The sequence below is a fragment of the Pavona decussata genome, unplaced genomic scaffold (assembly GCF_977016875.1).
Source record: "Pavona decussata unplaced genomic scaffold, jaPavDecu1.1 SCAFFOLD_105, whole genome shotgun sequence".
NCBI lineage: Eukaryota > Metazoa > Cnidaria > Anthozoa > Scleractinia > Agariciidae > Pavona > Pavona decussata.
Genome location: NW_028145519.1, coordinates 591,453 through 661,890, shown reverse-complemented (window position 1 = coordinate 661,890; position 70,438 = coordinate 591,453). Strand labels below are relative to the sequence as shown.

The following is a 70,438-nucleotide window of genomic DNA, read 5'->3' as shown; positions in this document are numbered from 1 at the left end:
ATGTCTGATGAAAATCACCGAAGATCATTGTATCGAAATGTTCATCAACAAAAAAAAAAAAAAAAAAAAAACAATTACAGCAAATGGAATTCCAACTCTGTTTCTTTAATAACATGAATGACTTTTTGACCCGGTTGGACTTTAAATAAGGTGCCCTTTAAATTAGCCCTTTAAACACGCAACCTATCACGCCTCTAATTCCAGAGGCACAAAAAGGCTCTTTTGCTTGAAATTTCTTTTTGGAAAGCCTTGATCGGCTAACACATTAGGATTCAATTGTTTTGATGAACTTCTATCTCAGGAGGACGACCTGTCAGGTTCGGAAAGACATTCGGGAAAAAAATAATAAAACGTTCCCTAAGACTGTCTTCGACCGTGACTCTAATATTAAGCCAAAAACAAACAAAAGTAACCATGTGAAACTCCTACAAGCGAATAACGAAAACATACAAAACTAGCTGAAAGTAAGAAGGCAATAAAGAAAATGGAAATGGACAAAATGTTTGCCGTTGAGTTCTAGTTCTTGTGAGGAGGTAAATAATACTTTGAAAGTACTGATGACATCCAGATGAAATTTATTAAGGAGTGGTGTTTTGCAGAGTCGTTCTTTTTGTTCAAAATTTAGTATTTGCTCTGTTTGAGATAGTTACACTTTTAGGGGTGAATTAACAAAATTATTGCAATGGGCTTGAAAAACTTTTTAGCTTACCTCTCAATTTACTGGCTCCCAATGCAAGCTTCTTTCAGGTATTACTCTGATACAAACCTCTATTAGTGCAGGTTGCCTTTTATACATTTTCAAGACAAAGATATGTCAAAACATTATTAACATCAAAATGGATCAATCTCTCTCTTTTTGAGTATAAGCAAACGAACAAGCAATGTTGATCGATCAACTCAAGCTACAGAAATCTTTAGCAACATTATTAACATCAAAATGGGTCGAATGAGCAATGTTGACCGATCCAGTCAGATCACGGCAATTTTTAATTAGGGGCCGTTGCTAAGTCGACTAAAGAACTTGCAAGGATGTTCCATAAAAACACCAAAAAGAAATATGCATGATTCCCCAGGTTATACTAAATTATTTTCAATATACTGGTTTACAAGAAAAGAAAACTTATGGCCTTAGTCATGGCTCAATTTCGTAATCAGTAAGCATAACTTGGCTGAGGAGACAACAAAAGATAACTCAGCAGTTTGTAAATTCAATTAACGAAAAATTTCAGTCTTAATTGGTACCTCTACATTTTAGCCAAGCGAGTGCTCAACAATATTTACTCAAAGCCTAGAATTCCACGGGAAATAACATCACTGAGCATAACTTAGTGATAACTCAGGCGTTTTAACTGACCCTACAAAAGGCATTACGTGAGCAGAAGTTAGAAACAACGCACATTTCATCAGAAAGCAGAACATAGGGACTGTTTACATGGGGGAGGTGGGGGGGGGGGGGGGTGGCGACGTGATAGCCTGCCTTTCTATGTGAAATTTCTAACCCACCTACACTGCTATATCTGAGTCATTGGATTGTACGGCGGCGAGGGAAAACGAATCTTTCATTTCTGTATGTCTAAATCACTGGACTATATATTAACGTTCTCTGTAGTTGATAAACTACCTTTGTCAGAATCAAAACTTTCATCGAAACCTCGGAAAAATGTTCAGCTGAAATGTTAAGTTTCTGATCGATGAACAAGTATATTAAATCAGTTAAAAATCAAAGGGTACTATGGGCCAACTAGTGAAAGCAGAGCGTGCCTGAATATTTATCTGTTTGCTTTTGTGGGCAATCCTTCAGAAAAAAAACCTCGTTAAAAATTCCAGAAACTGCCCTTTTTGGCTGTTTGTAATACCTTGTCAGTGTCACGTTTTCATTTACATTATTGCCATTGACCGTTTCTGGACTTCGGGCTCTTTACTAACCTGATCAGATTTTTTTAAAAATCAAGATGTTTTCTGAGGATTCACGTAAATGTGGTCGGAACCATATCACAAGATCCCCCCTCTGTTCACTTTGTGACCAGTTTTTGTTGGTCTTTTGGCAGTTGCTCGCTTTCGCTAGTTGCAAAAGAAAATCTGTTTTGCCCCGTGTATCCAAATACAAATAAACTGAATTCTGGAGAATTGCCCATGCGTTATGGGCTCCAAGTCGGCAACCCCTGGAACAATTCAATTTGGATGATATTTAGCCAAAATGTCGTCAGATAGTTAACTGACTACAAAACCGTGCTTGCAAATTTCAATTATTTTCCGCTTTTGGAACTTTACATGGGATTCCCTAATTATATTTTAGCTCTAACTTTATCGGCTTCTTACATCAAACAAACGGACGAATCAAAAACCTGAGAAACGGTTTTTGAGGCAATTGTGTTGGCAATTGAATGCCGCGCTGATGGAGCGCCTTTTATAACAACATGTCAGTTGTCTATTAGATCTTCATTTCTCAAACATGTTTAATTTTTAGCCTTGTCGACGAAATAAACCATAAACTAGAATTAGTAAGATAATATATAATTCATATCGTTTATACCAAAACAACTCACGAATGCCACTACTATCGCACGGGTGCAACCAAGTTACCCATCCTCGCAACGGAGTTCTTGTAACGCGGTCATTGTGGAATACTCCGCCTCAAAATCTGAGACATTGCGACTCCCTGGAGGTTTTCAAAAAGATGGCAAAATCGCATTTTCCTTTTTCTAGTTCCCACATCACGACAATCTTGCAAGCCAGGTACTTTTTACTGTACTAAAACGTTTTTATAATGTACAGTTGACTTTCCGTGTATAAACTCGCGTTAGTTTTTCTCCCTTAAACAAATAAAAACAGAAAAAGGGCATTCAGCTTTGATTGGGAGGTAGACTGATTGAGTACGAGTAAGGCTTTCAAACTTCAAACCAGGTTACATCCCCAGAAACCCCCGATGTTTGCTTACAAGTAGATTAAAGGAGACGATAGAAGCAAGATTGGTCTGGCAAAGAGTTATTTAAAGTACCCGAAGTAGATTAAAATTAAAGTTGTTCTTGTACTCAATTTCGTAGTCATACTCAAATCCCATTTAGGTGCCTTTTAACGACCGTGACGGCAAGGACAACGAGCGCCACAAAACGAAAGTTTAATAATAAACACAATCTCTACTTCACGTGCGTTTAAAATTTTGGTACATTTCTTTGCCGTCCTCTGCAAAACAACAACGTGAAATGACTAAATTCAAGTTTTGTGCAGAACGTGAACATACGAAGGTGAATTTTTCATTCTCTTTGTTAACTTGAACGCCACTCCCACCAATTTGGTTCCCGGGTTGTTCGCCGTTTCTGTAAAAGTTGAACGAGATGACAGTAATTGCGAAGTAGTACAAATGAAATAAAGTCATATTTTTAAGTGACGTTTTCGTTGGCGTTGCCGTCGTCGGTGCTTAAGTTCTCCGTCATGTAAGGGACTTTAAGCTACGCACGGACGACTGCCTAAGAATGAGGAATTAAACAATGTGAAATGACCAAATTCAAGGTTTTGTGGAGAACGTGAGCACACCACCGCGAATTCTAGAGCAACACCAATACACGCAGATGAGTGATTATCCATCTACTTAAGTAGTACTTAAGTTTATCAGTTTAAATTGCACTCAAGTGTGCCGTGAACATAAATACTCGAACGGAGCATAAGTTAGGTATCGCACAAACAGCTCTTTAAGTTGAATTCATATCAGGGCTGAAGAAGCGTCCTACCAAACGAAACTGACAACTGAAGTGCGCATAAATTAATGATAACCTGAGCGTATAACGAAGTGAGCATAAGTTGAAATCGCTTGGACAACTAAGTTCTGTCTCAAGCGTATGACCGCAACAGGCAGGCAACCGATGGGAATGGAGGTGCAAAATTCCGCAATTAGAAATCTCAGCTAGGCTGTCATGATATGGATTTTTAACCAAATAAAAAGCAAACGGACAAAAGGCAAAAAAACCGTAAATAAGAAAAAAAGCGTAGGGCATTGAATTGACTGTGACCAACAACATGGAAACAAATCACGGTAGCGATTTTTATTTCTTCCATTAGAGATAATTGTATTCATGTACTGATTAAAACACCTAAATTGCTATGTGGAGTGTGTTCACGGCGACCATGAAGGAGGAGCCAAACAATAAAAATAAAAATAAAATTTACAGTGAAACCCGGTTAATACGGACAGCAAGGGAACATGCCAAAGTGTTCGTATTATCTGGGTGTCCACATTCAGGAGCGGGATCTCAGAAAAACATGCAAAAACGTCACGGACACAGGCTTCATCGATACAAAGACTAAAGAAGACAATTTTACGGCAACAAGAAGTTGTTACTTTTCCCATCTGTAACTGTAACAAGTTCAAATCAATGAAACCTTACGCTGATTCATTGTAGTCTCGGACTAAAGCTACTTTGTTCTTGAAACACGGCAACGGAGTCGAAGTCCTATCAGCATCAGCTTCCGAGCGGAGGCTGATACTGATAGCGGCAAGCAAAGGACGTCAAGGAGGAAGATGAAGACTACAAGTAATGACTGCAGCAAAAGTACTAGGAAGTGAAACTTTTGTGTATGCATAGTAGGCAGAAAAGTTTATTAAAGGGTACAGTACAAGGGTAAAACACAGGCAGAAAGGCAGACATGTCACATGTCACGTTATGTTGCAACTGATTTTAGGGAATAAAATGGAATTAACCAGTAGAAATCTGTCATTATTTGAGCAGGGTATAATGTCTACAATTAGCACATAATTGTGCCGATGAAAATCGACAGTGTGCAGATAACCAGTGTCTGTAAAGCGGGGTTGACGATGTATGAGAGTTTGTCACTCGGGACACAGAAAAGTGTCCGTTGTCCATATTAACCGGGTTGATTTTAGAGAACATGTATGAGCTTTTCGTCGGGACAAACGAAACTGTCCGAAATATCCGGGTGCCCGTATTTACCGGGTGTCCGTAGAGCGGGGTTCCACTGTATTTCTCAAAGGAAAATCATTCTATTGTTTCGCTCCTCTTACATGGACACCGTGTTTTACCCGCTCTATAGTACCCACCTTCTTGGGTGGAAAGAAGAAAAAAGGACAAAACAAAACATTTTGAGCGAGGCAAGCAGAGATAAAAATCGTGTGACATAATAGAAAATCTATTGAAGGGCAAAATGTTTTGATTTATAAAAAAAATGAAATTGATAAAGTTCCGAAATTAAAGAATAAATTTTAACCAGAGTCGAAATACAATGACACAGCGGCTCTTGATTGCTTTGAGTGCTGTCTAACAAATACTTTAACTGATCTTGTTTCAAGAAATCTTAAAACCAAATTAAATGCAAGGCAGGTCGGAGTGATAAAACGGTAATTTAATTGGCCAATATTTCGGTTAGACAGAAATAACCTTTTTTCTGGGGCTACCAAAAGCTTTTAGCAGCCCCTGAAGAAAGGTTATTTCTGTCTAGCCAAAATATTGGGCAATAAATATACCCTTTTAGCTATCCGATCAGACTTGCATTTGGTTTTATGTTTTATTCAATATTCGCTGATCCTGATCCACACAAAGATCCGGTTGCACTTTGCAGCTGTTTCTACAAGCGGTCCTTGGATTATTCAAGAGTTACTTGTTTCAAGAAACCGTATTCAAGTAGCTCCAAGTGAAAGAGTCTCGGGAACATTGGGATGAACAGAGCAAAGGGAGCAATTTCTTAGCTTTCCAACCCAACCCCCCCCCCCCCCCCTCCTTCCCTTCTCCTCCCACACCTCCCACCCTCCCACTCCAAAAAAAAAAAAAAAACAGGATAACATCTGGTTGCAGTCCACGTTTGGTAAATATATTCCCCAATGACAACCCGTGTTATTTTCTGTTGCTAAGAATGTGTCTTGTATCTTGCTCTGTGTAACGGAGCGGGAGTTAATCTTTGTATCAGTTAAACAGTGATACCTTTTGAGTCCGTGGATGAAATCGTTTAGTAGGTTGATGCAAACGAAAGCTACGGAGGACTGCTTTCTTTTTATAATGTTTATTAATTAAGATAAACTGTACACTGCGACATCCCTGTTTTATACAGGAGATCTCCCAGACTAAAAACCAGCCTCGTTCCAAGGGTCTCTCCTCTTGATTTCCCAGGAAGCGAGGACGTCTGGGACGTCAACAGTAGAGGCTCTGGGAATGAGGGTGACCAACAACCAAAACAGTACTAGCTGACATTAGATGACAAGTTACATGAAGTAAAATCCAGTATAGGAGTGGTTGTAACTTCATTACATTTAACAATTATTCCACAAGCAAACGCTGGATATGATAATAATAATAGTTAAATCTTGTATAGCGCTGCTTCTACTAAAAATATAATCCAGCAGTGCTTTACAATATCTACGAGTTTAAGACATTAAAAATGTAAGCTACCAAAAACTAATAGGTAAACATCAGTCAGAATTACAACTGGAAAGTGCATTTAAAAACATACGTCTTAACCTAGGACTTAAAAGTACTTAGCGAGCTGCAAGGTCTAAATTTCACATGCAGGGATTCCACAGCTTAGGCGCAATATATGAAAATGCTCCCTATCCATACGAGGAAGAGTCCCTAATTTGCAGATCGCAAATGTCATGGTAGGAATATATGAAATTACAAACTGCTTTAAATAGAAAGATACTATGTATCAAGTGACTTCAAACTAATAGGTAAAATATCTAGCTACAGGTAGCTAGTGCAGTTCCTGTCATACTGGCGTAATGTGATCATTTTTTCGTTTACCAGTTAGAAGGGGACTGCAGCAGGATTTTGCACAAATTGAAGTTTTTGGATCTGATTCTGCTTAAGGATGGTCTAGCTTAGAACTTATAAATGCATGAATTGAAATTTCACAATGCCGTGAAGAGGTAAATTTTCTGATTCTAGCGATGCTACGCAGATGATAAAAGATTTACAGTAAACTGTGGCGTGTCTGTAATCATCTCCAGTATCCAAAAACATGAGTGGAAATATTGCTACATTTTCCCGATTTTATTTCGCAAAAAAGAGCCCTAAGACGATTCATTAGCTTCTATTATATATCTCGAGCGTGGCATAGTTGCTGATATACCATGGTCGCTAAGCCAATCAAGACCGTGGAATTTCATTATACAATGATACAGCTGATAGGAAACTGATTACGTCTATACAGCGTCTTCAAAATTCGTGTCCATTCTTCATGAATCACCGATTGCTGATAAAATCACGCGATAATAATTTTGGCAGGAAAACTGCAAACCAATGTGCAATAGATTATAACTGCTTATTTAAGCAATTTTGAAAGCTAACAATGAAACCGTGTCTAAAATTAAAACAAGAAAAATGTTGCCACTCAGAGTTCATTTAGACTTCGAACAGTCCATAACTTTTCTTAGGGATAGTTAAGCAAGAGGAGCGAGCGAAAATTGTTTCTCTTGAGAAGAAAAATAAGAGAGTCTAGTCTAGGGTCTAGAGTTCTTTATGCATTACGAATAAATATACGGAACACACGAGTACACAATAAAGTCCAATCCAAGTTTTAGTCTAAATAATTTGAATAACAACACTTGCACTTAACATAAATTACTCCTTTTTAAAAGCCTTATCACTCGGTAATCACGGTGAAGGGTTTAATTACACTGCCTTGTGGCAAATTGGATAGAAAAACGTACCGGGTTTTCCTGTCACAGAGCATTTCAATTCAAGTGGACACTCTGTACATAACGCATATGACGCGAGCATGGATCAATGCCCTCTAGTGAGCGGGAACCTACAACGCAAGTATCGTGCTCATTGCGGCTCATTTTTGATCTGGGTACCAGCAAACCGCACGGACTCAATTTTGACTTCCGTTTTATTTGAATTCCACGCGATCACGCGCGCGTCTCCCAATATCAAACATTGGTCTCGTGACGCGTGTTTTCAGCTCAAATCGCCCTTGACTTCCACTTATGAATGGTTAATCCCGACATGTTCGGATTTTTTCAAATTTTTGGCACTTCTCCACCATTTACCAACTCTTAAAGCTTTTATACGATTGCCACGCAGCTGAAGAATATTTTGTTTTACCTTTTAGCAAATTGGCTAGCCTGTGTAAGTGGACATGGTTTTGTGTTGGCAACAGGAAACAACTTCCTTTAACTCAAACTAAAAAAAGTCTTTTCAACTATTTAGTTATACCTCTGTTTAAGAGAAGGCGCGCAAGAAAAAAAGTTCTTTCTCATTCCATGAAATACAAATGTTTCGTTAGAGATTCTATACGCAGTTTAGCGCCCATAAATCCCTGTAGATCCCCTTGTAAAAAAAATCGGAATTGTAGCGAAAATCACAATTTTAGTTTCAGAGAAAAAAAAAAACTTTTCCTTTGCCTTACTCGTGACTAATAGCCACAACTTGTTGATTGGTACAGATTAGGGCGCTAAAAGCAAAAATGACCACCGTAAGAGGTATGGCTCTTCCGCTGGGTGCAAGAACTTTAGCAGGCATTGGCCACAAAAGCCTCAATCGTCAAACATCAACAGCCAAAACCAACTCGAGTACTCCACCACCACCACCTCTCCCCCCCCCCCCCCCCCCCTCCAATCCTTTTGGGGGATGCTTTGGTATTATTGACTGAAATCACTATTACGAGTAATTAGTTGCCATTTTACAATCAAGGAGAACGCCATTTACGATCGGCATGTAAAGTTACCATGGTCTTGTATTTTGTTTTCTTATTTATCCCAGAGCAGATCACCTTACGCTAACCAAAACAGCCTCCAACTGGCCATGACCTTGCTGGAGGCCTACTGCAATGGGATAAGTTATTGACAAATTCGACTGTTTACTCTTTGGCTTACAGACATACGATAGTGTCCTGTTCCGTAAGGTCCGCACACTTGCTTTGTTTTCAGAATAGCAGCTGATTATTGGTCTTTCATTCCTTGGGCGAAATTCGAAAACGTAACTTGTCTGAGGAACTGTCTGAGAAATTTTGAACGATTTCCCTTCTAATTATTGTAGCAGTAAAGTGTTACGGTATCGTTTCCCGAAATTACTGAAATTTCCATCGACCACCCTTCTTCAAATATTAAATCAGCTTCATCTATCTGTGATATGAAATTAAGGGCCGGCTATCTTGTTACAACTATGGAAACGGGTAAGGCATATTAGAGATTAATACAGAAGTTAAGTGGAACCGTAACAAAGCAACATTTGTCTCAAAACAATTCTCGGAAAGGCGAACGTTGTTTCCCGAGGAATCTAAGGCGTTCAATGGGAAATGGAGTCACGAGCAGGTCACGTGCAAAACGACTGAAAAGAGCTGTACTTCAGTTTATCCCGATTAACCTACAGGAGGACAAAACTTGTTTAATAAAGATTGTAACCATGAATGCAGGAGAACTCCCCTGAATTAATATTTAACCTTAATAAAATCGAGAATTTTACTGAACAAAAGAAGCAATGAAAACACGAAAACCTCAGGCTTACTTGTTAATATGCAGTTTGGTGCTTGGACGAAATCATTTTGTTTTATAGAACACTACCGAAATTGTTGACTGCCAGGCATTAAGTTTATTTGAGACCGTGCCAGGCTGTAACAGATCACCTGAACCAAAATAGCTTCCGAATTGGCCATGACCTTGCGAGTACTGCTGCGATATGTTAATTTATTGACAAATTCGATAGATTACTACTTGATCTTATAGCTTTAGCTTACAGACATATGATATCTATGAAATGGCAGTCTGCTGTTCCATCAACACTCGTTAAAGCCCTTAAGGTCTGCAAATTTGGTAATTGCTTATTATTTGACTTCCTTGAAAGAAATTCCCCCCCCCCCCCCTCAAAAAGAAAAAGGGTCACAACATAACTAGTTTGACAGGAATTGGTTCAAAATTTTTCAAACACGTTACGTTTTGCACGTGATCTGCTCGTGACTTCATTTGCCACTGCCACTGAACATTCTTGATCATTTTCCTGGAAACAACGTTTGGCTTTCCAACAATTTTTTTGAGACAAATGTTGCTTTTAAAAATAATATGTTAAACTTGTTAACGCTCAACTTCTGTTTTAATCTCTCATCGAAATATGCCTTACCCGTTTCAATAGCAGTAACAAGATAGTCGACCTTAGTTTCATATCACAGATAGATCTAAATGATGTTCTGAAAGGGTAGTAGATGAAAATTTTAATACTTTTCGTGAGACGACACCTGAACACGGGTTTCTTGGCCCCGAGAAGGTTTAGCATGCCATGAAAGAATTGTTGGCGTTGTTAAAACAAATTACAACCGTCAAGTGGGGCACTTCCATAAAAAAGTGACGTTTATGAAGCTGAAACCAGAATACTGTTTTGTGGTTCCAAGTGTAAATCTACTCCAAGGAATTTTCAAACAAACTATCTCACATTTCCTATTTTTATTAGTATTACATACATTCATCTTGTAAAAATTAATTCTATAGGAAATGGAAATTCTACGTGATTTTATGACAGATTTCTTCCTACAAGGCACCACGGCCACGAATAAAGAAAAATAAACCAACAATCACTACAGCTACTTTGAATACTACAGTGTAAGGAAAATTTTAATTTTCTTGTTTCTTTTTGTATTATTATTATTATTATTATTATTATTATTATTATTATTATTATTATTATTATTGTTGTTGTTATTATTATTACTTCAGTACATGCATGCACTTGTTAGAGTCAGTAATAAGTGAGGATATTGAACACAAAATCTAATAGCCTGTTAAAGGCGCACGGTATAGAGGGGGGGGGGGGGGAGGGGACAAAGGGGAGACGGCCTTCATTTTCTTCCCTTGACGCTAGTCCGCTTCTTTGACGTTTTCCCCAGGATACAGAGAGCCCAGGGCCTGCAGAGAGCCGGAAAAAAGGTAAACATCTAGGGAAAAAAAGCAAGGTGAAAAGTTTTTCCTTCTTTCCAAGAACTACCAAGCGCTGGAATCAGCTGCTAGCTGATATCGCCTCCATTAACTCTAAGGCGGGATTTAGACAAGAAGCGTCTAAATTTGTAAATTAAGTAGCCACTTTTAGTCTTATTGACGTCTTGACGATTTGATACCCGCCATCTTATCCTTCACCGTTGCGAATTAAGAAGGGCAAATCGTACGCAAGAATCAACAACGAATGTTTAAAAAAAAGCCCTGGTCCCAGTTGTTCAAAGACCGGACTGAACTTTATCCAGCGGATAAGGCGCTATGGTCTACGCAATGTCGTGAAATCGGCTGTAAACATATGATAACGGCCTTAATTAGAAATTACAACAAGAAATAAATAAATTTCTATATATTTATTAACAGCTCTAATCAACATCATATGAGGAGCTCGAATTGTAGCACCACAATCGAACGAATTACTCGCTAACCTACTTTTAGTCCGATGTGACACACCGCATATTTTGTCTGTTATGCCATGGTCACCGGACAAAACTTTGTAGTGCGCTTTGTAAGGCGTTAAAAAGCATTACGCATTCTAAGCGCACGCGCACGTTGAATGCGTGTAAAACGCGCGTGCACTCTTCATTAGATAGTTACGTCACATAATTTGTCTGTTACGTCAGTGCAATTAAACTCATGACAGTAAATATTCCGAGCAAGTATGGCGAGCGTTGTTCGCAGGGCGTCCCTGCTTGTTCAACTCATATTTAATTTCGTCAGATTAAGCATTGTGCAAAGAGCGGGTTCGTGGATTGAAAGCCACACTAAGGCGAAGACAAAAGTAATTGAACTTAAGAAAAAAATTTCCACCGCAGATGAAGACAACTTCTTCAATATTTGCAGCGCCCCGGCAGATGAGGAGCCGTCTATACTCTCTAACCGATGCGATGCATGCAAAGGGGAAAGTCGCAAGGTTAGCTTTGGAAATAAGTTTCCAAAAAAGAAAAAGAGGACTTGGTTCAAAAAGGACAAAGTTTCTCCGAGTGAAAAAATCGCGTGGGAAAACAACGGCGCTAGAGGAGCAGAGAAAGGGAAACGACACACAGTGTCGCTGTTCACCTCGCGATCAGCTAAGGCTTCAAATGTAAAGAACGATTTCGACACGCCTTGTTATAAAGGCAAAAACGATGGCAATTTTTCAAAGGCTTCAAGTTCTTCGCAGCCTTCCGGAAAGGAGGGAACTCAATTTGCACGACAGTCTGCCGATGTAAGTTACTCCCAACAGCGCACTTCAAAGATGCAAACTGGAAGAAACAGGCACAGCGAGGCGGCGTCCACACCTGGGCCATCTAGACGAAGTTGTGATGAAATCAGTGAAGACCGCAATTCCGGTTCTTTTAAACAGAAAGATCATTTCTGTTCCCCATCCGGTCTTCGCTCGAAAGTCACCTTCAAATGGAAAGGTTTTCGCCCCAAGAAGGGAAAGAAGACAACAAACGGGCGGTGCACTCGCGAGTCACAGGACCCAAGTCCTAGCGAACTTAAAGCGAAAGAAGAAGTAAACCTTCCATCTAGTCGCAGTTCAAAAATCGCCTTCAAATGGAAAGGTTTTCGCGGCAAGAGGGAAAAGAGGACTACAACTGGGACGTCTACGCGCGAGTCTGAAGACCCAAGTCCTAGCGGCCCTAAAGCGAAAGAAGTAAACTTTCCATCCAGTCGCCGTTCAAAAATCGCCTTCAAATGGAAAGGTTTTCGCCCCAAGAAGGGAAAGCAGACTATAGCTGGGATATCTACACGCGAGTCTGAAAACCCCAGTCCTAGCGGTCTTAAAGCGAAAGAAGAAGTAAATCTTCCATCCAGTCATCGTTCAAAAATTGCGGTTAAGTGGAACGGCTTCAAGAAACGAGGAAGGTCGCCAAAATCTAAACTGCCTACATCAATACCTCCTCCTCCAGGCACACATGAGCACTCAGATCCTCCAGCTGGTTCTCGATCAAGAGTCACGTTCAGATGGAATAGTTTGCGCGGCAAGAAGAGAAGGAATGTTCTAAAGACTGGCAAGCCTGCTACTGATGCGTTGCACCCAGGTTTTGGTAAACTGAAGAAAAGTTTAGATCGCCCAAATGATCTTCGGTCAAGGATTCCCGGCCTCAAGTGGAAGGGTCTGAAGCGCAAACAAGGACAGAAGTCAGACACAGTGAAACAGCAAGCAGACTCAGTTACAAGCTTTTCTTCAGGAATGGATTTGCATGTAGACAAATGCGACGAGGCTGTTACCAGGCAATGCACACTCAACAGGCCAAGAGAAACCACCGAGAAGGTGGACAAGGATGTAACCGAGAGGATCGAGAAGACCTCGAGACTATCCAGATTGCTCTCACGGTTCAAGTGATAAAAGCCAACGTCTCTTGGCATGAATTCTTTATGACAAAAAACTGAAAGCTTTCAGCAGCAACGTTGTGAAACCGAAAGACTAAATGATTTCATTTTGTTGGACTTAATTGAACTCAAGACAAGATAAAAAAAGACTAAAGCAACACATGGATTTGTGCATAATTTGTTCGAGACCCCGACTTCCTTAAACGCTTGGCTGTGATGCCAAGTAAATCCAGATTTTGAACATTTTGCAAGTCAATACCTCGAGCAACGCATGCGCAATATCATTTGCCACTGCAGTCTTTGCCTTGATAAATGTCATACTCGGAGTGGATTGTAATGACAGTGCGCCGGCTATCAAAAGGACTTCAGGGCCCCGCTGAAAGCAAACTTTCTTTCTCGGATGGTGGCTGTTGTGTTACATCATCAACTGGGCACTGCTTGCTCTGTTAATGCTAAAACAGACCAACTGTTTCCAGATGATGATGTTTACACCATGTATCCTATGTTTTCACAGCTTGCTTTCGTTGCGTTTCGTTCATGTGTGTTGTAATGGAGCCCTTAGTTGTGAAAAAAAAAAAAAAGAAAAAGAAAAGAAAACAACCACACACACATGCAAAAAGTTGTAAAAATACACTATTGATTTTTCTGTTACGGTATTGTTTCTAATAAACATGTCAAAGTGAGACGAAATCGACCCAGTCCTTTGTGATTTTTTACTCTTCTTTCGTTTCTTCTGGGCGGTTGGGGATTGGAAGGGGGAAGGGGTGAGTCGGAGAAGAGGGGAGTGGGGAGGGGGAGAGTTGGCAAAGTAGTGGCCATATTTTAGCTAACTTCGCACTAGCTGCTTGTTTTTCCTTTCATTTTTACGTCAGAGTTAAAACAAATAAACGACTTCCATAAGAAGTGTTCAATGCTTTCCAGTAGAATTCTTGCTGCATGGATGAATTCATTGCTCATCAAAAAGTCTATCATTTTCGGTTCAACCGCCTGAAATGCAAATGACACGCGTGGATAATTCCGTAGATAGTTCCTCTGACATTTGCTTTTTCATGAGATAGTAAGGACAGTATTTTTTGGGAAGAGAAAAACACCGCAGAGTTGTCCCTTTGGTGAATTTTCCAAATCTTTATCAAAAGAAACCTTTCCATATTTAAGATAGAAGATAACAAGGAAATGATTTAAAGGATCCGGATCCCGGTTGTTCAAAGAGTGGATAACGTTATCCAGCGGTCAGTGGATAAAGTGTATTCTAACTAATGCATTTTATTAAAAACTGGATCATTGTATAATTCAATTCGAGCGATTTGATTGGCTTAGCGGTCATGGAATATGAGCCATTATACCATGCCCGAGAAATAGCGACCATTAAATTGTCTTCTAATTAAAAATCGATGAGTAACCGGGCATAATTAAAAAATTTCTAAAGACGTTCTCTGGTTAAAAGTTTAAAAACACTAAGCTTTCGATTGCCAGTCTGCAATCTTTAAAAAGTGAGATGTAAAAACGAAGGCAGAAATATATATACAAAGAGGTGAGATAAAATAACGAATATGAATAAATACAGTAATATAAGGGAAATACTAGTGTGAAGAACTTCACACTGTTCTTGCAAAGCGAAATCCGCAAAATGTAGCATTATTTCTTGATTGTTTTTGATAAAACAATTATTCCACTCGCGCTTGTTGGATATAAAATGATTACAGCCAACTCGGCGCTACGCGCCTCGTTGGCTATCTATCATCTCATATCCAACGCGCGCTCGTGGAATAATTGTTAATTATCCACTGGATAGCGATTAATTTACCGTGGGACCGAAATTGTAGAATTTTGTCTTTGAGATGTCAATAAATATTGAGAAAAACAACGAGATGCTTTCAAGTTAAGCCAGCCAGCGTTCAATACCTAGTCTTTCATGTAACAAAAGAGCGAAGAAATTTGTATTTCAGTGAATAAACCGTTTGTCGTTAGAACAGTAGACATGACGAATTCGCTTCAAACAACAAAGTACAGCTAATTTACGTTACAGAAAACAATAAGTTAGGGAAGTTTTTGCACTCGAGATTTCATTTCCGGGCTTAACCTGCGTTGATCGGAGAACAATTCAGCGCACATCATGACGTAGTCAAAGCCGAGCGGCTCTGGGGTCAAGAATGTTCAACGTACCGAAAAAGAGGGCGACTGGTATATTTACCCATAATTCTAAGCGTACGAAAACCTTAAAAACGCTCATAAAAGTTCCAAAACCGTCAAGCTAAGCATACACAATGATGTTAGTACAAAGACCAATTTCGCTGAAAGTATGGATTTCTATGTGCCTATTGGCTGTATTAGATTTGCAAGGTATTGTGGTAAAATGTACAGCCACCATATTTTTTCCATATGTTGTATTCTTCTTTGATAGGCGTATTGTAAGGTTTACTTTTCTCCCGCAAACATTGGCTGCTATGGAAATTAAAGAACAATCAACAGGCAAACACCAATCAGGGTGCACTCAATTTTAGACATATCCAGAGATCTTTTCTCCGCCAATGTCATGGGACGAAGAATACCTTCTCCTCTTGTGGAATACTATGGCTCAGATAAACACAACACTTCATAATCTTTCTGTAGACTCCAAACTGCCGATTCAACCCCGATTCAACCGGTTCAACCGGTTTCCTCAGCGACAGGTTTTAGCCCTCTGATCGTGAGATCGTAAACTACTTCCTCGATCTTCTTGAGGTCGTATTTGAGGCCGTCAAACTTCTTTCTAAGAGAGTCGTTCTTGAGATTTAACAGTCTGAACCCAGCGTCGAGTTCCGCTACAAACGCAGCGATTTTAAACGGTCGGCCATAATCTGCTGCGGTTACGCTGTTTACTGCAAACCGTGACTGCAACAAGAAAACAAGAGAAATAATTATTACAAACCTTATTCCAAAATGGCTCCATTTAAATGTTCTTTTGTTTGCATTCAAATCAGCCCTTCTTGACTCGTTCAAGGTAAAATATTCTTTTGATTTTGGAGCTTAAGGACGAGGCAAGAAGGGCTTATTTGAATAAGAACAAAAGAATATTAAAATAGTAGCCATTTTGGAATAAGGTCTGTTGGTCTGGTATTAGGAGAGACAGTACCTTGTGCTTCGCCAAAAAAGAACAACTTTACGTCAAGATAATAGAACAATACTTATTATTCGTTCTTATCCATGGGATACTACAGTCGAATCGGTCACCCTTAGGGAATGGCTAAGTGACTGCTTAATACAGGTTGCACAGAATACACGTTAAACACAATAAAAGTGGCATTTTGTATAACATTTGATAACTTAGTATCCATTTTATGCACAAAAACACTTACAAAATCACTTACTTTGTTTAACAAACTGCAGCGATAGATAAGTATGACAAAGGAAAACATGGTATAGAAACGGACTAATAAAACATGAAAGCCAAGCTCGCACAGTCAGCATTGCAGGTCATTAGAAATTCAATTACCTGACGCGCTATGTTTTACCATATTTGAGCGGTTTCCTTTTACAAAGTGACCGTTTAAAACAGGTCAAAACAAGAGAAAAAGCTCGCTGGGATGTAGCCAAGGCTGAACGCGACCGCTTAATAGAGGTTCGACTGTAGTCTTTTCTGCAGGGTAGCACCTGGCATTTTGTGGGGCTGTCCAATAAGGGCACACTAGTATCTATTTAGGCCTCTACCCGACACAAATTCGTTTTCGTTTAAAGACGCATACCTTTTTTATACGCCTTTGTCAACTGTCTACACAAAACAAAGACAAACGCAGACTTGATACGAAACGACATGAAAACGAAGGGTTTGGAAAACGCTCTTCAAAGTGCAGACCTGTCATAATGAAGTTCTGCTGTGTAAGCGTGGACGGGTGAGAAAGGAGGTTTTCAAAAACGCTGGCCGTCGCTCCTCCCCCGCCCCCTTTCCCCTTAACCCGGTGACTAGCGTACCGTTCAGCTGCCTTCGTTGAAAAGATGAATGGTGTCAAGAGGAGCCGGGAAATGACAGCGTATCATGGATTTCGCACTTGTTTTCTATCGGTAGTCAGGAGGTTCGAAACGCTCCGAAAATTCTAGCGTGTAAACCTTAAATGCCTAAATTCTATTTCACCTGGAAAAAGGGCATTCTCTAGACAGACAAAAAATAGATTTGAAAGGTTACAACTTACTAGTTCATTAGCGAGAAGAAGAAGGCCCGACAAGAAGTCGTCCAGATCAATGTGAAATCCTTCTGATCCTCTCTCTACCTGAACTGAACGGACAAAATACATCAATTTTAAACCACGAGCATTCCTTATTTTACTTAGCGATGAGAAAGCGAGCAAGCACGCGAGCGCGCGTGGAAATTGCCTCCGCGTGTCGCGTCTTCTCGCGGGATGCAATTTTCGCGCGCATTCCCGAAGATCGCTTGCTTTACTATCCTTAAGAAAATTAAAGGACTGCTCGTAATCTTTACCGCTGGTTAAACAAAAAGAAAGGAACCAAAGAACAACATGGCAGTGTTCGTTCCTGAAGCTACAGATATCATGCTTGAAAAAGTTTAAAATAAAAAAAAATCGCTTTATTGAAGTGTCAATGTATTTGGCGCAGAGCACTAATTTGGGACACTTTCCAGATCAATTTGGAATTTAGAAGTGTTGGCTTTTGAGGAGAGGGGAAAACCGGAGTGACCGGGGAAAAACCTCTTGGAGCAAGGACGAGAACCAACAAACTTAACCCACATATGACGCAGAATTCGGGAATCGTACCGGGGCCACATTTAAGCCCTCCACAGTTAAGATGGGAGGCAAGTGCTTTCACCACTGCGCCATCCCTGCTCCCCTAGATGATTAAATTTAAAGTTACATAACTAGGATCAACACCCACGTGTATGCTACACTATTGTGAGACCAACGATTAATTTTGATAGACCTATCACCTAAGATTTTGAGCTCGTCTAAGTGATGTTTTCATAGCACAATCATGCTGTGGTAAGCCTGAGGTCAAAAGATCAAAGATCTCAAGCAATTTTAACTTCATGTACAGTTTAAACTAACCTCCAAGCATTCCTGCCAGCTCTTGCCGAGTTATGAGTCTGTCACTTTCCAGGTACACAATAAAAGCTCCAAGAAACGCAAACCTTTGGCTCACAAAGCGCCAGTGGTCACAGAATCTACAAAAGAGTTAATGTACAAGGCAAAGTTCAAGTGACAGTGTTCCATGGCCAGCTACTGTACGTCTGTTTTTATTAATTATCGTAACAAGTTTCTTTACCGTGGCCAGGGCCACAGATTTACAAAGCCCTCCTCTGTTAAAGGGGAAGTATCATGGGGTTTTTGACTTCTTTTGTTAAAAATGGTGAAATAAGACTTCACTTTGCTACAAGGTAATTCTAGAACAAAGAGAGAAGAGAAATCAACTCAATTCTTGAAAGGAACAGCTCGTGATCTGTTCTAGCGCAATTTGGAAACAAAAATAGGAAAACTTGAAAAACATTAGCCTAACATTTCAATTCATTCCGACCTACTCTGTTTCTCATTGGCCAGGGGCACTAATCGAGTGTTTTATTGCACTGGCCCGGGTGATAATTTATAAGAAAACTAGACAATTATTTTTTTTGTTTCTGTTGTCAGACAACCATTTTTGGGTTTTGAGATGACGTCAAATTTTCGTGATGCTTCCCCTTTAATATGCACGTCAGTGTATACTAAGTATTGTTTCATAACAAAAGAATGCAATAGGCTACTGTCAAGGAACAATGCTTAATAGGAAACATCTTAACTTAGGAGTGCTTTATAAAGCTGGCCCCAGGCTTAAAGCTCCAGTGTAGCTTTAAGTTTGTTTTCTTAGGCCCTGTTCAGACAAGGTACCCGTACCAGGGCCCCATGCGCAGGCACTGACAAGAACGTTATTCAGACTCCTAGGTGCCCAAGGAGCAATCATGTTTTCATTTGTCAATTTAGCACCCGCCATTTTGTTTAATGTATCATAGGGAGCCATGGGGAAAAAGCATGGGAACTGAAAAAATCAAAAATAGGAGTCCTTGATTCTGACAGAGTTGTCCATGATCCATGCTTACCAAACACTATTAACATGACTCATGGGCTATCTAGTAGCCCATTTTAAACATTTTGTGTAATTGGTTCTTAAAATTCTTTTTGTAATTGATTCTTACATGTTATTGTAGCTGGCAGTGAGGCTTGAGTTGACTCTGTTTTGATAACTTGACCCTCACTGCTTTTCAATATGAAAATCATGTTGTTCTTATGGTAACTTGTTTCCAACAACACTCTTGCTTCCACTGAAATGTCAGGTCCCATAGCATATAACTGTAATATGGGCAATTCAGGTCCTACATGTAGCTTAAAAACCCTGAGCTTACCTATAATACTGTCCAACTGGTATCTTCTCTACAAGCTTTGCAAACTGTGATTTAGCGGTAATAAAAAATTCTCTTCCATTAGCAGAGATCTTTTTGATGGCTGCATGAACAAACGTATTTTTTATTATGGTATTGATTTTATAGCACATGCCATGTATTACATGAAGAAAAAAAGCAAGGAGCTTATATGTATGGAAGAAGGCACATAACATAAAAGACACATGATTGAACATTGTTGTGCCAACATTGTCTCTAATTTATGTATTACGAGGATGCACACAACAGCACACCTTGGTACAGGAACTGATAAAAACATTTCTCGCAACAGTTGCATTATTAGTCATGACCACTACACCAGCACACAGACTGCAGTGACAATAGAAGTAGAACAAAACTTTTGGCATGCATGTTACTCCTGCCAACTTTTGAACATTGCTGATAATGTCTGAAAAGATGTTTGACGCCCTTTGAACACTTCCGATTTACACGGATCGTAGATGTTTGAGATCAAAATGCAAACTGAAGCGCGAAAATTTCTAGTAACAGATGTGAATTACAGTCGTCAAAGTTTCAGTTGTGTGGCCCAAATTTTTCCTTACTACATACATGTAACTGAAAAGATGGCGATCAAGATTTGTGGATGCAAGTCCCGAAGGGAGGGGGGGCAGTACTCCCTTATATGGGCTATATAGGTATGTGCGGCGCCAAAGGGTATGGTTTTTCAGTCGCTTCGGTCATAAATAGAGTATCGATTTTAGCCATTTTGCCGCCATTTTGGTAATAAATAAGGTATCAATTTTTGCACTCTAGTCTTGAATTAGTTTTTTTTTTTGAGAAGCTACTTCTTCATCATGATGTTTACAGCAACTGTGTACGTGCCACAATGGCTAATGTCATGCGCTCCGGTCACGCGCTGGACTCCAGGGGTTTTTTAAACTGAGGTTGACCAGACACTATCAGCTCATAAATAGGGTTTCAAATTTTTGGTCAGGTCATAAATAGGGTAGGGAAAATCGCAGATTTTGGTCATAAATAGGATAAGGGTTTTGGGAAGCAGGCCGCACACCCCTATCCATTTTTTTTTGGGAGTACCCCCCCCCCCCCCCCTCAGGGTGCAAGTGTGACTTGTTACTTTCACTCACACATGTACACTGTATTTTTGAGTGTTTTTTGTTGTTGTTGTTGTTGTTGTTGTTCATTTTGTTTGTTTTATTCTTTTTGTTGTTTTTTTCTGATCGGGTTGAAATCTCTGGCCGGCTTCCTACCATTTGGGCCGCTATGGTAAATAAAAAAAAGTAACAATGATTTCAACTGCCAATTTGATTACCTCTGTTCCAAGAGTGAAGTGCCTTTTCTCCCTTGCTGATATAAACAAACTAAGTGGACTTAACATTTTAAATCAATTAAGCTCAGCTCTCACATACACTATACCTTCAGGGCTTGGTGTTTGGTGGACTGCTTGCAATACAGCCAAGATTTCTCTTGCAGATTGTTCCAAGTCACGGATCACTGTGCGGATTTCCTAACAAAATTAATTATATAATGACACTATTCAAACCAACCAATAATTGTGATAATCCATGTTTGAGTGTTTCATGCCTGGTATAGCTGTGCACATATTTGCTTTTAATTCTGATTGGCTTATTGCACTGATTATGTCTGTTTTGATTGGCTACTGATATTGATACTGACATTATAGAACACGCAGCCTGAGCTCAGTTTTGCAGACCTTTTTTTTGTGCAGCAGGTGAAACAAAAGTTGGAAATGGCGTCTTCTCTCACAGGCTAAACGCGAGAAACGTACATTAGGAGACATTAGGACAGTTATAGGGGCTCAGTTCCAGTCCCCTTCTGACCTCCAAATACCACAAAAAATAGATAAATAAATAAATAAATAAATAAATAAACGAATAAATAAATAAACTTCTTCCTTTCAGTCGCACCTCTGATCCAGTTTACATTCAAACACGTTTGGGTAAAATTAAACCTTACTTTCAACTTGATACCAAACTGTCCAATTTCGGAAAGATCTCCGCACAGCCCCATTCATTAATTGTGTAACATGCACCACTGTAATACAACCCTCTTTCAAAAACGGCAAGCGAAAATCTAGTGTGTGAGTCGCAAAATTTATAAGTAATTAATGTGTGGGGCTGAGCGGAAATCTTGCCCCAACTTCCACTGCAACTGAAACACGTGCGTTTGTACAGGCGCGCGCCGAAAAGCACAGTTTAGTGGCACAGTTGATGTGCCACTAACCGTAGAATCACAGAGCACGACTCTTGCGTTACTGTATTAATCTTACCTCTCTTATCTCTTGGTCTGAAGACAAGTATTCCTGGAAGGAGGCAAACAAAGGGATGACCCCCTTGTTCTCTGCCACGCTTTTCTCCTTCTCTTCGTCCGCCATCTTGCGCAGAAGGATCTGTTGTTGAGAATGCGTTACAATGAGACCAGCGGTTTTTAAAATTAATCATGTGCAAGAGCTACAATGTGCTTAGTTTCCAAGATGGCGTCCCTGTCAACATGCAATGGTGACAGAGAAAATCGGGGTTTTTTTTGGAGAACTTCTTCTCTTGTTTTAGTGAATCGTGAGATTTTCAGCTTTCATGGCATTTATTAAGCCCCATAAAGCATCCGCGAGTAAATCTGGTAGTAATTCGGTAAGTTATACCAACTTTTTTTATGTACTGTGATCAATTCTAGAAGTTCGCAGGCAAGTAAGACGGTAGTCTGCATTTCTCCAAGACGGATCAATGTCAAGCCAACAGTTCATCTTCAGTGTTCTTTTGAGTAAAAATCCGAGGGTTTGATTTTATGAAGGCTGCTTTAAAAAATCTAATGGGGGAGGGGTAGAGTGGGGGTTGGGGGTATATTCCCCTTGGTATGACAATGTAGTATATTTGAGTAGTTGCTACAGTCTCTATGCAATGTCTGCAGTCTGGTCGACATTATGCTGCATTTAACTGCAGGGTTTATTCACCCCTTGTTCCATATAGAGTGCGGCATAATACAGCATTATGTTAATGCAAAAAATAAATGAAAATCCAAAGTGCAGACATTTCACCAAGGAATGCTATACGCTGTATTCTCATTGAATGCTCTTCGCAAACATGGTTATATTTAAAATCATTCCACCCTACACACCTGAAAAGTTCTATATCCCAGACTATATGTATTAATTTTGCAGCACCAATTTATTATTACAAGTGTAAATGATTATCATGTCCTGTATGAGAAGTTGAAAATTTTGGGTTCCCTTTCGTGCAAAAAGGTCCCTCTAAAATCTCAGAAGGAAGTATGTGACTATAAAGCCTGTAGCTGTAAAAAAAGGGGGTTAATTGTGGCAATTATTAATATGTACTGTTACATGTACAAGCGTGTTACTGTCTGACACTGGAGCCGGGCAGCCTGGGGCACCCAAGAAAAATGCTCTGGGGCCTTAATTGTTTGCAGCAGCACCTACATGTAACACTTCATTCGCATGTTGGGCTCCTAACTTCTTGGCTTTTGGCCTTGTAGGCTCCTTGAAATTTTTCTTAGGCAATAGCCTTGTTATAAGTAGTTCTATTCAAACAGGGTGGTTGTACATGTCCATGTATGGAAAGTGTTTAGTCCTGTGCCCACATTTTTCTATTTCCAGTATAATTTATTGTTCTTTTGAGAAACACTGATTACCAATATAATGTATTATTATTCATGGAGATTTTGTGTCTGTTTTCACACTGTAGTCCAACATGGCTCTTGCAGCTGTTGCCCTTCAGGATCATATGTCCCGTTCACTCTCCCTTCAAGACCCATTCAAGAAAAAGAAACTTAACCATAGCTTACCAGTGGCAGCAAAAAGGAAGGATAACTCAAAGAAAAAAGGAAGGTCCAGCAAAGAAGATGACAGTCAGAAACAAGAATATGTTCTTGATCCTAAACCAGCTCCTCTGACTTTAGGTTTGTAATCAATAACTTTTTTACCTTTTATTTTCTGTGAATTCAATAATGCACAAGCTCACAAGCTTTTAATATGACTCAACTCAATAATTTCCACTGTCAATCATTGTTGTCATCATCATCACCATTGTTACATGTACCACCCATTGGGCTGCAAGTGAGTGCATGTATCTGGCACCTTGTGAGTGCCTTCCAGATTGGGGATTGGATGTGAGGTGAGAAGTACGCAAGCACTCCTCCCTGTAAAACTTCTCTTAATTTCAGAAATTCCTGCCAATCACAGCAGCTCAAATTTGAGCAAGAAACAAAGAGGTAAAAATAATGAATCAGAATTGAAACAGTGTCAAGTTTTGTGTGATTTATTTGGCACATGTACAGTATTGATTCCTTTTTGTCGCTGTCTGTTTTTTATGACAAATTATAAAATAGCCAGGGTCAAGCAAGCTTTGTGATTGGTCAAACTGAGTTCTTCATAACTCCACAATGCACAAAGCATACGTATGGTGCGTGCAAATGTTATAATTGTACATATCCACGGAGCACACGTCAGATTTTTTGCCTGTGAAAATCTGAGAAATTCAGCGACAGACCGCCATTATGGCGGAACAGTTTCCCTCGTTTGACTGCGGTTTCGAGATTCTCAATGATATTGTAAACACTAACCGATGGTTATCAAGCTCTGAGGTTGTATCTGTCCAAGTTGAATCCAAAGTGCGAAGCTCTCTTTCAGCTCCCTCGACGCGACTGGACCGAAGCAAACGGCGCCGTGCAAACCGTCTGGCACGAAAATCGCCCGCTCGGTGTTAACACTCTGGGCACTATGATGAAAGATATCAGCGAAAAGGCAGTGCTGTCCACCGTATACACAAATCATTGTGTTCGAGCAACAGCGATAACCTTGTGGTCGGAAGCGGGCTTGGCAGATCGGCACATTTGCCACATTTTGGGCCACAGAAACCCGAACAGTCTCCAACATTACAATTCCCGGCCATCATCAACTCAGCTCAGAAAGTGAAGTGATGTTCTGTCATCTGCTTTAACAGGATCCATTCAGACGACACAGATGAAGCAAATGTCCTCCCAATAATTCCAGTCCGTTTCTTCTCGACAACCAAGAGAAATGTCATCCGCAGTTGTAGGATCACACCGATCAACATCCTCCAACACCGCGGTGATTCTTATGGCATGTTATATTCGTGCACTATAAATTCGGTTCAAATAAACTTGAATCTCCCTTAATCAACAAATAAGTGAAGTATTTGAACTTTTGAAGAGAATCCTTAGCTTGTAGCTTTTTCGAGAACTTTTCGCTTCAAATGATTCTCGTCGTGAACGATACAAAACGTTTTTCATTGGTTTTCTGTCAAAGTTTGAACCAATGACATTGCGTCTGACGTGTAAGGAGAAAGTTGATTTTGATTCATTAACATTCGCACTTGTCTGACGAGTTGCGATTGTTTATATTTTATAAAAGAAATAAAAAAACTTGTTCCTCGTGCATTGTTGAGTTATATAAGCACTTGGGAATTTTTAAGAACATGAGAGAAGTGCAGAGAGGCACTCGCCTACGGCTCGTGCCTCTCTGCACTTCTCTCGTGTTCTTAAAAATTGCCGCGTGCTTATATAACTCAACAATGCACTCGGCGCGTTTTTTATTTCTTTAATATATTTTGTGTTATTGAAAGGTATGCAGTCATGACCAATGTTTTCAGCAGGGTTGGAAACTTAAATTTCTCAGCACTCACCCTCTAGGCGAGTGATGTTCAAAAGACTCCCTCCCCCTCCCACCCCCCCCCCCCCCTTCCCCCCCAAAAAAATAAAAATAAAGTAAAAAAATAAAATAAAGTACAGGAAACAACTTTGCTGTTGTTGTTGATAGTTTTTTCTTGGTGTTTTAGTTTAGCTTAGTATTAGGTTACAGGTAATTTACATGTAGTTTTTCCAGAATCATTTCTTAATTGGCATCTCAGCGTCTGATTCATATTCTGACACCACCCTCATCGTCATCTCCAACACTGTCATCGTTCTTTTCAGTGAAGACAACTTCCTCCTCATCCTCCTCTTCTTCTCAATCTTGTCTTCTCGTAATCTCTAGCATCTGCCTATTGAGGAGTTTCTTTCACAACCTTTTTGTTGTGAGTTTTAGATACTCCCGGAAAATATCTCCACATTTTCAAATCGAGAACACGCGAGGGAAAACACTAGACCAGGACAGTCACCGTGCAGCAAACAGTCGCCAATTCATAATTCAGCCATTTCTATCTCCATCAGATTTTGTTCTCAGTGGCGTGGTTTGTTTATGGCCAGCAGTTTCATGACTACTAGTAGTTACTTCATGTAATTATTACTTGAACAGAAGCCATTTCTTTATTTACGAAGCAGAAAGTTTGCGGTATGTGCCAGGTTTCTAAAGCTTTCAGAATGTGAAAAAGTACTTACGTTTAGATTAGATTTTGTCAAAAATTTTCAGTTACAGTTTTATTTTCCTGAAGATGAAAATTCTACTCGGCAAACCGGGCAAGTAACCTGTGATTTCTACTCACCTGACGGGCTTGACACTCGCATTGGCGGGTGGGCAGGCGCTAATTTCAAACCCTGGTACAGTTTGTATAAACCAAGGGGAAGGTGCCATTTTGAGGGTGACATTATGCATGAACAGTGCACTAATCCCAATCCTATCTATCAAGTGGAAATCTGCAAATATATATAGATCTCCTTTGAACTGTATAGGTATATTTGTTTTTGTTTTCGCAGCTCAGAAGCTTGGTCTTGTGGAAGCTCCCAAAGGTCTTTTGTCTGACACAGAGTGGAAAGAAGTCAAGGAGAAGTCAAATGCCAGACAAGACTCATCCCAGCCATGTGTTATATGTAAAGAGGACTTTGGTCTGCAGCAGCAAGTAAGGGTGCATTCCCCGGTAGGGGAGGGGGGCTGGGACTGGGGTACTCCACAAAGTTTTATATGGGGAGGCTCTACCCCAAGGTTCAAACCCTTACCTTTTGTATACAGTTTTTTATAATTCATCAAATATTTTCGCTCGCGCACGATTGGTCTAAACGCCTCACGTGACCAAATATACCCAAGCTAAAACTGGGGAATATCCGAGGATATTCCCCAAGTGATATTCCCCAATTTCAAAAACTTCAAGGCGCGTCAAGTTTGCAATTAAAATGAATGTCAAGGTGGGGGAACGGTTTTCTTGACAGAAGAAGAGATAAACCTGCTGGTCGATAAACGGCCAGTACCAAAAAACAACATTATACGCTCTAAACGTTTTTGACGGTAAGCTATTCGTAAACGAAATGTTGAAATATTCAAGCTCGTATTTGTGACATTTTCTCTTGGTTTGAACTCTGTTTAACAGTCCTTGAATTAAAAATGGGGTAAAACTGAAAAATATGAAAGGCGAAAAGTTTTAGCCCATCTCATTTAAGAGTATTTATGGTTTTCTTTCAGTCTGGCGAAATGAGAAAGCCATCAACAAGCTATTAAACGAGTTTAATTAATAAGCTCGAAGCTCGCTCACACGACGGCAAATATTACAGTTGTAATTCAATGAGAGTAATTCGTGCTGGCCTGGATATAAGGAATTTAAATAACGAAAACATAAATTTCAATACCATTACTGACAGAGTTCAAGCCGGTAAATGATGCTATCAATGCTCACCAGGTCGAGATCGCTCGCGAACATAAAATGTCGTCCACGAAACAAAAACCAGCCATGATACCCCGAGGATCCCCGAGATGTCGAAATTCTCTACGAAGAGAAGCAGCTTCTCCTACTCTCGAGCAACAAGTTTAATCCTCAGTGATTGTGAGCGACTTCGTTGCTGGCTCCATTCAATGTCAAGTTAGCAAAGAAAGCGCTTTGATGGAATCCAGCAAAAACAACCGGTGGCGTCGTATTCGACTGCAGGTTCAGCTTCGATTTCTTCACAGATCGTTTTCGGCTAGCAAATTCCACAATTGTATTTTCGATATAAAGTGCTTGAACACGAGATAAAGGAAGAGAATGACAAAGCGCCGGCTGTTTTGTTGACGGCAGTTTACACTTTTTACGGAATGCGATAAGCTTATTTTACAGTTTTTGGCTTTTAGTGATCTTAATAGCTTGTTCTCGAAAGGTAGTTAGATTCCCTGTAACCTTATCCGCCACTTGTATCTTGCTTTTATCTTTCACGGAATTAAACAAGTTTACTTTCCTTTCAAATGTTTTACCTTTTCCCCAAACAAACGCTTTCGACCTGAAGCGAAATCTGACGTGGAGATTTTGGAAGCCAACTGACAAACTTTGACTTGATTGACATATGACAGAATTTGAAGGATAATAAACACAATAGCCTCCATTTGACTTTAAAAATATGCTCAGATATTTGTCCTTGGACATTATCTGCTCCTCTAAGCTCACAGTTTTCCTTGAGCTACGCTCTCGGAAAACTGTTCCCTTCTCGGAACAGATAATGTCCACGGACAAATATCTGAGCATATTTTCGTGTCAAATGGAGGCTATTGTTTATATATACCATTTTTGGCAGAAATTAAAGATGCCCCTTTCATTTACATACGTGTATACATGTACAAGACATGTACCTCCCATTGCAAATGGTACCCCTTTCACATCCCGACAATAGAAACACTGCATCTCATTTGAGTGGGTCTATTCAAGATATTTTGAAAGCCCCTTTTAAATACCTCAATGACAGGTTTCTTAAGTTTGGACGAGTCACAAAAATAATTATTTATCTGGTAAAATATATTCACCTTTTAATTTTAGAGTAGTCACTTATCGATGTAAGTTTATGTTCAATTTGTCTAAAATAAATGTATCTAAAATAAAACAAAAACATGGGGGCCTTCCCTTTTAAGCTGTATTAAGATATGTGCTGCCTAAAAGGGCATGTTTCCATTGTTGTTGTTTTTTAAGTTACTAACAATGTTTTTTTTTTTCTAAGTTAAGGTCATTAATTTTTCCATTTTGTTCTAAAAATGGATATATTAAAACCTTCTGGACAGTCTGTTATATCCCCAATTATTAAAAACTGCATCATTGTATAATGCAATTCGAGGGATTTGATTGGCTTAGCGGCCATGGTATATGAGCAATTATACCATGGCCGAGAAATGGCGACCATTAAATTGCCTTCTGGTCGTTCTTGCACAGCGAAATCAGTAAGATCTAGCAATATTTCTCGGTTGTTTTTAATAAAACAATTATTCCACTTGCGCTTGTTGGATATGAGATGATTATAGCCAACTCGGCGCTACGCGCCTCGTTGGTTATCTATCATCTCATATCCAACGCGCGCTCGTGGAATAATTGTTAAGTATAATTTTAAGTGAACTGATAGCCACTTCCATTGTTCAGAGAAAAAAAGAAGGAAAATGTCTTAAAGCCAACTATGTTGTATAGTGAATGGAATGGACCTCTCCTCTCTGGGATGTGGATGGTGCAATCACTTGGACAGGTTTCAGAAATTCAAACTGAAAACGCTCACATTGTACGCACTATTATGTACAGTAATAATAAAAGAAAACTCAATGTCTTGTTATTATTTTTTGTTATAGGTATTATTATCCTGCAGTCATGTTTTTCACAGAGTAAGTATAGCAAACATTAAGCTTGTCAGTATTCATAATAGTTGTGATATGTGCAAATTACAGGGCTGGCAAATTAATCCTGTAATGTACAGTTCTGGAAAATATTCATACTCCCCCACAGGTTTTCTTTTTGTCTTGCACCCCCATCCTCCAGGAAATTCCAGTTTAGCTCATGCTTTGCTTCTTAACTTTTTATTTTATTTTAAGACCCCCTCCCCACCCCCCTAGGACTTTCTGGTGACCTTCCATGGGGTGGGTAGAACTGCACAATTTACATTGTGTTGTTGAAGAAAATTACCATACATAAATAGGAATTTACAAATAGATAAATGGGAATTTACATGAAATGTCCACAGATTGGCTCCTCATCCACTGTTTCCTGGTTGAATTGAAATTTGGAAGTGTTGGTTTTTGCAGAGGGGGGGGGGGAGGGGAACAGGCAGAAACTCCCTTGGAGAAGGGATGACTGTAGCAACAAGAAACTCAACATATGGTGTCCTTTCTCAGGAATTGAACCTGAGTCACATGGTTGGGAGGTGAATGCTCGAACCACTGTGCCATCACTGCTCCTTCCTCAACAACAAAATGGGCAAGTCCTCTGTTCTCATAACTAAACATTGCTGTATCCAGTAGATTAATGAAGCAACAAATTATTGTTCTGGGGTTTCAAAGATCAGTAATTTAGGGCCCCAACTTCTTCTTCTCTTGTATCTTCCACGCTACTTGGGACCTCCAGGGAAAAGTTTTGAAGGAGAACCCCTAATTCTACATAATATTGTGTACCTTCCTGATAACAGACTTCAGAGCTAATACGTAGCATTGTACATCTTTTGTTCCTCAGGCTTGCCTTGAAGCATTTGAAAAGTTTTCTGGCCGAAAATCGTGCCCAATGTGTAGAAAAGAACAATATCAAAGACGGATTATCCATGAAGGTGCAAGAGAGTACAGGATTAAATGTGTGACAAGGTAAATTTTATTCCCAGTCAGGATACATGTACACCGTTAGGGCTTGTGAAATTGTGCTCCTCCACCTCCCCCTTCCCCAAGCTTGATAACTTGACACGTAATGGAAATTTCAGACCAATGATTTACAATTTATGTAGGTCAAATTCCTAAAAAAAAAAGTTGCAGTTACTCAATTTTTAAACCCAACATGGCAACAATTTATTCGATCATTTTATACCAGACTAGTGACAAATCACAACCTATAGTGTACTTCAGACCAAGGTTCCAATTGTATGTCAACGCTCAGACTAAAACAGCCAAAAAAGATTTATTATTGAGAACTGAAGACACCCATACATGTACATTATAGCTTGTAGAGGGCATGCCCTGCTCCCTGTATTGTCAAGTAGTAATAATCAAAGATTTGGGAGTGTGTTCGATTTAACTAGGCGCTCTCTCCTTTGGCAAGTTGGTGATGATCTCATTCGCCCCTTCAAAATCTGCGGGGGATGCCAGATACGCGTCCAAAGATCCATTCTTTCAACGTTGTCCCATACAATCTCGTCTCCAATCTGTATTACACCTGCAAGAGTGCGTTCTTTCTACATCGAACGGAATTAAACCGAAACATTTCAAAGCCACTATATGTAGCATGAGAACCGTACTTTCTCATTTCTCTCTTGTTTTTTTTTAGTGCCTCTTGTGTTCATTATTCTGTGCTATTTAGAATGATTACAGTTTTTACACTGTAGGTTTTCAGTATGAAATGTTGACCAATGTGTGACATGTGTATCTCTGTACAGGATCCAAGCAACTTGGCGAGGATACATTGTGAGACAGTGGTACAGAAAGTTAAGACAGACAGTGCCTCCCAAAGATCCAAAACTCAGAAAGAAATTCTATGAAAACAAGGTTAGTACAACTAAGACACACTTTGGACTAGTTTGCACAATTTAAAAATATTTTCTCGATCCCGAAATCTACCTCTAGAGTCTTGAAAAACGGACCCCAGTTATAAAACAAGTGTATATTCCATGGTGGGTTTTCCGTCGCATGGTAGACAAAGGCCATCGAGACACCGTGCGTCATGTCTACAATGCTATGTAATTATCGATAAGGTGGCATGGCATGGCCATCAGTCAGCGGGTAGAAGAGGGTAGTTACCGCCTAGCCTAGCAACTGGCAGAGGGTACATGTAGTTACCGCCTAGCAGCAGGTTGAATCAATGTTATGTAAGATTTTCGTAGAGCCTGCAGGCATGAATTTTTTTTTTTTTTTTTTAATGAAAGTTACGGCATTTTTTAAAGTAAACATATTTCGGATGAAACTTCATCCATCTTCATCTTTATTTCACACCCACTAGCGGGTTTCCGTACTGAAGATGGATGAAGTTTCATCCGAAACATGTTTACTTTAAAAATGTCGTAACTTTCATAAAAACTGTTATGTAAAACTAATGGACTTGTAAAACTGCAAAGTTCCGTTTGTGATCGCCTGAGAATGCGGCCGAATGACGTCGACAACGACGATGACGATGATGATGATGATAAAAAAAGTAAGAAACAAAGCCAGCTGACTGTAGCTCACGGCTGGAATGTTCGCGAACCCAATAACCTGTCATTCATCCATTACTATAGTGTGTTACTGCATATGAAGATAGTTATCAATATTTTCATGACGTTTACCGTGAAACCTTTCCATCGTTTTCTTTTGTAGTTTCAAAGCATCAGCGATCGCCTTCTTCAGTCTATGGAGGCCAGGAATCAAAGTGTTGATAACCTGCTCTTGGAGATCGATCAGTCCATTGCTGCCAGTCGACATACAATGAGGTCAGAACCTGGTGTGCTATGATTTGCTTACAAACATGGCCCACCGTTGAGCAAAATGTAAATTTTTGAGCGCAACCTCTCGTTGTGTATGTGATATTACACTCAGTATGTGTGACATTTTTGGCACGACTACTATGCCCTAGTGGTTACGTTATCAAACTAGAGAAAGTTGTCAGCAAGAAAAGAAATAACTTATTTTAACAGATTACAGTCAGTTAGTTACATCCAGTTAGAATTGCCACGAGTCGAGTTCTTAAGGCGCGAAACACGAGCCAGGTGCGACGGAGTCGCGAGACGGGAACGACGTCGCAAGAAGAAACTTGGTCAGTCAGTCCGTCCGTCCATCAGTCAGTCAGTCAGGCCGTCCGTCGGTCAGTCAGTCAGTTCCAAGGTTTTTTTTGGTTGATTGGTGGGTTCGTGAATGGGTAGGTGAGTGCGGGGTTACAGGCTGATTATTGCGTGGGTGGAGGCGTGCTTGGTTTCTCTTGTTTGTCGGTTTGTTGTTTGCTCTTAGTCGAGGCAACTTTAAGTTCAGTGGAAAACAGACTGTTAATACCTTCAAGCCACAAATAGCTAAAGAGGGCTGTGTGAGATGGAAGCCACGACACCATGCATATTGTTGTAGGCAGAATGCACATTCAAACTGTCTTGTACAATGTTGATTGCAGTGATTTCATGAGTGAACAAAATTTTGTCATTTGGCCTGATGGTTTTCATCAATTTAAACGCGTTTCTGTTGCCTAAGTAGCGGTGTTACTTTCTCTCTTCGTTCGTATCCTTGTGCTAAACGTATCAGTTTGAGAACCGTGCAATCGCTGCATCATGGCTGAACGAAACTGATTCAGGACCGTCTACAGATGTCAACTGAATTAGTTTTAATTTTGCTTATTTTTCTTGTAGACAACTTGACGGCGGAAACAGTGAAGAGTTCACTGTGACGGAGGTTGACTGGGATCAGGTTCAGTTTCAGGTCAGTGAGAGTGTGGGTGCCCTGTGTAGCTGTCGTTCATTCTCTGAAAGCGCGTAAGGTTGTGTGTAGTCGAAAAGGGGAAATTGGGAGGGGTCATTTATTTGTTTGTTTGTTTGTCTATTTATTCGCTTCTCGCGCTCGCTTGGAGTGAAGGCAAACAACTGCTTCGTGGGCTAGGGTGTGGTTTTGCCTTTTTTCCATACCCTATTCAGGAGTAAAGTCGTGCAGCCTCTGTCTTTCAAGTTCGACCCGCGGTAGGGTTATTACGATAATGGATCTACAAAGAAGCTCGACTGTCCCTCGAACGGTATCGACCCCATGACCCTGGTAAAAGTGAGCGCACGTGTAGCTTAGCACATCTCTGCCAGTGGTTTAATGTTAAATTAACAGAGCGAACGATCGGCTTGTGCCCCGCGTGCACTTTCACTGCAAAACTATAGAGGAAATTCCCGTATGAAGGCCGTACGTATTAGCGCAAGTGAGGCCGAAAAAAAAATACAGTACGGCCCTGTTAGAAACAGGTATGGGTGTGCGATTTGAACGCCTTTTTTTTTTTTTTTTTTTTTTTAACGTTACTAATTTAAATTTTGACTTTGAACAATAGAGTGATAACAAGCAACATTAAAGCTAATTTTACTTGGGAAATTCATAGCTAGTTACCGTAATAATCATATCCTATAAATCACTGTAAACAGTTTTACAGTGCAACGAACTAACTGGGGCCACCCAACATTGATCAGCCAATCACAGGTCACCTTTACAACAAAGGAGTCTGGCTTTGGTAGTTTGTAAACCAATCAAAAACGAGAACATTTCTTTAAATTTCAAAGTGTCGGTTTTTTTCGGTTGCCCCGGTTGAGTTCGTTGCACTGTAAATTAGTCATACGATAAAGCACTTATTGACTAAGTCAGGTCGGGCCTGACTGTAAGCGGACAGGAATATTTGGCTATATGGTTCACGGACCGAGCGCGTGACCTCGAACCAAATACATGTATTTTTCCGTCCAGGCTTCCTACTCAGTCAATACGTAGATAATAGCTCGCTCAGTCAAGAAGGACATATTCCCACGCAGTCAAAAAGTACATAAAAGCTCGCTACAAGGCTCCTGGTATCTCAGTGTGCGGAGCATCTGAATCTTGTGCGAAAGGTCCTGGTAAAATTATACAGTATAGCTTGCACAGAATACACGTGAAACACAATGAATGTAAACATTTGATAACTTATTGTACAGATAATACATAAAAGCGCTCACAAAATCGCTTACTTGGTTAAGAAACTGAAACGATAAAATGCTATGACAACGGAGAACATATAGTATAGAAACTTACGTACAAAGCATTAACGCGAAGATCCTACAGTCAGGACGATAGAAATTAAATTGCCCGGCACGCTATTTGTTACCATTTTTGAGTGGTTTCCTTTTACAAAGTGACCGTTTAAAACAGGTCAAGACAATGGAAACAGCTCGTTTGGGAATTAGTAAAGGTTCCCCGCGAGCACTTAATAGAGGTGGCCGTTTAATACGGTGTCGCTTAGTACAGGTTGGACTGTAGTTTACTTGATAAGTGACGGAGCTTTCTATTCACCACTTTGTCTATTTCTTTCCTCAGGCTGTTGAGCGATGTGTGACTGACTGTCCAATTTGTATCATGCCATTGTGTGACCAGGGACTCTACGCAAAGAGCACTCCATCACGCCCCACAGTTCTCCTATCCTGTACACACGTATTCCACGCCACCTGTCTAGAGGCCTTTGAAGAATTCTCTTTGGATAAACACCGCGTTTGCCCGGTCTGTCGGTCGCTTTACTACAAGAAGCTTCTGTAGTAGCAAACGAAGTCTCCAATCTTTATTCCCAAATGTGGTCTTCTTTTCGATGTGGTTTCGCTTACGCCAGCGTGATCATCATTTCCCAAGCCAAGCGTCATTGTATAAAGAGCGAACCTATGTGCGGTTTTCGTTACCTGTTTTACTGGCCGAGTTTGATGATCAAGGAGAGGAAACAGGCCATAGTGAAATCCCGAAAAATCGAACTTCGGGCTGTTTTTCTATCCTCTTTACAAGTCTTTACGGTTATTTTACCTCAAATAATGCCGACAAAGTTTCGATTCTTCAAACAGGCTTTGTTTTCCCCTGACAGTCCGAACGCTTTGGTTGGCGCATATTCTACTAAATTTATTGCTTCGCACATTTACCAGTGCCTAGAACTAAAGAAGGATCCCTGTCCTCCCCCCCCCCAAAGAAACGAATGCCAATCTCCATGCAAACGGCAATATAAAAACTCAACAAAAATAATTTGAAATACTTTGAGAGTTCTCGTCTGGTGAAGCTGACTTGTGTGGGGGAAGGGGTGTTTCAGACTGTGTAGTGTATGACCAAAAGGTCTTCTACTTGAGACTGATGCCAAATTATTTAGGCCGTATATATGATACAAAGAGCTACAATAGCTACAATAGCCAGCCCATCAGGGGAGCTCCCAGCCTATAGGTGGTTTGCATTGCCGCCATGTTGGTGGACAAAACAAAAGAAAATTTACTCACAAAGTTTGCATAAAATGGCAGTTAACTCCCAAAGGAGAAAAATGTCCTAGTTTCTGTCCACCAACATGGCCGCTATGACGTCACATGCAAACCATCAATAGTCCCTAAGGCGTTTACAGTACTTTTACATCTGAATTCTACCTTCGCGTGGTGACATCATTCCAGTCCGGTTTTTAGTATTACGTTATACTAACAAGCATACTGAATTGAATCAAAGGGAACCGAAGGTCGGACACTCTAAGGGATACTAAGAGGCAAGGCCCGGTTGCATAAAGCTTCTTAAGATAAATGTGAATAGTAGTTTACTGCAGCCGATTCCCGCGCTCTAAAGGTTTTTCTTGATTGCTTTACTGGACTGCTTAGTTGAAGGCAATCAAGAGAGGATCTCTTGAGGCAGTTTATTGAGGACAGGAACACAAAAATAGCACGAGAAACACCTTTGAAATGCGGGAACGGACTGCAAAAGACAGTTATAAAATTAAAGTGGGGGGAGGGGGAGAGTTACACGAGGCCGGTGGGGAACTACCCCTGCAACATGTTCCTATTACATGCCCCGACCTTAAAGGGGAAGTATCACTGGAGTTTGGTGTTATATCAAAAACTCCAAAGGTTTTTTGTATTATTATTAGAGAGAGACTGGAATTTTATATAAATTTTTGATCGGCTGCCCCATAACAGCTTGCATTGATTTACCGCAGAAATCCTGCGGTAATAAATTCCATTACCCCAGAGTCTCTCCTGGCGCCCACCCGCAGACGAAAAAGCCTGAGGACTTGGGGAACGGGATTGGTAGTTTTGGTGATATTTTGTTTTACACTTTTCCACAAAGATATGTGACCGAGTGAAAGGGAATGCCAGGCTCTAGTTAAATCGCAATATACAGCATCTCCTGTCACCCAGAAAGTCAGTCACATGGAATGTGATTCACCCCGCAAAATCAGGCAAAAATCGCAGTAAAAAAACTACGTTATATAAGCAAGTAAAAACGAAAGACGTTTTTGAGTCATTTTAAGTCAGCACTGAAAATGAAATTGATTGCACACAGCTGTATAAACCAAATTATTTCCACTCAAATGTCTTTGTCCAGTGAAGTATTTGTTTAGTGCACTCAATAGGCCCTTGAAATAATAACACTTAGCCATCAATTATCTTTGTTTACTGAGCCATAAAACCACGAGTTTGCATAACAACGCCATAATAAGCGTTAAGTACACAGTTTACCATGGCAACGGCATGCTAGGTCAGTGAGTATTGTATTATTGGAACGCTTGCTGTAAACGCATTGACATAACTGAAATAATAATTATTGAAAGACTGCTGAAGAGTTCGTTTAAAAATGTCTGATGATCGATTACTGACGACTAGCTACAGATATGAAGTGCATAACCCTAATGCAAAACTGCTTCGTAAATCCCTTGCGTTGCAGAAATCGAGGATTGAGGTAAGGAAGCTCCTTAAAACTATTAAATAACGACTGCAAATGCAAACCACTTATCGAGCAGCCGAGAACGATAAAAACCTATAATAAGTTCCTGAGCCTTACGCGCCGTTTGATTTGATATAAATTTCCTTGAATTTGTTTTCCGTTTGCAAGATTACAATTGAATATTCAACACGTTTAATTTTTCTCCTCAGTCAAAGACACACATCACACCTTAAAAGTGATATCTCCTTGGTTCAAAAATTATCCAGAACTTTGTTCATAAAGAGATTAGCGACGTTTCTATTGCAACATTAAAATTGGTCCAGTTGAACTCAGCCAATTGTGTACACTTAACAAACAAAATCCAACAGCGGACGTTAATTACAATTTTTGTTTTTAATACCCATCTTAACTCAAAACGTAACATTCAAGGACGTTTGTGTATATGAACTTCAACTTCTAAGGAAACCTAACAGTGAAAGTTAATTTAATTCATTTATTTTTTAACGCGCATTTTTAAGCACTTGGAGCTGTTAAATTGAATCGCGCCAACGGCTTGTTAAATTCACATATTTCATTCCTTTAGCTAACACCTCAATTCATGAGGTTTTCAAAACTGGCATTATCAGTAAAACAAACTGTCGGTTGTTCAAAGCGCTTCTTTTATCAGAGTTAACTTTTTTATTAGCTTACTTTGCGTCAAATATCTGATACCTGCAGTTCGTAAATTAGTTCCATGGAAATAAGATTGATCTACAGAGGGGCTACTTGACAAGAGCCCGTTAGGGTTTCTTTGATCTTCTCCCCAATGTTTTGCTTTTTAGATCTCCAATATTGTCCAATTATCCGTGTAACTTATGTCCACTAAAATAAACATTTATTCATTCATTCACTCACCAACCCACGCACTCACTTAGATGTTACGTTTGAAGTATTTTTGTTATCGTTCAATACAGAAAGATGAAGAGATCGCAAGACGAACAGAAGTGGAAAACAAGTGAGTTGATTCATTTCTTATTACTGATGATATGCGCACAAGGTGAGACTGCCAACTCAAACACCTGCTAATCTTGAAAAGCTGATTTGACAGCTCTTCCATACTAAACACCTACGCGCGTCAGACCACTTAAATGAAACGGAACTATGCATGAATTCCTTCCTCTTTTTTTTGTTGCTGGACGAGGATTTTTTTCCCGTTTGAGTCTTTAGATGAAAATCCGAGCTATTGAGTAAAGTTCTTCTACTTCTTCTTCTTCTTCTTCTTCTTCTTCTTCTTTGATTATTTCATTATTTTTATATTTTTTTTGACGTTTCATCGCGATTAAATGTATAATGGTATCAAATCTGAGTTTTTTCCCTGCCCTAATTATTTTTGTACAGAGCTGCAAGTGCATTAGAGACAGCCCGATGGTTCACCGGCCTTGAGGAGGTAAGTTATGTTTCCGTCTGCGTTTCATTCCCGGATCCGGACTGGTCAGTGGAAGCATAAACTCTTCTACAGTGGGCAATGTAGACTTGCAAGCTTTTTTATGAGCTTTTTTAGACCGCGAGCGACGACCTCGCGAGTTTGGCGAGCGGAGCGAGCTTTTTTATGAGCTTTTTTATACCGTGAGCGACGAAGTCGCGAGGGGTCCGCGCCATATAAATCGGACGAAGGTCTTTTTGAAAGTCTATGGGCCATGTGACCATAAGATCAACCAACAACAAGCCTTCCGCCATCTTTATTTGGAAAGTCTATAATATATAGGCGTTCATGAGCTGCTGTTGTTCGAGATCTTCTGTTTCGTTTTGGATACCGCGAAAACTAGCCTGAGAATGAGGTGTGTGTGTGTGTGGGGGGGGGGGGGGGGGACTTAAGAACTGCTCGGGGTCCACCTTCAAATGTGCAGGTTTGTGCTGCGTATTAATTTGTTTCATTTAATGGTTATTTAAATTGTGTGGTATATACTAAAACAATTATTTACCTCAGTGTCGGTGAAAGTGATGGATATTTACCTCGCCGTTTCGCGGCTCGGTAAATATCCATCACTATTCACCTCCACTTCGGTGAATAATTGTTATTATTATTATTATTATTATTATTATTATTATTATTATTATTATTATTATTATTATTATTATTATTGTTATTATTATTATTATTATTATTATTATTATCATTATTATTATTATTATTATTATTATTATTATTAATTTATTTTTGGAACGGTTTTCCCGCATGTAACAATAGCAAACACCCCTAATACCAAACACCCTGACCCAAACACTAGCAAATAGCACTAACATAGCTCTGTTTTGATTGGGTCTTTGAACTGTGGGCGTACAAAACCTCCCCCGAGAGCCGTTCTAAAAATACATCTACTCGTGAAAGGGTTGAATCCAAGGCTGAGTACGAGATATAGAGGCTCCAACTGTTTATTCTTACTAAACTGTTTTCAGGATAGTGAAAAGAAAAGAGAGAAACGAGAAGCCGAGTTAATGAACAGTGAACTGAAGATGGTAAACGAGGAATTTATGAAGGTGAATTATAATATAACTTTGGATAATGGTACTGTTTACCTAAGCTTGCCGCGCAGATATTTTACTTCCGTTGTCCTTTTTTTCTAGACTCAAAACACCAGAGGATTTTTTTCGTCTCAAGAAATCTATTTATTTTTTCAAATTCGTTTCCTACGGATTGGCAAAAACTGACCCAGTATGTTTCTTAAATATTGTATAGTTTTTAAAGTAAAAATCTGCGTTCGATTCGACACCACCTTCCCCCTACCTTCTCTCCCCCCTCCCTACCCCCAACCCCGCTCAATGGGAACCAAGGTTACTGACCGGAGGGCGTTGTAATTGAACTATCAACGCACTCTTTAAAAACGTAATTGAAACCTGGAACCTGCACTGGGTGAGGGGTTTGTTTGCTAAAGAAATTATGGCGTTGCGTCGGTGAGTCTCTGAGTGAAAACGAATGCTTGGCTTTATCATATTAGTTGATAAGGTAAATTGACTATCCCCTCGTCAGATCGAACTTATAGGGACGAATTATAGGGGAAGTATCACGTGAATCAGTTTGATATCATTTCAAAAAGCAAAAATGTTTGTCTGTAAACAGAAAGAAAACAATAATTGTCTAGTTTTGTTATAAATTATTGTTAGGAAACTCGACCAACACAGCTTTCCTCTTGAACACAACGTTTAATGCTCATTAGACATCGATGTACAACCTTTGACGTCCGATCTAGCGACATTACAACACTTTCGATATACGAGCGAGATGAACAAGGGCACGTGACTTACAACGCTAATTTACTAGGGTAGGGTAGGGTAGTCATAAGTCCAGTCTCTCACGTTTCTTGACCACCCTTCCTGATCTGGTGCGACGGGCTGTAACATCCTCCCCACCTTGTCCTCCTTCGGGGAGGACAACACTGAGTCTAGGTTCAGGAACAGGAACACTCTGAGCGGGAACAACATTCGACTGCAGTTTCTCCCCACCATGTAAAGGAACTTCTTCTTCTTGTAGGGTGGCAGATTCTATTTCCAATCTATGCAGACGTTGTACAGGCCTAGTTAGGATGCTCTTTTGTACTCTCACTGTTGCAGTTCGTACAAGTCCGTCTTTGCCAAGGTGGACCTTTTCAACTCTACCTAGTGGCCATTTTCCACGAGAAACGTTATCTTCAGAGACCAGCACAATATCTCCTACTTGAATGGGTGCTGTTTCCTTCTGCCACTTGTTTCTCACTGTAAGCTGATAAAGGTACTCTTGCTTCCACCTTCTCCAGTAGTGGTTGAGCAATCGTTGGAGATAGAGATATCTTTCCATAATTCGCTTACTAGACTCTTCCAATTGATCATCTTCAGCGTCAGGTAACTGTTTAAGTGATCTTCCAATGGCAAGATGAGCAGGTGTGATTGGTAATGGATCTCTGTTGTCGTCACTTACTCCGGTCAGAGGTCTGGAGTTGATTACACCTTCTATCTTGATGAGAAGTGTATTCAGCTCACTGAAGGAGAGAAGTGCTCTTCCAAGAACTTTGCGCAGTGGTTCCTTAACTGCTCTACAAAATCTTTCCCACCATCCACCTCTCCATGGTGAGCGTTCTGTGATGAATCTCCACTTAATCCCTTTAGCTGATAACTCTGACTTGATTCGATCTTGATCCAAAGTGTCCCACAGCGACTGGCTCTGTGACTTTGGCTGGTCATACAACTTCTTAATCTCTCTACTTGCAGCTTTGAAGGTTTTTGCATTGTCTGACCACACTGTATGGCAAAGACCTCTGCGATTTGTCATGCGACTGAAGGCTTGCAGAAATTCATCTGTCGTTAGGCCATTTGTAAGCTCCAGGTGAACCATACGCGACGATGCACATGTGAACACACATACATATGCTTTCTTGACACTTGAGCACTCTTTTACATATAAGGGTCCAGCAAAGTCAGTACCAATGTGTACAAATGGTAAGGAGGTTGACACTCTTTCCTCGGGTAGTGATCCCATCTTCTGTTTGCAAGGTCCGACTCGCTGTCTCTGGCAAGGCACACATCTTCTAATAACACGTTTGACATCACGTCGTCCTTGGGTAAGCCAAATCTTCTGTCGTAAGACTGATAGTACAGTTTCTGGACCCGCATGCAACATCTGTCTGTGTACATCTTGTATCAACCTTGCAACTGCTGGATGTCCATGCGGCAAGATTATTTGGTGCTTGTTCTCTTCAGGAAGGTCGGCGAACTGTAGTCTTCCACCTACTCTAATCACTTTATCTTCTTTGTCATAATAAGGGTCTAACTTTAGGAGGCGGCTACTGTTGGGTAGTGTTTTTCCGGCTTTCAACTGCTCGTAGTCCTCTTTATAGACCTCTTCTTGAATCCACATACAGCACTTCAACTCTGCCTGTTTCATCTCCTCAGCTGACAATTCGGTCTCCTCAGACCTCTGTTTCATCTTGAAAAACTTTACGGCTCTCAGTACGTAAGCGGTTACTCTGATCAACTTCATCCACGTTCCATACCGTGACATATCAAGCAATGGCTCTACTACAACTGCGGTACAACCATGGGTAACTCTTCTTTCCTCTTCGCAAGATTCAGGAACGGTATATTCACTTCGCGGCTGAGTAGGTTGAGACGCACAAGGATGCAACAGCCATGGGGGTCCATTCCACCATAGCGTGCTTGAAATCATATCACCACAGGTCAATCCGCGTGTCAACAAATCTGCAGGATTCTCTTTGCTAGGACAATACTTCCAGTATTCAGGGTCCCATGTTGACTGTATTTCTGCTACTCGGTTTGCTACGAATGGCTTCCAACAAGAACTCCGTCCTCGGATCCAATGAAGTGCTACCATGCTATCTGTCCAACAAACAACGCTATCCATCTTGATTGGCAAAGTCTCTGCAACATATTTCAACAATCTGGCATTCACTACTGCCGCTAGAAGCTCTAATCTTGGAAGTGACACTGTCTTGATAGGTGCAACTCTGGATCTTGACATAACTAGCTGTGATGACACCTGGCCTTGCTTATCGGTTATTCGAATGTACACTGCAGCTCCGTACGCCTTCGGGGAAGCATCTCCGAAACCGTGTAGTTCGATCCTATGGTCAGGGGTGACACCATTTCCAAAGCAACGGGGAATGGTCACGTCTTTCAACTGCAACAAATCTGATTTCCATGATGACCACTTCTCTTTGGTGTCACTGTCCAATGGGTCATCCCACTGTAGTCCCTTCCGCCACAGCTCTTGAAAAAGGATTTTTCCTCTTACAGTGAAGGGTGATATCAGTCCCATTGGGTCAAACATTTTCGATGCTAGGCTCAGTACGCTTCTCTTCGTCATTGGGTCATGACATGAGATGATGCCGTTTGGTGCCAGGAATCTGAAGCAGTCAGAGGTCAAGTCCCATGACACACCAAGTGCCTTGAGTGGCTCACTTGAATCAAACATTACTAGTGGCGACGAGGCTCTCTTAGCTGGGTCTATGCTATCCATTACAAGCTCTGAGTTGCTTGCCCACTTTGTCAAGTTAAACGCTGCTGTAAACATGATTTCTGACATCTCCTGTTGGAGTTTCAAGGCAGAGCAGTCTGTCTCGGCTCCTGTTAAGCAGTCGTCCACATACATGTTTTGTAGGATTTCCCTTGCAGCATCAGGGAATGTCTCTGCATACTTCTTGGCGTGATTATGGACGGTTGCAATTGCAAGAAATGGACTAGAGTTCACTCCAAACGTCAATCTTTGCATTCTGTAGACTTTGGGTGGTTCATTGATCTGCAAATCTCTCCATAGGTACCGGTGTACATCTTGATCCTCTGGTGCAAGCTTCACTTGAAGAAACATCTTCTCAACATCTGCCATTAGGCCGATTCTGTGGGTACGAAAACGGATGAGAACAGATGCCAGGTTAGGTTGTAATGCAGGACCAGGAAGGACGCAATCATTGAGAGAAACTCCACCCTCTTCTCGTGCAGAAGCGTCAAATACAATTCTGCACTTTGTTGTCCTTTTGTCTGCGCGGAACACTGCATGGTGTGGTAAGTAACGGACAATACCATCTTCATTTCTCTGCTCAGATACTTCTTCTGCAAAACCTTTCTCTACATATTGGTTGATTGCAGCACAGTAAGATTCAGCTTTAACAGGATCTCGTTTCAGCCTCCTTTCGATGCTTTCGAGTCGTCTCACAGCTTGTGCATAATTGTTCTCTAGTCTGGGATGATCCTTCCTCCAGGGCAGTTGAACTTCATAGTTTTGTCCATCAAATTTCAGTCCTTTGTTGAACTCAGCAACTGCATATTCTTCCTCTTGAGACATGGTTGGGTTTTCAGCTTCAGTAATGCCAATTGATTCTAGTTCCCAGAACCGTTTTAAACTCGCAGTGACTTCATTGTTCTCTATCACTGTTAACATAGATGTTGAGTACTTTGAATAGCAATCAATGGGTCCAGTAAGAATCCAGCCAAGGTGAGATTTTACGGCAATCAACGAATCAGCGGTTGGTCCTCTCTTGTGTATCCCAGTTACAAATGAGTAATAGTAATCAGCACCAATGAGAACATCTACTTGAACTGAATTACGAGGGTAGGAGTCAGCAAGAGTTAAACCTTGTAGGTGAGGATTGTTCTGAAGAATTAACCTGACAGGACCAAGGGGGTTGCAGATCTTGGGTATGGTAAGGGCTTCCATTTCTACAGCTTCTGTTGGTTCTCCCTTAATCGGTAAGAGAGCGAATCGTACTCTTTGTAATCTCTTGGTTTCACTGGTTTCCCCACCTAATGTTGTGACACTCAATAACTCTGTGGGGCCTTGCAAGCCAAGAGACTCTGCAATGTTCTTACGTAGGTACGAGCGTTGACTTCCAGAATCTAAAAGAATACGAACTGTCATTTCCTGACCATTCACAGATAACCTTGCTACCGCTGTCTGGAGAAGTGTCTCCTTCACATGCGAGGTAGGTTGGGTTGAGGCCAATCCACTAAGGGTGCTATTGGTCACGTGCTGGGGTGAAGTACTGGGTACATGCTGAAGTGTAGAGGTAATTGGGTACTGGGGTGTGGTCGCTAGGGGCTGGCCATGCAATAACTTGTGATGATGTCGACCACAATTTGCAACTGAACACTTGGGTTGGCGACAAATTTTGGAGAAATGCTTGTAGTTGCTAGGCTTTAAACAATTGTAACACAGCTTGCTTTCTTGGACTAGTTTCCATCTTTCTTCCACTGACTTCCCATTAAACAATGGACAGTTTGGTGAACCATGATCTGCTTTACAAAAACTACAACTTGGATTATTTAATGGTGGTCGTGCTTCACTGAACAAGGCAGAAGCAGTTGATACTCGTTCACGGTCACTTGTATGAGTGTACGCTGACTTCTTGCTTTCATTTCTACCCTTACTGGAACTACGATTATTTGGGTAAGTATTTGTGTGAAGGCCTCTCTCTCCTGCCTCTTTGGACACAACTTGTCGATTAAGGAATTTAAAGAACAAATCGAGATCAATTTCGTCCTCAGGGGTGTCTGCAAGCTCCAACTCCCACTTTTCCAGTAACTGAGGGGGTAATTTTGTCTCGAACATTGGCAATAGGATGCATCCGTGGCTCACTGGGTTTTCCCCGAGAGCTTCTAAAGCTCTAGTTCTGTTCTTTAGTGTATCATAGAGATCTCGGAGTGAAGATGCACTAACACTAGACTTGGCATCCATCTTAAGCACAGATTTCACTAAGGATGAGATTATCACACGCTTTCTTCCATATCTGTGCTTGAGACATTCAACCGCTGGTTGGTAGTTTGCTCCTGTCACCTCAAACCCTTCTATAGTTTGCAAGGCATTACCAGTCAGCACTGAACGCAGATAGGTAAACTTTTGAACGTTTGGCAAGTCATCATTGTTGTGCACTGCAGCTTCAAACTGATCCCAGAAGTTTTGGAATTTCAACACATCACCATTAAACTTTGGTAGCTCAATCCTGGGCAATTTCAGGTTTGATGATTGGCGACTTTCAGTATGCGCACTTTCTTGGGAGCTTTGATCTTTTACTTTGCTTTCCTTACTAAGGTATTCATGGGCGGAATCAACAGCTTTATCTATGACATCCAAAAGACCCTTCCAACTACGAAGCTCTTCTTCAATATTCTCTTCTGCGATCAAAGCGATTATCTGATTTCTTAACTGAAGATAACTCTCTCGACACTGGGTTAATCTTTCGATTCTGAGCTGTACTTTAATCTTGTTGTTGGCGTTTTGAATTAGTTCTACAATGTCACGAATCAAATCGTCCATATCCATTTGCAATGTCTTAGCCTTTCGTTTAATGGAACTTATTTCCTGGGCTTGTTCCTCATTAACCGGTCGAGGAGACTCTTTCGAAACCTCAGTGAAATTCGAGCTCTCTTGCAATTCTGGCTTAACATCAACATTGGACTGCAAAACATATTGAGCGTTTACTAACCGTTCAAGTAAGACCTTCTTCTTTCCAGTCGTCGGCAAACCCTTTTCGTTAAGCCTTCCGCGAAGTTGTTCGACTGTGAGGGAAGATAAGTCCTCTTGTTTAAGCATTTCGCTGCCATGATTACTCGCGGCCATCTTGACGCCACGTGGTAAATTGCTGTTGACCGTACGAAAATTCAACTCAGTCAATCCACGGCATAAATATCGTCTTCATCCGACTTCGAAGGACCAATTAATGTTAGGAAACTCGACCAACACAGCTTTCCTCTTGAACACAACGTTTAATGCTCATTAGACATCGATGTACAACCTTTGACGTCCGATCTAGCGACATTACAACACTTTCGATATACGAGCGAGATGAACAAGGGCACGTGACTTACAACGCTAATTTACTAGGGTAGGGTAGGGTAGTCATAAGTCCAGTCTCTCACGTTTCTTGACCACCCTTCCTGATCTGGTGCGACGGGCTGTAACAATTATCACCCAAGTGCAATAAAACTGTCGCCAGTGCCTCTGGCCAGTGACAGAGTAGGTAGGCATGGATTGAAACTTGAAAAATGTTAGGCTTATGTTTTTCAAGGTCTCCCATTATTGTTTCCAAAATGCGCTAGAACAGATCACGAGTTGTTCCTTTCACGAAATGAGTTGATTTCTTTCCTCTCGTCGTTCTAGAATTATTTTGTAGCCAAGTGAAGGTATTATTTCACCATTTTTAACAAAAGAGGTCAAAAATCCCATGACACTTCCCCTTTAAGCCCACGCTTGAAACTTCAGCTCGTTCATCTCTTTAAGGGGACTTATTTTTCATTACCGATACCCGGCAAACATTTGATTATTGTTTTATTTATTCATTTACTTAGATTCGTCGTGCCCAGTTGCGGAAGTTGCTATTAGAGGAGAATATACAGTACGAGAAGGAACTAAACGCTAAAGGAAAATCTTTCTACAAGAAAAGAATTTAACAAGTGTCAAATATTTTGATCCCCCGCCTAATCAAGACTCAAGTACTCACTTAACTAGTTGACTTTTCTAATATGCAGAAAGATATCATGTGCAAATTAATAAAACTTATAAGGCCAGCTTCGAGCAGGACTTGAACGGAAATGTGTACAGTGGTAAAACAAAATTATAGATAAAACCCAATTAAACAAACAAAAACAAATAACTTGTCTCTAGCTCTTTGCTCGATCAACACTCTTTAAATTATTGCAAACAAATGCTCCTAGAATGCAGTCTAGGTCAGCGGACGTTGTAAAGTGCTGGACCTGAGCTGCTATGAACCTCACTATAAAAGGGAGGCTAAGGGCAAAACTTTTCATATGAAAATTAGTTTTGATAAATGAAAATCAATTTGGATAACAAAAACTTTGCATTAAGCCTCTCTTTCATAATGAGGTTCAAAGCAACTCGGAAATGGTCTATTATAGTTCTGCTCTCTTCAATGTCTTTGTTCCTTTCATATAACTGATCCTTAATGGGATCCTACGTGGAAACAGGGCTGCTTGACTTAGGACAAATATTCCTTCGTTTATCAAGCGAAACGAAAGTGGTTAGGGTTGATCGCAGGTTATTTGAAACGCGGCCTGCAACACTTCTTACGCGGACACTCGGGAATGGACAGAGATCACACGGGCAAAACGGGGACCATTTTTGCCATTTTGCGTTTTCGTCCTTCTGGTTAACAACGACAACAAGTATAGCTCTCGCGCGGGGCTCCTTCCTCCTCCTCCCCCCCCCCCCATCCCCCTCCTTCCCGTTCCCCTCCCCGAGAGCTTGCTCGCAGGCTACAACAAGTAGCTAACAAGTAACTTTATTTCCATGCCAGCCGAAGATGTGGTACGTGCATGCCCCCACCCGTTCCCGTCAAGTAACCGGTTTGTCTTTTCCATTGCTCGTCCCATTCCCCACTCCTCGTTCTGGCGGTGATTCCAAAGCGCCAGAGGTCACGAAATTGTCATTTGCGTATTTTTAATGGAGGAAGGCGAAGAAACTTCTCTTTTGCAACACGAATCGAATCCAGAAGGTAGTGCCTGTGCGAATGAAGGAGGTCACGGTTCGAGTTTTGTGCGATGTAAAGTCTACAAGAGGCGGTGGTATGTCCTTTTCGTCTTCTCGTTGACGCCGATCGTGTCCAACTTCATGTGGAATGCATGGGTTCCCATTCAGCGGCCCTGTCGACTTGCGTTTGGATGGGAAAGGTGGGAAATTCTTCTGTTGTCTTCACTGGGGGCGATTGGACCCATCTTGGGGGTTTTTCCTTCGACTTGGCTCATGGATACAAAAGGTGAGCTTTCGTGCAGCGATCGAAAAACTAACTGCCTAGTATGTAGGGAATTCTCCTGGTGGAATTTTGATGATTGCTTTTCGGAACGTTCACCCAATTTCAGTCACGAGTAACACGAGTCAACCTCGAGCCCGAGTCAAGCTCGAGTCACGAGTCAAGCTCGAGTCACGAGTCAACTCCATCTTGTACCCATTCCCGGAGACCCAGGGGCAGATAGTCGGGTCAAAAGGAAGTCGAAGCGCGCGGCTAAGTTTACAAGAACGAAAGAGCGAGCCCAGAGCGAGCCCGTGGGATTCTACCCTAGTTCCCGAAACCATTAAAATCCTTGTCTCTGATTGGGCACAAAAATATTTTTGTGCCCAATCAGAGCCCAGCCTTTTCGTGTTACTTTCGTGACTTCTTATTCGAAGGTCTGTTGATCGCCTATTCTGCTGTTCGCCATTACTCGTCCGCCTCATGCTGGAGGGCTTCCTTCGATCGTGAAGTACCACTGAAAAGAGACCCATAAAACCGAAGAAATCTCGAAATTTAGCATGTTTGTAAACCAACCTGAAAAATCATCAACAGAGAAAATCAGACTGTGGACTAATCGAAGGCTAAAATTCGGTAAACTCCAGAGTACGATAATTTTCAAGTCCATGCGCATGCAACTAGGCCATTTTCGTTCGTGTAGTCTCTCTTGTGTCAGCAGAAATACCGGTTCGCTTCAGCTTTATCGGGTTGTGGGAATTTCTCCTGCACGGGCTGGACAAGTATGCCGAACGGGCGGCCGGCCGCAAACTGAGCCACGCACACAGATTTCGTGCGGGAAGTTAGGGTGAGTAATCCTATTTCTTACCGCTACAGTATGTCTGAGCCCAGTTTCGAAAGTGACCATCCCGAAGCTTTAGATAGAAGTCTCTCGTCATTTTCCGAGGTGAAAAGTTTGAAAGCAGAGCAGAGATTTTTAATAGTGATAGAGAAATTAAAGTTGTTCACGGAAGAGATGTTTTCGCTCAGTTAGCCCTCTTAACTTTGTGCAAGTGTCTTGATTGTTGCTAAGTCATGGGCCGGTGATGTTTTTAATTACTGCTGATCGAAACAATAATTGTTATTAAACATGAACAAATTATACTCCCTGCCGATGCAATCGCGATCTCAAGTCGAGTTCATTGTGAATTAAAGGGGCAGTATCATTGGAGATCGATTGGAGATATCATGATTTTTGGCCAAAATTCACTAAATTTAAACTTTGAACACTGTGTTAATTAATTTCTCAGTCGCTTATTTAAAGAAATATTAATAGTGATTCTAAGACGAAAGGTTGAACCAAAATAAAGTACAACCGGCAATTTTTAGTGCGTTACAACAGCGAAATTTGAACCCCTCTCTATCTTGGTAATCTGCCGGCGAAAATATCCTTGGATAGTTTCTTTGCATTCTGATAGTGAAAGTCTTTAAATGGAATTTTGTCATTATATCTTGGCTGCTATTAACCGAATAGCCTCTTCCCGATTTTCGATGTGTTACTAAAAATAGCGTGATACTGTCCCTTTAAGTAAGTAAGTAAGAACGTTATTGTAGTGTCGAAGTCGCTAGCATGTAGCATTTTTTTTCACAAAATTAATCCCATTCCTCATTCATTCTCGCCATCTGATTTTCCTGAAAAGGGTTTGTCCAGCTTTTTGGAAACCAAGATACAGGGAACCCTTTCGCACCATTTTTAGACTTAATTATATTTTAAGCACAGGACAACCACTCCACGATGGGCTGCAGATGGTACATGTAAGCATCCAGTAAGCACGGGTGCAGCCAAACCCCACTCAAGTTGTGTAGTTTATGAGCTGCTTTATTAAGTCCAGCAGAGGATATTCCCAGCTTTAGCTCTTTAATTTGGTCTGAATAGGGCTGCAGTTTTTTTCTCAGGCTCTGTCAAATTAACAGTGGTTGTTTTGTGCATTAGGAATTAAACTATTAATATTACTAATTTAGTAATATTAATATTACTAATTTAGTAATATTAATAGATTATTCTCCTCTGTTAATTTCAGGACTGAGAGTCTCTGTCCTAGTGACATCCTTCATGTTATTATCTGGAAAACTGATTCAAGTGATTCCCTTCGCCAATGTTACATTAAGAACTGTTGTTATCTATTTTGGCCATCTGATAACAATGCTCCCAAGCTTCATTGCAAATGGTGCACCTCCACTAGTCTCAACAACCTGGTTTCCACCAAATGAACGAACAACTGCAACTGCTATAGGTACATTGGCTGCTGGTGTGGGGGCAGCAATGGCATTTTTTATTGGACCATCGATGGTACCAGCTAGTACATTTGAAAGCTCCAATAGCAGCAGAGTGAATTTGACAGATCAAAATCTTCATTCTATTGAAAGCAGGATTATGCATTATTTTTATGTGCAGATTGGTCTGGCTGCTTTTCTCTTTCTGTGTGTTGTCATCTACTTCCCTTCAAAACCACCTCTGCCTCCAAGTGTTGCTGCCTTGAAGAGAAATACTACAGAAATTGGCTGCAAGGATGGACTTCAAATGTTGTTACACAATGGTCCTTATTGGTTACTAGTCTTTGTTTTTGCCACAACATATGGAATTTATGGTGGCTGGTTGTCGGTTCTGGATATTGCTGTTCAACCCTTCAATGTAGATGAAAACACTTCAGGGTGGCTTGGTACTGGTGCTATGTTGGGAGGAATTATTCCAGCCATAATTATAGCAAGGTATCACATCACATTTTCAAATTTGATTAGTGCCAAGTTTACATGTTTCTCAGTCCAATATCCCTTCTTTATTTAAGTCAATCAGTAATTGGGCTGTATAGGACCAGGCCTACTCTTATTACTGTGTATACATTCTGTGCATCTCAGGATGGTTTCACAAACTCTTTCCATTCTTAAAGATGGTGCCTGCACTTACCAAGGGGTATTAAAATGCATTTTTGGTGGTTTAATTATTAATAGGCAGGAAAAGAAAATCTTTGCAAGGCAATTGAAATCCCTCCTCACCGCCCACCCCCCCCCCCCCCCCACCAAAAAAAAAAAAATGGGGAAAAACACATTTTTTTGAGAAAAAAGTGTAAGCTTCAATTTTGAATACATTATCATGTATTTCAAAGCCTTTTAGAAATTATTGTAAGTTGCTTAATATTTATCTCTAAGAATGGGGCAGTTACCCCCAATTTTCTTTTTGGATTTTAATAGCCGTAATGCTAAAATCTGTTTGTTTGTTGTTTTATTTATTTATTAATTTAACTGTGGCAAATGAATAACCTGTGGACTCTGAGCTTTACATGTAAATCCACTACTAATGATTTGCATGTTTTACTGCTGTCAATCATACATGTAACAACAGCAACAACTGGCTGACCATAAAAATACAGAAGCCGACAAAGTGGATCGAAATCTGCCAATTGTTACACAGTAACATGAACTTTTGACCCTGTTGAGCGAAATGTTTTCGTTTTCTTAAAGGTCTATTGCAGCGATTGATGGCAGTGAAATGCTAATGGGTGGTTGAATCTTGAACTTCATAATGAGAGTCCACATATTATTGAAACGCACAGAAAGTCATTAATATATTATAAAACTACACAAAATTACCTTAAGTTTGAATTTATGTTAAGGGTGATCCTGTGACTTCCCCCTTCCCCCTCCCTCCCCTAATTAATTAAACCAGGTTTGAATTGAGTTGTCAAATTCCAGGGATTTGTTCCAGGAAGTATTAGTTGCTGTGAGTATTATAATATTTTGGCCATGTTCACATCGACAGATGCATCCATTCTGCATGTTTCAATAGTCATGGCAGACAAGAAGTCCTCTTGTGTGTGTTTTTAACCAATAGCTGGTGTCTTCGACACAGCTTTGTAACAAATTCCTGATAGAGTGTAATCTAATTTAATGTACAAATAATTCATTTTCTGTTTCCAGGTTAGCAGATGTTGTAAAGCGCTGGACCAAAGCCATTCTAGTGGCGCTGTTCATTGGTACCGCAGTGATGCAACTTATTTTCACTTTGACTTGTTCAAAGATCTTGCCCTTCTCCCAAGGAATTTTGTTTGCATCCATCATTATCAGTGGCCTGCTGATCAATGGTATTTTTCCACTATTATTTGAGTTGATCATGGAATGTGTTTTTCCTGTGGGTGAGGGGATATCTGTTAGTGTGGGGCTTGTACTTGGCAATGCTGTCTGTATCTTGTTTGATGTCGCATTCATGTTTCCAATGTCTGATGTCCGATGGATGAACTGGGTGTGTGTTGGCGGCATCAGCTTTTGCCTTCCTTTGCTGTTTCTCTTCAAGAGCCAGTATCGGCGGCTTGATATTGACGCAGATGTTCATATAAACTGTTAGATATTTTAAAATTACTTGATACCAAGAATTCTCCAAGAGGTTCAGTTTCAGCTGAGCACTGTGTGCACCACGTTAGCCGAAGGCCTGGATGAATCCAAATTTCTGGTAGTAAGCACATCATACCACAATTTATTGAGAACGCAGGGAAGAATCATGTGAACTGGCAAAAAAATACATTCACTTTGAGAAGCTATAAGGGGAAAAAAATAAGAAAATGAAATAAAAAAATAACATTTGAAAGAAGAGTCATGGTTGGTCAACTGCGCTTTCAAAATTTAGCCTCAGTTGGTCCGAGTCATGGGTAGATTAAAAAAAAGAAAATTGGAAAAAGAGAAGGCTAGGGAGGGGTGGGGAGGGGGTAGGATGAGAGTAGCAAGAAACCAGGAAACGCAGTAACCGAACATCAACCATCATCTGAGGTCACGAAATTATTAAAGCCAGGGTTGACTACAAAATAATCGATTTGTTGTGCAAGCTCGAAAGAAGAAAGCACTCATACTTATATCATAAAGTTTCCAAATGTGCAAAAAAAATGGATGAAAGCATAATATTTAAACAAACTTAACGTGACTCTGCATAAAGAATGTACAAAAAATATAGGTTGATTGCACGTTACGTCATGGCAGCCACCTTGGTGGTATGGAACAAAAACATTTTATCCTCTGGAAGTTTAATCCCATTTTTATACAAACTATGTGAGCAAATTTTCTTTTGTTTTTACCACCAACATGGTGGCAATGCAATCCACCTATAGGGTATTGTGGCCCGTAAAGAATTTCCCCGATTTTGTGTTCCTTTTTGTAGATTGATGTGATGTGAGGTATTTCAAGGCCTGATAAACTCTATCAATTCATTTCGATTAAAAAAGAGACTATTTTCAAGCACAATTAAAAAAAAAAAAAACAAACGTTAATGTTACAATAATATTCTCATTTGTAAGTAAAAAATCATATGATCTTATTATATCTAAAAATATATTTGGAAGTAAAATTAAGGTCCTTAATTTGATAATATTGGTCATTAAAAACAACTAAAATTACGAAGATTATTATTATTATTATTATTATTATTATTATTATTATTATTATTATTATTATTACTGTTATTATTATTTCTTTTTTTTAATTAATTTATTTATTTATTTTTTTTTTTATAAGAACATACTAAGACAGGTGAATCTCCTACTGAGATCTTTACCTCCCGCGATGCTCACCTTCGGCAGGTTTTTTGTACTGCTGTCTGATTGGCTAACACCGTAAATCAGAAAATTACCCTAAACAGAAAGGGAGGAAAAAGGAAAAAAAAAACGTTCCTGACGCCTTCCGCAGTCTGGGGTAAGTCAAGGCGTTCAAAATGGCGGCCAACTGATGCCATTCAAGACAGAGCGTCACCCGGCCAGGCCGAAAAAGGAGACTGGCTTCTCATGATGGCACAGGACACTTGTCGAGATTTACAATTTTTAAGGCCAAGTGGATCTGCTGAATAATGTATCAACAAAACAAATAGTGCATATGAAGTGGGGTTTAAATAATTTTCTGAATTCGAATGCGCAAAAATGCCCAAAGGTTCACCAAAACACTACAGTGACGTTGCAGTGAAGATAACCTTGCGTGATCACACCCCATCCCCCCTTCATTGGGTCATGATTTATCTATTGTTTCGTATTGGAGAGCCCTACTCCCTTCAATGACCATCACTCTGAGAGAACACATCAGGGGGCGGGGAGGGGGGGTACTCAAGGGAGTTTAATACAGGGAGGCTCCGTCCTGAGGTCTAAACCTTTACGCACTCATATACTATTTTTGACAACAACAACAACAACAACCAAAAAAAAAGGTGACCCTTTCATATACCTACAATAGAAACACACTACATGTATCTTTTTTTTCTTTGGGTCTGTTCGAGAAATTTTGAAAGGCCCCGTTTTATACATGTATAAAATACGTAAGTGACAGTTTTCTCAATAAGAGCCGGAGTCCCCAGACCAGGTAAATAGCCGAGGGAAATGGCAAAAATACTCACTGGCATTGGTAACTGATAGCCTCCCACGCAGTCGTTTATAGGGGACCCGTGTGGGAAGGAGGTAATACGAGTCCCCTAAAAACGACTGCGTGGGAGGCTATGGTAAAGATCGCAGAGCTCGATCGTGGCGCCAGTGGAATGCATCGATGGTTGCTGCAAGTATTTTGCGCACTTGATGAAAGGCTTAGAACTTTGCGAACCATTTGCGGCACTTGTCTCCAGCGTAGTTTTCCGGGAGGATTCATTTCAATACCAATAGTAGAGAATAACTTAATATAATTCTAAGGTATTATTTATTTTAGGGGCAGTCATATTACTGTTTTACTCGGATTAGTTTTCCCGCCATTCTCGGATCGCGGAGTAATGGGCTCCTGCATGGGGTAAAAGGGATTTTCGTTGGTTCTTGTAGTAAACTTTCCCAGGGGGTGGGGGGTTCTTATGAAAGGGGCGGGGATGCTCCTCGGAAATTTTGAATTAAACCCCTAAAGGAGACCGATCTGAGCATGGCCCAAACTTTTTTAACCCCCTAAAAGAGACCATTTTAAAACACAGACAAATAAAAAATACGGTAACTTTTCGCGTGCAACCCTATTAAAACGAGACCTTCACAGCTAAACCAGTACATGTAATGGCGATTTTTCCAGAACACCCTAAGTGAGACCAAAATCTGAAATTTACATCCCTAAGCGAGACGACGAGCATCCCTGCCTTTTCATATGAGAGCCCCCCCTGTAAACTTTCGCCCACGAAAATCCCTTTTACTCCACTATTAAACTGCCCCTGGGTCTCCGAGGAGGCGACATTCGTTTCTTGTGGCAGTCCCAAACTAGGTACCAACTCCCTCTAATTTTAGCGTCCAGTGCATTTTCGGCCTGGGCTCTAATCACACTAACCCCCAAAGCAACAGAACACACGATTACGGCCGCATGTCGTCACTTGTTATATTTGAAATGGACGAAAGCGATGAAACCTCTCTTTTACAAGACGAATCGAATGCGGAAGATAGTGCCTGTGTGAATGAAGGAGGTCATGGTTCGAGTTTTGCGCAATGTAAAGTCTACAAGAGGCGGTGGTATGTCCTATTCATCTTCACCTTGACGTCGATTGTGTCCAACTTGATGTGGAATACATGGTCTCCCATTCAGCGGCCCTGTCGACTTGTGTTTGGATGGAAAAGGTGGACAGTTCTTCTGTTGTCTTCACTGGGGGCGATTGGACCCATCTTGGGGGCTGTTCCTTCGACTTGGCTCATGGATACAAAAGGTATATTACTGCAAACTTGGGGCAGCCGGGTTCTTTTCCTTCCTTCCTTCCTTCCTTCCTTCCTTCCTTCCTTCCTTCCTTCCTTCCTTCCTTCCTTCCTTCCTTCCTTCCTTCCTTCCTCCCTTCCTTCCTTCCTTCCTTCCTTCCTTCCTTCCTCTCTCCCTCCCTCCTCCCCCCCCTCCCGCCCCTTCAATTCCTTCCTTCCTTATTTACATGACTCTTGTAGAAGATTTTCACATATAGTTAGAGGTGGGTGGGTGTCCCTTAAGGCTTGGAATCTCGGAATTTGAAGTTGGAATGTCCTGCCAAATGCTGACAGCACTTCGGACCGAAAATGTATAATTTTCCCATAAACGTTTCCAGACCCAGCCACCTAGGCCCCACTCAAGAGTTGCACTTCTGCCAAGTCAATTTTAATTAAGTTGAGTTCAACTCGTTAGAAGTCCAACATCTGCATCAGCTGTCGAATTTGGTATGACTTCCACACAGCCCATACCTTAATTATTTATCTCCGCATGAGCTGGCAGGGGGAAGCTCTCCCTACCATTGGGCAAATTCCATTTGCTTTCCTGAAAAATATAAATACATGATTGATTACGAAGAATGTCAGTGTTGCCGGAAATCTTTACCATTGTTAGCATTCCAAAGTACTATTTCTCACACACCGCTGGGAGCCATGTCTTAGCGGTGTGTAATTAAAACATTTTCCACTTATTTCATTCCAAACTCAGCCAGTGGAAAATCACCCTTCTCAAATGAATTTAAGCCAGGACCTCTCTGTAGATCACCCACCGGTGAGAGAGCTTTCCTGTTTAAATATTATTATTATTATTATTATTATTATTATTATTATTATTATTATTATTATTATTATTATTATTATTATTATTATTATTAAGCCAACAAGACTTATGTAAGTTGATTTACTCTCTTAATATCAGGACTAAGAATGTCTGTCCTGGTGACATCCTTCATGCTGTTGGTTGGAAAACTGATTCAAGTGATTCCCTTGACCAATGTTACATTAAGAACTGTTGTTATCTATTTTGGCCATCTGATAGCAATGCTCCCAAGCTTCATTGCAAATGGTGCACCTCCACTAGTCTCAACAACCTGGTTTCCTGCAAATGAGCGAACAACAGCAACAGCTATCGGTACATTGGCCGCTAATTTTGGAGCAGCAATGGCATTTTTTATTGGACCATCAATGATACTTAATACCTCCAATAGCAGTGAAGTGAATTTAACAGATCAACAACTTCATTTTCTTGAAACCAGGATTATGGATTACTTTTATGTTCAGATTGGTCTTGCTGCTTTTCTCTGTCTGTGTGTCGTCATCTACTTTCCTGCAAAACCACCTTTACCTCCAAGCATTGCTGCCTCAAAGAGAAAAGCTACAGAAATTGGCTACAAGGATGGACTTCAAATGCTGCTACACAATGGTCCTTACTGGTTACTTGTCTTTACTTTTGCTGCATCATTTGGCATTTACTTTGGTTGGACATCAGTTTTGGATCTTGCTGTTCAACCATTTAACATAGATGAAAAAACTTCAGGCTGGCTTGGTACTGGTGCCAGTTTGGCTGGGATTGTTTCAGGTGTAATTATTGCAAGGTAGCACATTAAAGTTGCTTATTTGATTAATACCAGCTAAAAACAGTTTATCTACTAGGTCCAATATCCACCTTTTCTTAGCCAAACGTTAATTGAGCCACATACATGTAGCTGTTTTAAATTATTGCCATAAGAATACATTGAATTCCTTTCTTGTTCTGACCTTTAATAACTTCCTGGGTTATCTAATTAACAATATTATTCCACAAGCGTGTGCTGGATGTGAGATGATAGATACACTGTAGCCCACAAGGTACGTGGCGCCAAGGTGGCTATAATAATTATTATCTCATATCCAACAAGCTTGATTGGAATAATATATTGTTTTATTAAAAACAATCAAGACATACATGTATTGCCAGATCTTGCTGATTTCACTTTGCAAGAACAACCAGAAGACAATAAATTATTTATTGGTTGTTTTGTTTGGCATGGTATAATGGCTTATAGTTATACCATGACTGCAAATCCCTGGAAATGTATTACCGATATACAATGATCCAATATTACTATTGTTCCCGTAATGTAAATTTGATCTGATTTCATTAATATGTACTTGCTAGTCTTTTCTCTTTCCCCTCCTCCTCTCCCGTCATTCAACCATATTTGAATTGAGTGATCATTAGTTTACTGTAGGGACTTGTTCCCTCAAACAATAATAGTCCCTGAATTGTGTGGAATTAAAAATGTCTCTGGAGCAAATTGCCATGTACTGTGACAAAGTGAAGACAAACAAAACATTAAACAACAAGAAAAACAAAACAAAATAAGTAATCACAAAGGTCACTGAAGTATGTTATGGAGATGTAAAAAAGCTAGTAACCAGTGTCTCCTCCCACTCATCATATTTTTAGATGGTGTTTGGGCATTATAGGAGCCACTGTCTATTTTATCATTGAATGTAATGTGTACATTCAATAAAATACATGACATCACAAACTGCTTTGTTTGCATTTTCACACTGACTTAATACAATGCAAATCAGTTTTTGACATCAAGTAAGGTCAATAGACCCATGCCCCCTACTAGCTCGGTCATGGGACAGATGATGGCAAGATTTCGTAACTTTTACAGCCTTTAAGAAGTCAAGATTTGGTTGAAAAAGGTGCGAAATACATGTAGCACAATATGTTTCGAATAGGTGCCAAGATACATTTAAGAGAAAAAAAAATTGGGGGTTAGGTGCACTTTAAGGCAGAAGCTAAGGTGATATTAAACACTTGAATTGGAATGTTTTGTTTGGATGGGATTAACTGAACTTTGTTAGCTAATAATAAAGGCTATTCATTTCTGCTCCAAAGGGACTAGAATAGTGTCATAAATTCTTGGTTCAGCTGTAGCTCAAATCCTCTGTCCACCTGTATTTGAGGATGGTTTCCCAATTTGGACCCTTAGTGGATTATTTCACAGAGCCCTTGAAAGTGTTACCTGTACTTTCTGATGCAAATATTTTGCCCTTGTTCGAATCAGTATGGTACATGTATGAATCATTAGCATGGTGTCGACCTGCTGTTTTCACCTGTGACCTGTGACAAGTATTCTGTGCCAACTACTGCAGTTGGCAATGTAACAGTACCCCCTGTTATGTGTGTGTTTTACTAAAGGGCTGTGTCTTGGATGCAGCTTTGTAACATTAGTTCCTGAAAGAGTGTAATCTAATTTAATGTACAAATAATTTTCTGTTTACAGATCAGCAGATGTTGTAAAGCACCGGACAAAAGCCATTCTAGTAGCGCTGTTCATTGGTACCATAGTGATGCAACTTATTTTCACGTTGACATGTTCAAGGATCTTGCCATTCTCCCAAGGACTTTTGTTTGCTTCCATCATTATCAGTGGCCTGTTGTTCAATGGTACTATCCCACTAGTGTTTGAGTTGGTCATGGAATGTGTTTTTCCTGTGGGTGAGGGGATATCTGTGGGTATGGGGCTTGTACTTGGTAATGCTGTGACTCTCTTGTTTGATGTCACATTCATGTTTCCAATGTCTGATGTCCGATGGATGAACTGGGTGTGTGTTGGCGGCATAAGCTTTTGCGTTCCTTTGTTGCTAATTTACAAGAGCCAGTATCGGCGGCTTGAGCTTGATGCCAATTAGGATTACATGAAGCTATTAAGAGAGTGCAATCATTAAGTAGTTAATATTCACTTAGTTGATATTAACTAAGCTCAAAGAAGTTTTTATTTGAGTGACCTTGTAACCCACACATGGTAATTACACTGTAGCTAGGTGATACATAAATGTCAGCTGAATGCATCCAATTTTTTTCACATGTTGCGAACACAACATACTGGAAGTGAAAATGTGGGGTAAAATCATGTAAGCTGGAAATTAGACTTTCTCAAAGTCGCTCGCTTGCTTCTCTTTGAATGGACCTGGCGCGAGCGACTTTTATCACTTGCAGCGCGCCAAATTTACAGCAGGAATTTTCCTCCTGTCGCATTATCCAATCAGAACCAGCGATATGAAAGTACACGTCAATCAAGCCAGATCATAACCAGATCACGCGCAAAGCTGTTCAAACATACAACACTAGCTCTTCGATAGCGATTGTTATTTCGGTCTACGACCAAGAACTTCTAAATTCCTCGCACTGATTACACGTTCATTTAACGACGCAATTCGTGTATGGGTTGCAAAAGCAAAGTACAGAGATGTCCGCGAACATCAGCGCAAAGTAATCGAAAGTCACTGTTGTGGAAAGGACGTGTTTTTATCGGCGCCCACAGGATGATCGGGAAAAAAAGCTTGACCCCATTCGTTTTCGATTTTCTACGTCACGGCGAAAGAAAAGAGGTTATGACCGTTGGCATCAAGAGGCGATCGATCGGTATTTTATGCTGCATTTTAAATGAGTGTTTTGATAATAACGAGATAAGCCTCAACCTTGTTCGGTATGGGCAATTAACGGTTGGCATAATATGCGAAAAAATTCCTTCTAACATAATGTGATTTTTGAAGCTACTCGTGCGTTCCATTATTGTGGTCGTGGAAGCGAAATGTCCCGCTTCCACTGCTTATGGCGATAGAAGCGAAACGTCTCGCATCCACACTCACAATAAATAAACAGTTTTGTCGGGTGAAAGAAGCGAGTTGTTTCGCTTCCAACAAGCAATAGGCGACAAAAAGCGAAACGTCTCGCATCCACACTCGCAATAAATAAACATTTTTGCCAGGTGAAAGAAGCGAGTTGTTTCGCTTCCTACAACCAATGTGCGACAAGAAGCGAAACGTCTCGCATCCACACTCACAATAAATAAACAGTTTTGTCAGGTGAAAGAAGCGAGTTGTTTCGCTTCCTACAACCAATGGGCGACAAGAAGCGAAACGTCTCGCATCCACACTCGCAATAAATAAACAGTTTTGTCAGGTGAAAGAAGCGAGTTGTTTCGCTTCCTACAACCAATGTGCGACAAGAAGCGAAACGTCTCGCATCCACACTCGCAATAAATAAACAGTTTTGTCAGGTGAAAGAAGCGAGTTGTTTCGCTTCCTACAACCAATGGGCGACAAGAAGCGAAACGTCTCGCATCCACACTCGCAATAAATAAACAGTTTTGTCAGGTGAAAGAAGCGAGTTGTTTCGCTTCCTACAACCAATGGGCGACAAGAAGCGAAACGTCTCGCATCCACACTCGCAATAAATAAACAGTTTTGTCAGGTGAAAGAAGCGAGTTGTTTCGCTTCCTACAACCAATGGGCGACAAGAAGCGAAACGTCTCGCATCCACACTCGCAATAAATAAACAGTTTTGTCAGGTGAAAGAAGCGAGTTGTTTCGCTTCCTACAACCAATGGGCGACAAGAAGCGAAACGTCTCGCATCCACACTCGCAATAAATAAACAGTTTTGTCAGGTGAAAGAAGCGAGTTGTTTCGCTTCCTACAACCAATGGGCGACAAGAAGCGAAACGTCTCGCATCCACACTCACAATAAATAAACAGTTTTGTCAGGTGAAAGAAGCGAGTTGTTTCGCTTCCAACAACCAATGGGCGACAAGAAGCGAAACGTCTCGCATCCACTCTCACAATAAATAAACTGTTTTGTCAGGTGAAAGAAGCGAGTTGTTTCGCTTCCTACAACCAATGTGCGACAAGAAGCGAAACGTCTCGCATCCACACTCGCAATAAATAAACAGTTTTGTCAGGTGAAAGAAGCGAGTTGTTTCGCTTCCTACAACCAATGGGCGACAAGAAGCGAAACGTCTCGCATCCACACTCGCAATAAATAAACAGTTTTGTCAGGTGAAAGAAGCGAGTTGTTTCGCTTCCTACAACCAATGGGCGACAAGAAGCGAAACGTCTCGCATCCACACTCGCAATAAATAAACAGTTTTGTCAGGTGAAAGAAGCGAGTTGTTTCGCTTCCTACAACCAATGGGCGACAAGAAGCGAAACGTCTCGCATCCACACTCGCAATAAATAAACAGTTTTGTCAGGTGAAAGAAGCGAGTTGTTTCGCTTCCTACAACCAATGGGCGACAAGAAGCGAAACGTCTCGCATCCACACTCGCAATAAATAAACAGTTTTGTCAGGTGAAAGAAGCGAGTTGTTTCGCTTCCTACAACCAATGGGCGACAAGAAGCGAAACGTCTCGCATCCACACTCACAATAAATAAACTGTTTTGTCAGGTGAAAGAAGCGAGTTGTTTCGCTTCCAACAACCAATGGGCGACAAGAAGCGAAACGTCTCGCATCCACACTCACAATGAATAAACAGTTTTGTCAGGTGAAAGAAGCGAGTTGTTTCGCTTCCAACAACCAATGGGCGACAAGAAGCGAAACGTCTCGCATCCACTCTCACAATGAATAAACAGTTTTGTCAGGTGAAAGAAGCGAGTTGTTTCGCTTCCTACAACCAATGGGCGACAAGAAGCGAAACGTCTCGCATCCACACTCGGAATAAATAAACAGTTTTGCCAGGTGAAAGAAGCGAGTTGTTTCGCTTCCTACAACCAATGGGCGACAAGAAGCGAAACGTCCCGCATTCAATGACTCTTAGGGGCAAGAGCAATATTTTTCCAAGGTAAAACAAGACGAGGAATAGTTTTCGGCTTGGTTTCGTGAAAGACAGGAACTCGTTTTCGTCTTTAGGAGCTTTAATGGATGTTGACAACTGAACTCTCAAACGCTTTGCTTGTTAAACAACGCGGCGCGCACATCCACACAGAGCGCTGTGATTGGTTCATAATGCGCGTCATCTTCAAGTACATAGCGATGGCGGTTACCCAAAATTAAATCATGTTAAAACTTCACGGAGAAATGCGTATAAATCATTTGAATACCAATCACCGCGCTTGTTGTACGTTCATGTCCTTCATGGAACGTGATCTGTATTGACAGAGCTTTTGTGGGAGCTGACATAAAGAAAGATATTAACTTACTGAATACTCGTAAACACCTTAAGAGAAATAGCTTAGTGTTCTTGTTGGAACCCAAGGGATCCAAAGTTCTTGCTGGCTGTCCGATCAAAATAGGAACAGATGAAAGTTAGACAGACTTAAGTTCTAAATATTTGATTACGTGAATCAGGCTGATAGTTCTTTCACGTGTGGTACATATCACGTTGCGTTATTAAACTCCATAAAATGTTTTCTTTTTTTAAAACGTAATCACTCTTAATGACTCATAATCACTGAATGTAAAATGTTAAAGTACTCTAAAGCATGCAAAATATAAGGATGTTATTATAAAACTCGTAAATATAAATCAATATACTTAATGTGTCTCAACCAAAAGGTAAAAAGAGACGTGCGAGTGAGGAGATAATCTCTCTAAATTTTGTGTTCTCTTGAGTTAACCTCAGTGTATTGCTACTCAAATGTATTTCGAATATAACACCAAACATGCCATTAACTCAATTAAGCATGGTAAATATGTCTGTTAACCTAAATAGTTCCCAATTTACAAAAAAATCATCTAACTTTAAACATATCTATGTAATTAGATAGCAATCATAACAAGAAAAGGCTAATGCTTGTCCACTAAAACTATGTTTGCAAAGTCATATAAGGAAGGCTTATACTTCACGGTTCCGCAACTAGTATTTCGCCTAACTAGAGCCTTCCCAATTTGAACGGCCGCTTACACTTTGACGTTGTGACCTAGAAACAAATTATCCCGCGAAATAGAGTTGCCGATGGGTCGCCCAACCACCTTGTAAACATGCCCTGAACGGTCCAATCTGAACAACGGTGACCTAACGACTTCAATGCAATTGTAATCTAAATCGGAATGATATACTAAGCGAACATCCGCTTGAACCAGTCGATATAGGCTATTAACTCGAGTTAACTGGAGCACTTCATTTCACGATTGTGCAAAGCAAATTAAAAACTGAACTGTTTCAGTTCATATATATAGCCTATCGAATTTTCAACATAGTTTAAAGTTTAGCAGACATGTACGATTCTTAAACCATTCCAATTTAGGTTGTAGGTTTACACTGAAGTTGTTTAAAAATTACTGTTAGTTCCAGGGCTACCTCGTCAATGCGCGAGTTTACCGATATCATAGAGAGGACGACTACATTTCAATGAAAGAAAATACCAGCTAATGACTATACCGTTATGCACATCACAAAAGCGTAATGTCATTAGCTGGTATTTTCTTTGCGTATATAAATTCGTCTTCGTTGACTAAAAACCGCAAAAGATATCCTGCTTCTTTGTCATACGACTCCACGCGTGCATCAAACCATCCCAGCGTGACCCTGTCTTCTCCCATACATTCCACTGATACTAGTCGCCCGAGTAGCTCGCTCTTGTTCCTCTTGCGAGGGTTTTCCTGCTGGTTTGGTAGTGGTCGTTTGCTCTGCCTACTTGTAGTGGGTTCGTGCATATTAGTATCGGGAGGGCCACTTCTGTCAGCTGTCTTGGAGGATGATTTTTTCCTTCTCCAGGTTGCTTTTGCCATTGCTCGTCGCGCCATGGCCTCTTGAGTATCCGATCGATGATGGATTGTGACATCGTTTTCGGCCGCTACATGCTTTTGCGTAGCCAGCCTGTCCATTCGATATTGATGCTCTAACTGCGTGATCAGGGTACCCGGCCCTTTTGAAGACGGAACACTCAACCTGTTTTTAGACTCGAACGGCGTTCGTTGTAAATGGAGTCGTCTCCCATACAGTTGCACTCATGTCGGCGGTGGCCTCACATAACAGCTTCAAGTGCCTCTCTTGTGTCCACCACTGACACCAGGTTTCTGCTTTACTCCAGTGAGTGTTCATGATGGAGGTAGTTGATATATCTTCAAACTGTACAATTCCATCCAGTGCGGACACTGTGACCCTTCCACATAGTGCGTCAAACATTTTAAGTACATCATCTTTGCACTCAGGTCTGAAAACGGGTGTGGAAAATGACCTGTTTTGATCTGAAATAGGATCAGGATTTGGAGAACAGAGCAGCAAACCCCAATCAAGAATTCCGAAGAGTACCCTCCCACACACACACACACTTCTACACAGAGACACAACCCCCCGGTGCAAAGCTACGGTTATGTTCGTAGAATTCAGTATGCCTCTGAGTCCTCTGACTTTACAAGCATTTAGTTGTATGTGGTCTGCCGATCGTCGTTTGAAGATATAGCTTGTTTAACAATTTCGGTATCCAAATCGACAAAGTAGACAGCATATGCCCCCATCAACTTTACGATTCAAAGGGGCTTTTTCAAGTCTATCTTGTCCGGCTTGAAGATATTAAAGAGGGAAAAAATAAGCTACCTTACCTGAATATATAAGAAGAGCTTTGCTCATTACAGTCGTGGTACAAATAGGGCGCATTAAGTCGGCATATATCTCCACGAACGGAACAGGATGAAACCACGTGCAATCTCGACTGGAAGAGTACCTTAGCATCTAGTGCCCAGGCTTCACCCAACCACTGCAAAACTAATGCGCGAATTTTTATCACCTGACAAAACTGTTTATTTATTGCGAGTTTATTTATCTTGTCGCCCATTGGTTGTTGGAAGCGAAACAACTCGCTTCTTTCACCTGACAAAACTGTTTATTTATTGCGAGTGTGGATGCGAGACGTTTCGCTTCTTGTCGCCCATTGGTTGTAGGAAGCGAAACAACTCGCTTCTTTCACCTGGCAAAACTGTTTATTTATTGTGAGTGTGGATGCGAGACGTTTCGCTTCTTGTCGCCCATTGGTTGTAGGAAGCGAAACAACTCGCTTCTTTCACCTGGCAAAAATGTTTATTTATTGTGAGTGTGGATGCGAGACGTTTCGCTTCTTGTCGCCCATTGGTTGTTGGAAGCGAAACAACTCGCTTCTTTCACCCGACAAAACTGTTTATTTATTGCGAGTGTGGATGCGAGACGTTTCGCTTCTTGTCGCCCATTGGTTGTAGGAAGCGAAACAACTCGCTTCTTTCACCTGGCAAAAATGTTTATTTATTGTGAGTGTGGATGCGAGACGTTTCGCTTCTTGTCGCCCATTGGTTGTAGGAAGCGAAACAACTCGCTTCTTTCACCGGAAAAATGTTTATTTATTGTGGTCATAGAAGCTAGATGTTTCGCTTCTATCGCCATAAGCAGTGGAAGCGGGACATCTCGCTTCCACGACCACAATAATGGAACGCACGAGTCGCTTCAAAAATCACATTATGTTAGAAGGAATTTTTTCGCATATTTTGCTTAATACTGCGTTCCCGTTCGGTATATAACAAGCATTTTTCGGCCGTTAACTTGTTCGGTTGTTATATACCGATACGGATTCGGCCGTTATCCCAAACGAGTTAACGGCCGAATTTCGTTCGGTATATAATAGGAAACTCATTAGAGCCGATACATTTTATGTTGTTTTCCAGGTTTTCCCGTCAAGACAGCACTCTGCATGTCATGCTGTGTAGTGCTTTCATTTTAAAATTTAATATTGCAGTAGCAGCGCTAGCAGTAGCCGGTATTATTATTATTATTATTATTACTCGCACATTCGAAGTAAAGCATTTTAAAAATCTTCGCGAAGCGAATCGACATAATTTCTGCAGTCATCAAAATGTAAACAAAATCTTCGCATGAACAGTGTGTAGTACGATACAGTCGTTTCGCGGGGCTGATAAAGAAAATGACTTGTCCTTTCACTGTTCAAATGCGTTGTCAACGTTTGAAAAATGTTTTGCAAATGCGTTGGCCCAATTTTTAAATGATTTTCAACGTATTTCGGTTTTGTTCGGAAACATTCCCAACGTTTTGAAACGCATTGAGAAAGTTTTCCAATGCAATTGTCGGCGTTTCCAAAGATGCGTTGAAATGACAAGAATGCATTGAGTTGACAGTTTGACAACTTCGCACCCTGAAAAGTTCGCGCCAAAATGACGTCACTTGATTCGATTTCCAGCAAGGGAAACAAGTCGAGCTCTCGCTCGCTCGCGCTCCGCGCTCGCTCGCTCGAGCTCTGACGATCGCGCTTCGCGCTCTCTAAGCTCGACTTGTAAGCAAGTCTACGTACAGAGTTCTAAAAAATGTGCCCAACCTCCTTGGAGATCCAGGGACAGATAATTATGTTGGGGGCAGCCTGCTCAGCAAGCATTTCCGTGGGGTTTTTGTTTTTTGTTTTTTACTTTTTGCCCGAAGCCAAAAAGCCAATTTCTGCGCATTCAAACAGCAAAAAATGCACCAAACCCATTGGAAATGTTCGCTACGAAGGCTATGTTGGGGGCAAAGAAAAAGTCAAAATGGGCAAGAAAATTATTCAGTCAGTAAAGAACAGTTGGAAAGAAAAATAAATGAAGTATTTTTCCTGGCCATTAAGACTTTTTCCTCACCCCTATTATATGCCCCTTAGCTTCTGAGGATGATGCCCACATAATCAGAAATTAAATCTTACATTGTCTGCAAACACGTTTTGTAACAAATGAAAAACCAGATTGCAAAGACGGGATGTGCCATGGGGATTTAGTGTCATTTCAAAAACCCAAAAACCTTTTTTCTTTTAATAGACACCAACAATAAATTGTCTCAAGCTGGGTCAGAATGGATTGCAACTTGAAAAAAAAACTTTTTTCAATTTCTCGCATTTTCGTTTCCGAAATGCGCTAGAACATTTCATGAGTTGTTCCAAGAATTGAGTTCATTTGTTTCTTTTGGTGTTCTAGAATTATTTCATAGCACAGTGAGATCTCATTGCACCATTTTCACCAAAAATGGTCAAAATTCCTGTGACACTTCCCCGTGAAATTATTTCTTTTGTTTCCTAATCGCTAGCTCAGAAAGCTGCTTTAAAGTAGGTGATGGGTGGGGAGGGTGGGGGAAGGTTGGTTTGTTCTGGGATTCTTGGGTTGATGGGATAAGACTATAATTACATTACAAAAGAGCGTTAGAGTGTGCAGTCACAATAACTGAACAAGGGTTTCTCTAGAAATTGGCTCCAAGAGCCCATGAAACTCCTTGGGAGATTTCATATATATTTTGTATATCTTATTATTAATATTTTTTTCCAAAGTTATAAAAGGGTCCTAACTTATTGTAGGTTGATACAAACATAAAAGTTACTGGATAGTAATAAATTAGTGGTTTAAAATTAATATAATTATTGCTTTAATGCTTTAAAGTAGGGGAGGGTGGGGGAAGGTTGGTTTGTTCTGGGATTCTTGGGTTGATGGGATAAGACTGTAATTACATTTATTTACAAAAGAGTGTTAGAGTGTGCAGTCACAATAACTGAACAGGGATTTCTCTAGAAATTGGCTCCAAGGGCCCATGAAACTCCTTGGGAGATTTCATATAAATTTTGTATATCTTATTATTAATATTTTTTTCCAAAAGTTAAAAGGGTCCTAATTTATTGTAACTTAATACAAACATAAAAGTTACTGGATAGTAATAAATTAGTGGTCTAAGATTAATATAATTATTGCTTTAATGCTTTAAAGTAGATGATGGGTAGGGAGTAGGTTGGTTTGTTCTGGAATTCTTGGGTTGATGGGTAAGCCTATAAATATTACATTACAAATTAAAAGAGTGTTAGAGTGTACAGTCACAATAACTGAACCGGGATTTCTCTAGAAATTGGCTCCAAGAGCCCATGAGACTCCTTGGGAGATTTCATATCTATTTTTATATTTTATTATTAATATTTTTTTTCCAAAAGAAAAAGAATCCTAATTTATTGTAGCTTAATACAAACATAAAATATACTGGATAGTGATAAATTAGTGGTCTAAAATTAATATAATTATTGAGACATGGTCAGGATGAACTGTATTAATTTGGTTTGGTAGCCAGTTACTGAAATTCATTTCGTAGTGTAGAGGTTAATTTTCAGGTGTGTAGGGCAGTATGTAATAAATGAAATGTATGCATTTGTGTAAAATCAAATAAAAACTTTTTTGTATTAATATCTGATTCGTTTTTTGTTGTTTTTTGTTTTTTTAGCAGGCCACATCCTGTTAATCTTTCACTCATAGAACTGGCCCTTTCAAGACAGTGGGAAGATTTGGATGAGCAGCCGAATTCCCCACCCCCACCCCCTCGAGCCTACGGGTCTGTAAAATCAAATGTATCCTCCTTTGCATGTTAAGGGTCGGCCGATACTAGTTTTTCCAAATCGATACGATACGAGCACGATACATATCGATATTTGGCACCTTTTCGGTATCGATCCTGATATTGTGACGTCATCAACCAAGGCTTTTCTGTGATGTTATCACCTACACTCTAATGATCTCAAATCTGATTGGTTATTAACACTCAGCGGTCACGTGAGCAGTATCGAAAGGGATTCTCGCAAGAATCGATATTTTTCAAAAACACGTTTCAGTGACTGCGACATGAACCACTTCACACGTCTTTGTACGAAAATAATGATCGTGACAGAAACGAACATATTAACAAAATTGTTCATAATATAATTAACTGATTTTAATAAACTCAACAAGTATTTCCGACATAATAACTAAAATCCGGATCTTATCTGAATTACAACTCACTCTTGTTTAAACTTTAAAGATAATCCTCAAATTTAATAAACTTTAGCTGCAGTTTGTTTTAAATTTATTTGGATGTCATTGCGTACAACAGACAGAAATCACTTTGTGTCGAATCTGTGAAGACCACGCGTTAAGATCCCCCCGAAGAAAAGAAGTTTAAGTCAAAACACAGACACAAAAAATGCTTAACTCGACGGCCATTACATTCATCATTATCCGTGCAGTGGAGGCAGTCTCTATTATCATTGGAAATGCGTTCACCATCTTTGTCTTTTGGACACGTAAACTCCATCAAAAACGAACTTGTTTTCTCCTGATAAACCTGGCAGTCGCTGACTTGCTTGTCGGGATATCAGAGACCGGTATCCTAGCTGCCAAGGAAATTCCCAGGGTGAAATCTATTCGAGGACAAAAAAAAGATATGGAGAATGATCCTTCATCCGCATTTCAAATCTTTGCATCGAATACGTCGGTGTATTTTCTCGCTCTTATTTCTCTGGAACGGGTTTACGCGGTATTATGGCCGCTCAGACATCGTGTAACGAAAACTAGAGATTACGTTTACAGCATCGTTGTTGTCTGGGGGGTTGGGTTATGCTTGGGTGGTCTGGATTTATTTTCGATGTATTACACAAAGGCTATCAGGGGATATGTAACTGTAACCATCCATCTTTGCCTTTTTATTGCTCTGTTGGTTATTTGTACAAGTTACCTGAAGATACGAAATCGATTGCGCTGCACGCCTGCCGAACTAGTACCCCAAACCAATCGATTTACTGAACATAACTTACGACTTTCAAGAACAATGTTCATAGTAATCGCCGCATCGCTTGTATTTTGGCTGCCTGCTTTTGTTGTGTACACAGCGCGCGTTTTCTGCCCACGATGTTTTCCCCCACTCGTGGTGTGGGTTGTTAAGGTTCTTCATCTTGCAAATTCCATGATCAATCCATTCGTGTACACCTTTAGGGTGCCAATATTTAAAGATGCTGTAAATAAGGCCTGGCTCAAAAAAAAGGAAGAATGTCGAAATAAGACCTGTTCAGAGAGGCAGAGTGGCTTTGAGCTTGGAAGGTTCCCTGCTGCACGTCCCAAATCGAGCATACAATCCACCAGTTTCTCCCGCCGGACACTGCCATACCACGGATAGCAATGTAGAAAGTCAAAC

The 70,438-nt window shown here is 40.5% G+C and overlaps 6 protein-coding genes, 1 long non-coding RNA gene and 1 pseudogene across 7 annotated transcripts in view; 6 read left to right on the top strand and 2 right to left on the bottom strand.

The window, feature by feature from the left end:
• Positions 1 to 1,234, bottom strand: part of LOC146471255 (chymotrypsin B-like) — an 11,005-nt gene extending 9,771 nt beyond the window's left edge. The window contains exon 1 of the mRNA XM_085121075.1: positions 710 to 1,234. The gene's annotated coding sequence lies outside the window, so the exon portion shown is untranslated. The remainder of the gene's footprint in view (positions 1 to 709) is intronic.
• A 13,827-nt stretch (positions 1,235 to 15,061) lies between these two features.
• Positions 15,062 to 22,021, bottom strand: LOC146471254 (translin-like). The gene is made up of 6 exons (XM_085120957.1): positions 21,907 to 22,021; positions 21,033 to 21,123; positions 19,602 to 19,701; positions 18,277 to 18,392; positions 17,410 to 17,492; positions 15,062 to 16,114 (listed from the first exon to the last, which is right to left on the bottom strand). The coding sequence occupies exons 1-6, from the start codon at positions 22,009 to 22,011 to the stop codon at positions 15,890 to 15,892; spliced, it is 720 nt and encodes a 239-aa protein (XP_084977083.1). The 5' UTR covers positions 22,012 to 22,021; the 3' UTR covers positions 15,062 to 15,889.
• Positions 22,022 to 22,085: 64 nt separating this feature from the next.
• Positions 22,086 to 35,193, top strand: LOC146471253 (RING finger protein 32-like). Its single transcript, XM_085121074.1, has 9 exons — positions 22,086 to 22,264; positions 23,333 to 23,546; positions 26,301 to 26,443; positions 29,110 to 29,142; positions 29,984 to 30,108; positions 30,891 to 30,999; positions 31,804 to 31,916; positions 32,817 to 32,886; positions 34,498 to 35,193. Exons 1-9 carry the CDS (start codon positions 22,211 to 22,213, stop codon positions 34,711 to 34,713), a joined length of 1,077 nt encoding a protein of 358 aa, XP_084977200.1. The 5' UTR covers positions 22,086 to 22,210; the 3' UTR covers positions 34,714 to 35,193.
• A 1,519-nt stretch (positions 35,194 to 36,712) lies between these two features.
• Positions 36,713 to 47,012, top strand: LOC146471252 (uncharacterized). Its single transcript, XM_085121072.1, has 5 exons — positions 36,713 to 36,867; positions 37,806 to 37,846; positions 38,230 to 38,278; positions 39,289 to 39,369; positions 46,660 to 47,012. Exons 1-5 carry the CDS (start codon positions 36,763 to 36,765, stop codon positions 46,759 to 46,761), a joined length of 378 nt encoding a protein of 125 aa, XP_084977198.1. The 5' UTR covers positions 36,713 to 36,762; the 3' UTR covers positions 46,762 to 47,012.
• Positions 47,013 to 47,647: 635 nt separating this feature from the next.
• Positions 47,648 to 52,676, top strand: LOC146471251 (solute carrier family 49 member 4 homolog). The gene is made up of 3 exons (XM_085120953.1): positions 47,648 to 48,083; positions 50,114 to 50,801; positions 52,008 to 52,676. The coding sequence occupies exons 1-3, from the start codon at positions 47,771 to 47,773 to the stop codon at positions 52,429 to 52,431; spliced, it is 1,425 nt and encodes a 474-aa protein (XP_084977079.1). The 5' UTR covers positions 47,648 to 47,770; the 3' UTR covers positions 52,432 to 52,676.
• Positions 52,677 to 55,333: 2,657 nt separating this feature from the next.
• On the top strand, positions 55,334 to 60,073 carry LOC146471250 (solute carrier family 49 member 4-like). Its single transcript, XM_085121071.1, has 3 exons — positions 55,334 to 55,716; positions 56,658 to 57,333; positions 59,023 to 60,073. The coding sequence occupies exons 1-3, from the start codon at positions 55,380 to 55,382 to the stop codon at positions 59,429 to 59,431; spliced, it is 1,422 nt and encodes a 473-aa protein (XP_084977197.1). The 5' UTR covers positions 55,334 to 55,379; the 3' UTR covers positions 59,432 to 60,073.
• A 6,715-nt stretch (positions 60,074 to 66,788) lies between these two features.
• Positions 66,789 to 68,671, top strand: LOC146471249 (uncharacterized). Its single transcript, XR_014866816.1, has 2 exons — positions 66,789 to 67,576; positions 67,902 to 68,671. It is a non-coding gene; the product is annotated as an uncharacterized LOC146471249 (long non-coding RNA).
• A 715-nt stretch (positions 68,672 to 69,386) lies between these two features.
• Positions 69,387 to 70,438, top strand: part of LOC146471248 (sphingosine 1-phosphate receptor 1-like) — a 1,327-nt pseudogene continuing 275 nt past the window's right edge.

Excerpts from the sequence above, each read along its gene's own strand:
- LOC146471254 (XM_085120957.1), bottom strand. The coding sequence starts at position 22,011 with ATGGCGGACGAAGAGAAGGAGAAAAGCGTGGCAGAGAACAAGGGGGTC. Across the intron at positions 21,124-21,906 it reads CAGACCAAGAGATAAGAGAG|GAAATCCGCACAGTGATCCG; the intron begins GTAAGATTAATA and ends TAATTTTGTTAG. Across the intron at positions 18,393-19,601 it reads CCAGTTGGACAGTATTATAG|ATTCTGTGACCACTGGCGCT; the intron begins GTAAGCTCAGGG and ends ACTCTTTTGTAG.
- LOC146471253 (XM_085121074.1), top strand. The coding sequence starts at position 22,211 with ATGGCATTTATTAAGCCCCATAAAGCATCCGCGAGTAAATCTGGTAGT. Across the intron at positions 22,265-23,332 it reads GTAAATCTGGTAGTAATTCG|TCCAACATGGCTCTTGCAGC; the intron begins GTAAGTTATACC and ends TTCACACTGTAG. Across the intron at positions 31,917-32,816 it reads GCCAGTCGACATACAATGAG|ACAACTTGACGGCGGAAACA; the intron begins GTCAGAACCTGG and ends TTTTTCTTGTAG.
- LOC146471252 (XM_085121072.1), top strand. The coding sequence starts at position 36,763 with ATGTCTGATGATCGATTACTGACGACTAGCTACAGATATGAAGTGCAT. Across the intron at positions 36,868-37,805 it reads TGCAGAAATCGAGGATTGAG|AAAGATGAAGAGATCGCAAG; the intron begins GTAAGGAAGCTC and ends CGTTCAATACAG. Across the intron at positions 37,847-38,229 it reads CGAACAGAAGTGGAAAACAA|AGCTGCAAGTGCATTAGAGA; the intron begins GTGAGTTGATTC and ends ATTTTTGTACAG.
- LOC146471251 (XM_085120953.1), top strand. The coding sequence starts at position 47,771 with ATGGAGGAAGGCGAAGAAACTTCTCTTTTGCAACACGAATCGAATCCA. Across the intron at positions 48,084-50,113 it reads TTGGCTCATGGATACAAAAG|GACTGAGAGTCTCTGTCCTA; the intron begins GTGAGCTTTCGT and ends TGTTAATTTCAG. Across the intron at positions 50,802-52,007 it reads CCAGCCATAATTATAGCAAG|GTTAGCAGATGTTGTAAAGC; the intron begins GTATCACATCAC and ends TTCTGTTTCCAG.
- LOC146471250 (XM_085121071.1), top strand. The coding sequence starts at position 55,380 with ATGTCGTCACTTGTTATATTTGAAATGGACGAAAGCGATGAAACCTCT. Across the intron at positions 55,717-56,657 it reads TTGGCTCATGGATACAAAAG|GACTAAGAATGTCTGTCCTG; the intron begins GTATATTACTGC and ends TCTTAATATCAG. Across the intron at positions 57,334-59,022 it reads TCAGGTGTAATTATTGCAAG|ATCAGCAGATGTTGTAAAGC; the intron begins GTAGCACATTAA and ends TTCTGTTTACAG.